Source organism: Clarias gariepinus, chromosome 12 (genome assembly GCF_024256425.1).
Source record: "Clarias gariepinus isolate MV-2021 ecotype Netherlands chromosome 12, CGAR_prim_01v2, whole genome shotgun sequence".
Classification (NCBI taxonomy): Eukaryota; Metazoa; Chordata; class Actinopteri; order Siluriformes; family Clariidae; genus Clarias; species Clarias gariepinus.
The window spans coordinates 3,158,502-3,230,590 of record NC_071111.1 but is presented as its reverse complement, the minus strand read 5'-3'; the positions used below and the strand labels follow the sequence as shown (position 1 = coordinate 3,230,590).

Sequence of the window (72,089 nt, the reverse complement as noted above, 5' to 3'; positions counted from 1 at the left end):
GTCCTCGTATATATATAAGCATATGTAAAACCGGCTAGACTTTTAACCGATCTGTTGGATCAGTTCATCATACCATTCCTGACAAAATGATCATGGCACAAAGTGCACTGATAATTCACGGATCAACTTTTGTTCCTTCTATTATTACTAATCACTACACACACGGTCACCTCAGCTCTAGTGTTAGAGAACTTTTTAAAAGACATAATAGGCACAGTCCTACCTAAAAACTGTGTTCAGAACAACAGAGTTAGATGAGCACTGAAAAATAAACACCTTTCGCGACTAAGCAGAAGAGGCGGAGGCGGGGTTCCGTCACGCGCAGATCCGGCCAATCACAGCGCTCGAGAGGAAACCCGTTTGATTCCCCTTTCACCAAACTCTGGCCGTACCAGACGCGAACTCGCTGTTCATGCTCTACACGCTCTTAACATCGGACAAGCTCACGCTGCAAAAACGTTTACGCGCAGACCTCGCGCTTGTCTTCTTTACTCTTTTCTTAGACTCGCGGGCATATTCGCAACAACGTTTTAGGCGTATCATCGAGACCAACTTTTTCCTTCTTCTTCAACGACTCGGGGCTCTCGCCCTCTGGTAACGTTTATTCTTCTTCTCTTTAAGTAACTTAAAAACTAACAACTTCAACAGTCCTCAGTCATTCAAAACTCATCAAGTTTTTTTTACCAAAGTTAATAAAATGTTTCATTGTTCACCCTTTGGTAATAAATAAATTCACCCTGTCTTAATAGTTAAACACAAGCACCTTGAAATCGAGTTCCCGCACCAAGCATATTTTTTCATATAAAAAACACCCTGAACAAATTCTTATAATAAATAAATAAATACGTATATAAATAAATACGTATATAAATGAAATAAATCTATGAAATAAATAAATTAAATAAGTGAATAAAACGATGTCTAGCGCATAAGCATCGTTACCCCCCGCCATACCCCCCCCCCCCCTTTTTTTTTATCGGAAACTCCAGGTCATAAAAAATCCTAAAGGTCATCCAAAGGTCAACTCAAAGGTCATAAAAGGTCATAAAAGGGGCAATAAAACTGTCAAGATTGAGTTTGACGAAAGGTTGTTAGGTACTATTTTTTAATCTCATCTGCTATACCTCTGCCCACAGCCACTTCCAACCTGCCCTGCTGCCTAATCCTGACCGCATCTAGACTAAACTAAATATATATTAAATATAAAAGAATTAAAAAAAAAATATATATATATATATATATTACCTAATTTTCCCGTTATCTGCTTCCAGCATATTTCCCAATTAAATACTTTCTTCCATTTGATCTGTTGTGTCTGCTTGTGGGTCCTTTTAGGCCGGCGAGTGACAAAACAAGCTCTCGCTACTGACTAAAATAAATACACATCCACCAACAGATTTTTGATAACCTGCATGCACCATTTGATGTGTTGTATTGAACCCAGACTCCAGCTCTATCAGGTTAGTTGGTTCTGGGGGAGACTGTGCAGGACGGCTGGAGGTTTTCCACAGTGGCTCGTGGGGGACAGTGTGTGATGACTCGTGGGATATTAAGGATGCGCAGGTGGTGTGCAGACAGCTGCAGTGTGGAGTGGCCCTTAGTACCCACATACCAGCCTGGTTTGGTCCTGGAACTGGGTCCATATGGCTGAATGAGGTGGAGTGTGAGGGGAACGAGACGTCCCTGTGGAACTGCAGATCTCAGCTGTGTGAAGAGGGGGAATGTGGACACCAGGAGGACGTAGGAGTCGTGTGCTCAGGTACAGCATCATTTACATACAGTGGCAAGTAAAAGTATGTGAACCTTTTGGAATTTTATGGTTTTCTGCAATAATTTGTCATATAATGTCAGCTAAGTCAAGAGTATTGACAAATATAATGTGCCTAAAATAATAACACACAAAAAAAAATCTCATCTTCCATGTAATTATTGCTCATTTCTTCTTCTTTGTCTTTCGGCTGTTCCCTTTCAGGGGTCGCCACAGCGAATCATCTGCCTCCATCTAACCCTATCCTCTGCATCCTCTTCTCTCACAAACTAACTTCATGTCCTCTTTCACTGCATCCATAAATCTCCTCTTTGGTCTTCCTCTAGACCTCCTGCCTGGAAGTTCCAACCTCAGCATCCTTCTACCGATATATTCACAATCTCTCCTCTGAACATGTCCAAACCACCTCAATCTGGCCTTTCTGACTTTATCTTCAAAACATCTAACGTGGGTTGTCCCTCTGATAAACTCATTCTTGATCCTATCCATCCTTGTCACTCCCAAAGAGAACCTCAACATCTTCAGCTCTGCTACCTCCAACTCTGCCTCCTGTCTTTTTTTCAGCGCCACTGTCTCTAAGCCGCAGAGCATCGCTGGTCTCACCACTATCCTGTACACCTTTCCTTTCATTCTCGCTGATACTCTTTTATCGCACAACACACCTGACACTTTTCTCCACCCATTCCACCCTGCCTGTACCCGCCTCTTCACCTCCTTTGAACACTAACTATTATTGCTCATTTAACATTCAAAATAGTCCATTTACACAGTTCCAAAGTGTCTCCATTTGCCTGGAGAACTGGAGAATTTCTAAAATCTTTGAAATCACCTTGTAACCCTTTCCAGCTTTATGTAAATCAACAATCATTAATTATACATCCTTTGAAAGCTTGTTTTGGAAAGGCATGGCTTACATTAGCATATTCTCCAGTAACACCTGACTCCAATTAGCTTTTTTGAGAAAAATGATTCACATACTTTCTTCACTACCTTTATGATTTTATGATTGTTTTCAATAAAGAATAAAAAAAAAATTAGGCTTAGTATCACAGTTGTTGGATAGCAGGAAAGGCATAAGTGCAGAAGTTAACATTTTAATTCAAATTTAAACATAACCGAAAGCGAACCAAAACATCTGCAGGTAACAATATGTCACAGATTACAAATCTGAACTAAACAGATGCAACCATTTATCAACAAAACAAAACAGATGCAAGACCAAACTGAACTAAAAACATGACTATTTATAACTAAACTAATTAGCTAATTTTGCTTAGGTGAGTGCCCCATTATTTTGAGCATTAATTTTTATAACTGCGGCGCACACTTTTACTTTGCAGTTTTGATCAAAAGGCAGATGAACGGACACACCGATATGAGCAGATTTATTATCCCCCAGAAATACAACACAAATATATACTTGCTAAATAAATTCTGGCTTTGCATTGCTGCGCGAAACGTGCTCTGGTGTGAGCCGATTTATTTCAGTCATAAGGTACTATAAGATATTTTTGCTGTGCAGTTTTTTTTTTAGTTTGTGCATAAGAATTTCATTTTAATAAATGTTTCAGAAACCATGATTTACTATTGATTTCTCTCCCTGATTCTCTGTGAGGAATCTGAATGTTTAGTTGTGAACAGTTGAGGCATTAATAGTAGTCCTGTTGAAACCCGGTGTCACCTGATCCAGGTGTCAATAGGTCTTACATATTCATAAAACAAAAAATAGTGGATTATACAGTGAAACAGAGGCTCTGCTGAAAAAAGTTAGGCACATCAGTCACTTTACTCCAAATAAAAGGTCTTTCTGTGTGTTATAATATAGTTGTTTTGATTTGGACACACACCCTAAACTAAACTCTGTTCTTCGTTTAAAACAATCTGTCAGGTTTGTTTATTTTCCTTTTTCCCTGCTTTTCTGCTAAAGTTTTTGTATATGTACTTTGACACAAATTTACACAAATTTAAAAAGAGTGCTGAATAACTGCAGGTCTTCAGAAAGGCCTCAGACCTAGAAGGATTTTCATTTAATTTATTTTCCCTTTTTCTTAGATCTTCCAGATTGATGTTGGTTTTCATTGAAAATCCAGTTAGTTGTAGCCCAGCTACTGTATGTCCACCATTATAACACTGTTCCTAGAACTGCTTATCCTACATTTATCTGCATTTTTAAATCATTGACTCAGTCAACAAAAAAAGACCATAAGTATATATATATATATATATATATATATATATATATATATATATATATATATATATATATATATATATATAGTTATATCAGTCATTCTTTTTTTTCCAGAATTTAAAAAGATCCAACTAACAGAGGGCTGTAAGGGGAATCTGGAAGTGTTCTACAATGGAACCTGGGGTAATGTGTGTTACAATCAGATGAATGATGAGACAGTAAACATGGTGTGTCGAGAGCTGAACTGTGGAAAAAATGGCAGTCTGTCAAACACTGAAGCAAGAGTCAAATCTGCTCCTAACTGGCTGGATTATCTGAAGTGTAGGAAACACGACTCTAATCTGTGGCAGTGTCCATCTTCACCCTGGGGACAGAACACATGTAATAATGATAGTGATGAAGTGGCTCATATTACCTGCACAGGTGGGTGGAGTCAGAGTTTTCTGGTTCTGTATATTGCCATAAAATGTACTTTTTAATTGAGATTAGTGTTTACCTAATGTGAAATCTGAAAAAAATAAAAAAACAAAAACAAAGAAATTTGCAAGTGACCCCAAACTTTTGAACGATAGTGTACATTAATATAATTAATAATTAATTAAACAAACAAATAAATAAACAAATAATCCATACTGTAGCCTAACAGTGTAATATGTTTGATGTCCTGTGAGGTATTTCTCTGTAATCTTGTGTATTCTTCTGTAAACAAACAAGGGGTTCTTGGTCATGCACTTTTTAGACGGTCCCTTAGTGACAGATTTTAGCTTCTCTAGACTAGATAATAGCTTCTCTGTTTTACTCCAGAGTAAGAAAATATGCGATTTGTCATTTTTGTGTGTTTATTTCTTAATAAACAGATAATCTTGGTTCACCTCCATTGCTCAAATTTCCCCCTCTTGGTCGTCGACAGCGAGTGACGTCACTCATCATACAAGCCTGACCCACAGTATAGACCCGCCCCTGGCGCTGATTGACAGGTTTCCGTGTAACACGTTGAAAATGCAATTGCAAATGGATTAGCGATTGCGTTTGAGTTTAGGCAGGCTACATACGCGATGCAGAGAAAGTGAAAAAGCAGACGTTTTAATTGATTTTGCTTTTTAAATATGACCGGCTCATAACTTGTAAGACATGAGAAATGCAACTGCAAATGGACTTTTTCATTTGAAATTTGGCAATCTGTGTTCATTCGCAAAGTCGAAAAATCAAACCATAATGCAAAGTTTGCAATGGCATTTGAATTATGTCACACTTTATGCGTCCACATATGGGAAACACAAGTGCAAATGCAATTTGCAATTCCTCTTGAAAAATGAAAGGGATTTCACTCCAGGGAATTAACTAATGGCTGTTAAAACACAACTTCGCTGGAAAATGAACCCAATAGGTTTTAGTTTGTCCCATTGACGATGTTTTGGTTCCGGGGTTGAGCTCTTGCAAGCATGCATGGCTGCAACGCGAGGAAATCCCGATGTCGTGTCGGGTCATGTGATCCGGCATAAAAGTGCAACCCGGGAAACAACTGTGATGGAGAGATTATGAGGAGACAGCGCTGTGTATGTTCAAGAGTGATTACCATGTCAAGTGGATTTTCCCGTTTGCTGGATTGTCTTAGAATATACCGGTGAAACGGAGTCATCTCTCCCGCTACACACACTCACAAAAACACTCATTGATAACCTGGACTCTGGATATTTTACTTTTACCACTCAAACATACATCCATTTTTGGGTATATGTATATATTTTGTATATATTGTGTTTTTTTGGTACACCTATTGTCATTGTTTGTCTTTCTTGCTCTGCTAGGCCTATACCACACCGGAAGTTAGATTCAAGACCCCGTTTTAGTGTATCTAGGTTTTAATACAAAGCTGATCGTTACACTATAACACTGTGACTGTATAAAGCAATCCTTTAACTTGCGCATGTACTGTTTATTATAATACACGTGTGTGCGTTTGTAAAGCAAAACCAAGATCCTGTTTCTCTCTTTATGTCAGCACTGATGGTTAGTGTGTGTGCGTGTGTCATTTAGAAAGTTTGCCTCCTCCCTCCTCCTCCTGTCTTCACACTCACACTCACACACACACACACACACACACACACAAACTCTAACAGAAACACTGCTCTGTCACGATTCTTTTCAAAGGTAAAGTGCAGGTTAATTTTTATTTTTTTTACTTTACAGCAGTGATTTCATTAGTGTGTGTGCACTCGAATGTCATTAGAGATGTTCTTTGTTAAAGAAGTTTTTCCATAAAAGAGTGTCTCTATTGTGTGTGTCTGTGTGTAAAAGTCATCCCGCCCAGTAGCCCTCCCTTCTCTTAAATAAGAGGGGAGAGAGGGCTTCTGTGTGAGACGAGATGAGGGAGGGAGAAGGAGTCATTGCTCCTCTTGTCTTACTTTAGCTTACACACACACACACACACACACACACACACACACACACACACACACACTCTATACAGCACATACGCAAACAAACACTAATGGAAACACTTATCTGTTGGGATTTTTTTTCTTTTCAATGGTTAAGTGCAGGTTAATGTGTTTTATTTTTACTTTATATTTTACATTAAATATTTTTAGATTTTTATTTTTTTGGGTTGTGGAAAGAATTATCTGAGTTTCCATTATTTCTTATGGTTGCTTTGATATACGTTTTGATATGCAAGCACACTCCTGAAACGAACTATGCTCGCAATCCAAGGCTCAGTTGTATGAGAAATTAACCAACTCTTTTCAGGCAGAAGAAGTTACTTGGATGAGTAGTGAAATGTATCTATCAAACATAAAAGAAGTTTATTTGACATGACATAACCTCTAAATTAATGTGTGTGTTTTATTACTGCAGATGATGGAGAGTTTCTTCATACACAAGAAAAATGCTCTTCACTTCCATCTAACAAACCCCTCATAAGTAAGAATATATGAAAAAAAGCTTTCAGTGCTTTTTTTCTTATTTGCATTTGTTGAGAACAGAATTTATTTCATGTGTTTATAAAATAGTTTCCTGACAACTTAATCACAATTCATAGAAATAAAACCAACAAATATCAATGTTTTAGATAGACACAAACCCTCTATTAACAAATTGGCTTAGTCCCCAACAACCCCCACCCCCACCGAAAAAATCCAAAACATGGAAAAAACATATTGGGAAGTAATATAAAGTCATATTGTATTGTAGTTCTGTGTGTGAGTTTAGCTGTTCTTCAGCGTTGGTGTGTTTCCTCATGTGTGATGTGTGTGATGTAGAGCACTGGTCTCTCAGGCTGAGTGGAGGAAAGGGAAGCTGCTCTGGGAGGTTGGAGGTGTATTATAACACTACGTGGGGCTCCGTTTGTGATGATCAGTGGAACATCAGTAACGCTCAGGTGGTGTGCAGACAGCTGGGCTGTGGCTTGGCGCTGAGTGCTGATAGGAATGTTAGCTTTGGTCCTGGTGAAGGGACTATCTGGCTGAACAGAGTGAAGTGTCGAGGGGATGAGATTCACCTGTGGGACTGTCATCATTCCCTGAAGAAACACACTGACTGCTCTCATGCTGAAGTCACCTGTGCAGGTCAGAGTGGTGTGCTAACTTTTCAGCTTTCTCTCTCCACTCACTACACTTTTCTCACTGTGTTAAGACTTAACTTTTATTTATAATCTTAGGTGTTAGCTTGATGTTAGCTTGAAAGCTCAGCAGGTCAGAAACCAGATCTAGTGAGAGGTTATTTTTATTGTGTTTTTTGCATTTTTAATGCAGTTTTTTTTTTCTGCAAATACAGACATATCCACCGTGTCCACTACTACACCCACCACCACCACATCAGGTATGTATATTTCTTACAAATCAATATTTGTTACTGTTCACAATTTTCTCAAATTAAGTTCCTCATCTGTGTTTTTGACTTCAGAAAGAGCCGCTCTAAATCCTCTATCACCTGTAGCTCCACCCACCCCTCCACAGGTGTTGGGAACGCTGATCTTCCTGGCCTTAGTACTTCTAGTGGTACTGTTTTACCAGAACAGAGTGCTCAGGAGAGGTACCACACATTCACACAGTCTATTTTCTCTACAACACCAATTATTATTATTATTATTATTATTATTATTTTATTATTGTCCATTCCAAGTACTCTCTAAGAACCAGTCTGAGGTAGTCTATGAGCAGATCAATCATATACAACACACGACTTATGAGGCGATCAACTTTATCACTAGAAGAATCACAAGCTTCACTGAAAGAGGTGAGTGATGTCTGGACTGTTCTACATCACACTTAGGGCATTTTCTCACTGGAGTCTGGAAACCGTTTCCGTGGACACTTGACCTTGAGACCAGTTGATGTTTGTCTGTGAGCATGCAATCGTTCCGAGCTCGGGAACCAATACCTGGACCAATTCCAGAGCATGGATGGCGGGACATGTGTCCGCACTCATGCTCAAAAGAGGAAATGACATAATTACTGTTTGACTCCGTACACAAAAACATGGCTGCAAAAGAATCTCTGTGAAGTACAGTGTTTGCCCGCAATTTAGGCAGATGAAAACATCCAAAGTCAATCGGACACTACAAATAAAAACTCTGATATTTATGGAAGCATCCGAGTATTTACACGTGCTCGTATCCAACAGCAGTGAGAAATGCGTGCAGAGTTAAACAAACTATGGCTCCATCAGCACACAGCGCATGGTGCGATACTGAAGTGAGGAAAAGATTGCTAATAGGATGGAAGCCATTTAGTGTGACCGAGTCAGAATCTCTCTGTCCCACAACAACATAAACCTTTATCATCCGAACCAGACAGCGTGGAGCCTGGTCCAGCAGAGAGCCTGCAAGCTAACGGTAAGTTATTATTAAATACTAACATTCTTAATGTTGTTGAAAAGAGTCTCATATCACGGCATCTCCTGGTAATTGTCTATGAATCCTGTGGTGATATTTAAGTTGCATAATAAGATATACAGGATGATCCTTTTACATTAACTCACAACAAAGCTAACTTTGAATGCTCCTCATGCCTGCTTACTTTAAAGCCCCAGACTATTTCCCTGTTCAAAAGAATAGAATGTGATGATCTCAAGTGTTGTGCTTATGTAGCTATTAGAGTTACAGGTACTTTACTCCTTATTTTATGTATAACTTTTATGTATTTACTCCAACACTCAGGGATACTTATGAAAATTGAGATGCTGATGATCCAAATAAGCTGCACACACAGATTTAGTTTACCTGTGATTACGGTGACAAAATTTGGATGTTGAAAAAAAAATGTACAAGCTGTTATGGTTGCAGATTTCAGCTAATACCTTACTTCTTGCTTTTCTACGTTCTTTCAGACAGACACTGGAGGAAACACAGGCTGAGACCTCTGACATTAGCACAAGACGTGGAAAACCAAGAGCAGGAGACTCTTGATGTCTGGATGAAATCTCAAATTTAGAAGGAGGAGCACTGACTACAGATACAGAGGAAGGAACATCAAGAGATCGAATAGGATGTTGATGCAAATGATGGACCAACTGTTTAATTTCATTGTGCCATTGTCTTAATTTCAGTAACACACCCTCTTGCTATGCAAATACAAGTAAATATAGAAATACGCTACATTTTAATGTTTACTTTTTTATCCTATTAGACAGCTACTTTTCTGTTACAACACTTACTTGAATTATATTTTACTTGAATAATTTTTAATTAAATATTTTGCACTCTTATTCGAATTCTGTCTCTTTTCCAAAACACCCACACTCAAACTTAGATTTATTTTAAAGACAATATAATCACATTGTATAAAACATATTAAACACAAAATATTAATTAATGTTAACAATAATGTTAATGTTAAGGTTTCAGACTCAACAGTTTTAGCCCCTCAGCTAAGTTACGGAAAATGCTCGGGAACAGAACGGAACAATCATTCCCAGTGAGAAAACGTCCTTATTGTATTCTATTTCAACTTTTTTCTATTTCAAATTCACTGCATGCAACTGATCAAATCATCCAATGCTAAGTCCTGGTAATCCCTGACTTATTAAAGATTTGATTTATGAATTGCCGCAGATATGAACAGACCGTGATCTATAAATATTAGAAGCGAACAAATCACAGAAGTAGTTCATGTGTACTGTACAAAAAAAGACACTGCAGTGCACCAGATACCAATATTTCCATTATATACAATATTTTGAGTGTAAGTGAATGTGTAAATGTCTATAGTTCGATATATTGTATGTGTGTGTTGGGGGGGGAGTGCAGGAGAAATGAGTCATCCTCACCAGCTTCAACGAATCAGTACAAGAGCACAACGAAAATGTCTGTCCTGTAAGATGTCCTGATAGTGAATAATCCTAACTTCGGAAAATCTTTAACAAAACAGAGTTTACAGTCCAATACAGTGGAAAACAGGTCTGAGACAAAATGGGACACAGGATTCTCCTCGTTATTTAAAGGCACAGAGTTCCCTGAAAAGGCTACACTCGATGCTGCGTGAAAACGCTATGGGAATATCTTTTCGTGTTGCCGGTTGTGAAGCATTTGTGTACCAAACACGCCAAATTTTTGGCTTATATAACCTCGGTCAGGTGACGTCATCTGATTAGATGCACCTGCAGGTTATAAATAGGAGTGAGCCGGCAACATTCCTCAGATCTTTTTCTTCACCGCATTGTGCGCGTGTGTGTGTCAGCAAGCATAACAAAAATAAGCAGAATTAAATCTATAAAACTCAGCAGTTATTATGGCGAAGTTTAGAACTAGATGTCCCCCTCCTTGTAAAAATTTCCTTTCGGAGGGCGATATGCACACATTCTGCTTCGAATGTTTGGGTGAAAAGCACGCTCTCGAAGGGCTTAATGGAGAGTGTGAGCACTGTGATCTTCTCCCCATGAAGCTGCTTCGCGCGCGTCTCGCGTTCTTTAGGGAACCACGAGCCGCGCTGCACTCATGGGGATCACAAGCAGATCTGGCCGAGGAGCAAGAGACGGAGTCCCTCCTTTCTCTCGCCCTCTCCCCCGATCCCGATGTCTCTCCTTCCACTTCACGAGCGCACTCCGGTGCTTCTCGCGGGTGTGTTAAAGAGACTCGTTCTCCTGCTTCTGTGGAAATGGAAGTTGCTTCCTCAGAACGCTCCTCAAAAGATGAAAGAGAATATGAGGAATTGCTCGAAGTTATAACGCGTGCAGTCGAACGACTGCATATTGACTGGCCACAGGAGCAGGTTCACCCAAAACAATCTAAATTAGATGACAGATTTCTGTCGGGTGGCCAGGAGATGGAGCCAAAACACCGCTCTCTCCCATTTTTTGATGACCTCCACAACGAGTTATCTCGTTCTTGGAGAAATCCTTTTTCTTCCCGTATTTTTGTACAATCGACTTCGTTTTATTCGAACATCGTTGATGCAAAAGCATGAGGTTATGTGGTGATGCCCCAGATAGAAGAGACGCTTGCAGTTCGGAGAAACTGGCAGCGTGGAAGCTACTGCCAGGCATATCTCCCTGGGTGCTAAAGACTGTAGAGAAAGGCTACAGGATTCAGTTTGCTCATCGCCCTCCGCGTTTCAACGGCGTGGTCTACACTTCCGTGATACCGGAGAGAGCGCATCTGCTAAACTCCGAACTCCAGGTGTTGCTGGAGAAGGGAGCCATAGAACAGGTTCCTCCTCCAGACAGGGAGTCAGGCAGCTACAGTCGCTACTTTCTGGTTCCCAAGAAAGGCGGGGGGCTGCGTCCGATTTTGGATCTTCGCGGGTTGAACCGCTATCTCAAAAAGTACAGATTCAAGATGTTAACCATAAATATGATTGTCTCGCAAATCCAACCAGAAGATTGGTTCGTGACGATAGATTTAAAGGACGCATACTTCCACATAAAAGTTTTGCCACAGCACAGGAAGTTCCTGAGGTTCGCTTTCGGGGGAAAAGCTTACCATTATCAGGTCCTTCCATTCGGTCTAGCTCTGTCACCCCGCACATATACAAAATGTATGGATGCTGTCCTGGCTCCCTTGCGACTCCAGGGCATCCGTATTCTCAATTACATAGACGACTGGCTAATCCTGGCCCAGTCTCAGCAGCTAGCGCTCCGACATCGCGATGTCGTCCTAGCTCATCTTCATTCGCTGGGATTGAGACTCAACGCTACCAAAAGCGTTCTCGTTCCGGCTCAGAGGACAACATACTTGGGTGTCAGATGGGATTCGATCACTATGCGGGCACAATTGTCTCCCGCTCGTGTCGAATCCATCCTCAGCGCCCTCAAGGAAATCAGACTAGACCAGGAAGTGACTATTTATCACTTTCAAAAATGTTTAGGCCTCATGGCAGCTGCATCCACGGTGATACCTTTGGGCCTTCTGCACATGAGAGCTTTTCAGTTGTGGCTAAGAGCCAGGGGATTTCATACAAGGGCCAATCCCCGAAGGCGAATAAGGGTTACGCTTGAAGGACGTCGTACCCTTTCTATGTGGTTCAGACCCCAGTTTCTCACCTTGGGTCCCACTCTAGGTCTGTCTTGTCGTCGCAAAATGCTAACGACAGACGCTTCCCTTACCGGCTGGGGTGCGGTCTTGGATGGCCGTCCAGCTCAAGGGCGCTGGAGAGGTCATCTTCTCGCATGGCACATCAATTGCCTCGAAATGATGGCTTTATTTTTGGCCCTACAGCACTTCCTCCAGCAGCTGAGAGGCTACCATGTTCTAGTGCGGGTGGACAATACATCGGTAGTCTCCTACATAAATCGCCAGGGCGGACTGTACTCGCGCCGCTTGAACGAGCTAGCGCATCAGGTTCTGCTCTGGGCACAGGACAAGTTCCTGTCCCTCAGGGCGATTTACATTCCAGGGCACATGAATGTGGGAGCAGATTTACTGTCCAGACAAGCTGTGACAAACAGGGAATGGAAACTCCACCCCGACATAGTCAGCCAAATCTGGGAAAGATTCTTTACAGCAGAGGTGGACCTCTTTGCCTCCCAAGAGACAGCACAATGTCCTCTCTACTACTCTCTGACTCATCCAGCTCCCCTGGGTCTGGACGCGATGGCCCATACGTGGCCCAATTTACGCCTTTATGCGTTTCCACCAATATCTCTGCTCCCGGGAGTCCTGGCGAGGGTCCGTCAACACGGTTTGCGCCTCTTACTGATAGCGCCCCGTTGGCCGGCCAGAGTATGGTTCTCGGATCTAATATCATATACCTCGATGGCTCACCTTGGATGATTCCAGTGAGGAGGGATCTTCTGTCTCAGGCGCAGTGGACAATATTTCATCCCCGACCGGAGCTTTGGAACCTTCACGTTTGGCCCCTGAACGGGACCAACTAAGTCAAGCTGGTCTCCCAGCCAGCGTTATTGACACTATTCTAGCCGCTAGAGCTCCCTCCACTAGAAAAGCTTATGCCCTCAAATGGTATGTTTTTGAAAGTTGGTGCATGACGAAGCAGGTAGACCCAGTCCACTGCCAAATTGTTTCAGTGCTGAAGTTCCTGCAAGATAAGTTGTCCTCGGGCTTGTGCCCTAGTACCCTTAGGACGTACGTGGCCGCTATCTCAGCCTGCCACGTTCCAATCGAGGGGATTACTGTGGGAAAACACCCTTTAGTTGCCCGTTTTATTCGTGGAGCTAAACGGTTGAGGCCACCCACTAGAGCCACGACCCCTTCATGGGATTTATCTATCGTGCTCGAAGGTCTAATTGACACTCCTTTCGAACCACTAGAGTCAGCGCCGGACAGGCTTCTGACTCTTAAGATGGTTTTTCTTATGGCCATTACCTCTCTCAAGAGGATTGGGGATCTGCGCGCCTTGTCAGTCTCCCCATCCTGCCTGGACTTTGCCCCTGGGCTAGTCAAGGCCATTCTGCATCCTCACCCGAACTATCTTCCGAAAGTTCCATTTTCAAACATGCACCCTGTTGTTCTTGAAGCCTTCTGTCCTCCGCCTTTTACAGCTTCGGAGCAGGAGAAACTTCACCTATTATGTCCAGTACGTGCTCTTCGGATTTACGTCCACCGCACCTGCCAGTGGCGTAGATCAGAGCAGCTCTTTATTTGCTATGGAGGCCGCAACTGGGGGGCGGCCGCTACTACGCGGACCATGTCACATTGGGTGAGAGATGCTATTGCTCTCTCCTATGAGGCGCGTGGGCTCACTTCGCCTCTAGGAATCAGGGCTCATTCAACCAGGGGGATTGCTTCATCTATTGCACTAGCAAGAGGTATTCCCCTGCAACAAGTGTGTGACGCGGCGGGCTGGTCCTCTCCGCACACATTTATTAGATTTTATAGTCTGGATGTTCCTGTCACTCCGGGCTCACGAGTCCTCGAGTCAGCTTCCCAGACATAGTTCTGAGACCTCTCAGCCTTCTGCGCACACGCTACACAATGCGGGGTCCAGACACTCGCAGTGCGGCGACGTTGGTACTCTCGTTCCCATAGCGTTTTCACGCAGCATCGAGTGTAGCCTTTGAAAGGGAACGTCTCGGGTTACTTTGTTGTAACCCTGTTCCCTGAAAAGGCGGGAACGAGATGCTGCGTCCCAATGCCGCACTGCCCACGTGACCGGACGTCCGTTCAGACAATCAATCTGAGGAATGTTGCCGGCTCACTCCTATTTATAACCTGCAGGTGCATCTAATCAGATGACGTCACCTGACCGAGGTTATATAAGCCAAAAATTTGGCGTGTTTGGTACACACATGCTTCACAACCGGCAACACGAAAAGATATTCCCATAGCGTTTTCACGCAGCATCTCGTTCCCGCCTTTTCAGGGAACAGGGTTACAACAAAGTAACCCGAGACGATTTCACATCTCACTGTGAGATTATTTCCCTAGGCATGATTATGGTTTTTGGCCACAAGATGGCAGTATGGGAAAAGGAGACAAATTTTGTTGAGTGATTTTATATGCTTTACGTTCTATAGTCGTGTCAAAGGCATAGACTTAGACTTACTTTGTCAGAACCAAGTACAAATCTGATTTACGAAGGTACTTCTAGAACAGAACTTGTTTGTAAGTCGGGGACGACCTGTACACACCACAATGCAAACAAAGCAATGAAAGCAAGATTTTTACCCTAATCCAGATTTCTTTCTTTCCAACAAATCAATTAAACATTTTAAAAAGTGAAATGTATGAGAGGAAATGTGCAGTTAGAGTACATGTAGTGTAGAGACAGAATTCTGCTAATAAACATCTATTAAAGCTTGTGATTTAGTGAATTTTCACCAAAAAGTGTGTCCATGCTTTCTTGTGCAGGTCCCTCTGTCTCTCTGCCTCACTGTGTGTATGTGTGTCTAATGCCTGTCCTGCTCTCCTCTAACAGGAAGTCTCCTCTCTGAAGAACAGCATTCTGTGTATGAGCATGTGGATGATGAGCTTCTCTCAGGTAAAAAAGGCCAGAGTGTGAGTTTGTCTGACTCCTTTAACTGAAAGATATTCGATTGATTAATTAAAGATGAGAAATGACTAAATGTGTCCTTTCTGAGACGTGATTATGATATATTGTATAGAAGAATTACAGTAACTCCAGTGTTTTAATGCTGACACATGAGATCTCACAATCAACCTTATCTTACTTTAAGCTTCTGAAATCCCTCTTATCACATTTATCAAAGCTTCTTTGGATGAGGATTTTATTGAGTATAAATGTGTTTAAAAGCCCAAACACACAAACTCTTCTTTTTCCAGTAAAGTCTGGGATTGGAGAAAAGGCTGAGTATTATGATGATGTCATCGACACCAGTGACTTCATAAGTGGGTGCAGTTGTTAACTGATCAGATAAATTGAGTGACTTGACATTAAACCATAAGGTCAGAATGTGATGGAGCTGTTTGTACAGAGCCTCTGCTTTTATTTCATTTAGGTGATACAGGAAGAGTTGAGCCACCAGAGGACTACGATGATGCCATCACTGCTGGACCCATCGCTGATAATGTGGAGGGTGTGCTTCTGTTTTGGGATTTGTTTTAGAGAGCACACACAGTGTGTTCCCTTTCAAAGGCTACACTCGATGCTGCGTGAAAACGCTATGGGAACATCTTGTCATGTTGCCAGTTGTGAAGCATGTGTGTACAAAACACGCCAAATTTTTGGCTTTTATAACCTCGGTCAGGTGACGTCATCTGATAGGACACACCTGCAGGTTATAAATAGGAGTGAACCGGAAACATTCCTCAGGTTCTTGTCTTCACTTAGTTGTGAGCGTGTTGTGTCTAACCAGCAAAATAAGTGTTTAACTCACTGATAATGGCAGAGTTTAAACGAGATGTCCCTCCGTGTGTATAATCCATATCGGAGGGCGATCTCTACACTTTACTGCTTTAAGTGCTACGCGCGCGCCTCGCATTCCTTGAGAAGCTTCGAGCCGCCGCGCATTCCTGGGGCTTAAACTCATGCATTCGGAAGAGCAGTGAGAGACGGATTTAAAAACTCCTTTCTTTCGCGTTCTCAGCGGATCGGGAAATCCCTCTGTCCGCTCGCAAGCGCGCGCTGCGCTTCTTGTGAATGGGCAAGGATAAACATCCTCTCTTGCTTCAGCGGAGATGGTAATAGCCTCTAAGCACTTAAAAATAAAATAAATAAAAACATAGACGGCAGGTTCTGTCGGGTGGCCGGGGGGCGGAGCCTCAACGACGCTCTCTCCCCTTTTCTTAGCAATCTCCATATGAGTTAACCCTTTCATGGAGTAAGCTGTATTCATCCCGTGTTTTCCTGCCTTCAACTTATTTATTTATTTAAATATAGTTGAGGTAGAAACGCGGAGTTATATGATGACACCCAGATAGAAGAGACGCTTCCAGGCTATCTCTCTTCTGGGACATCATCCTTCCTGCAAAGCTATTACTTTCTTTCAAGCTGTGTAGACTTTTTATCTTCCCTGGAGGGAAAAGCTTTTCAGGCAGCAGGTCAGGTTGGCGCATTGCACACCATGGCGGTTTTGCACACCTACCAGGCTGACCTGCTGAGAGACTTGAGTACTGGCGGGGCTCTGCAAGGTAGGCGTATTGGACTTACGCCGGGCCACAGACTTGTCTCTTCGTGCAACAAAGCAGACGGCTCGTGCTATTAGCCGTTTTATGGCTGCTATGGTCTCCGCGGAGAGGCACTTGTGGTTGAATCTCAGGGGCATCAAGAAGGATCGTGTATTCCTCCTCGATGCCCCATCTCGCCTCCCGGCCTACTTGGCGATGTCGTTAACTCGGTCGCCACTAGGTTCATGAGGCGAAGTTATATAACAAGCCTTTGGAAATTCCTTCCCCGCCTTGCTCTAGAGTCGGGACTGTCGGCCACCCAGTCTCGACCGGGTCTGACTGTTGCGAGGCGTGAAACACACAAGGAGAGTGTTTTTGAGCTGGGCACCCCCTCGCAAGATTTTGGTGCGTCATGCAATCCGCCTCAAAGGAGGTCAGACTGGCATATTGTCTTCACAAAGAAGTCCTGAGGTTCATGTGCCCAGGACTGTGGGGGGTTGCCCCCCAATGGGGAGAGGCACGCAGAATTCCTTTTAAAGAATGAAGTGTTCTCCCTGGCACCCCCAGGAGGTTGGTGTTCTTGCTCCGCCACCACTGGTGTTTCGGGCAACTCCAGTCTCCAATAAAATGTTAGTTCTTCGGGTTTTTCCTGCCGTGTTTCAGGATGCCGAACATCTAACATCTCCCCCCCGTTTAACCAAGCCGCTGAGCTTTGCCCCTTTCAGAGAAACTTGGCAGCGTGGAAGCTACTGCCAAGAATATCTCCTTGGGTACTAAGCACTGTACAGAGAAACTACAGGATTCAGTTCTCACATCACCCTCCGCGTTTCAATGGCGTGGTCTCCACTTCCATGAAACCGGAAAGTGCGCAAGAGGAACGGGGGGCTGCGTCCAATTTTTTAGATTTGCGGGCTTTACCGCTATCTAAAAATGAATCAATAGAAATATTGCCACAACACAGGAGGTTCCTGAGGTTCGCTTTTGGGGGCGAAGCTTACCAGTATCGGGTCCTTCCATTTGGTCTAGCTTTTTCACCCGCACATACACAAAATACATGGATGTAGTTCTGGCTCTTACGACTCCAGAGCATCCGTATTGAATTACATGACTGGCTGGCCCAGTCTCAGTAGCTAGCACTTCGACATCAGCATGTCGTTCTAGCTAATCTTTGTTTCCTAGGATTGAGATCCAATGCCATGAAAGCATGCTCTTTCCTGTTTAGAGGACAACACTTTTGGGTGTCACATGGAATTTGAGCGTAAGCGGGCACAGCTGTCTCCCGCTCGTGTCGAATCCATTCTCAACACGTCAAGAAAATCAAGCTAGACCAGAAAGTGACCATCACTTTCAGAGATCTTAGCTCTCATGGCAGCTCTATCCACGGTGACACCTTTGGGCCTTCTGCACATGAGAGCATTTCAGTTGTGGCTAAGAACCAGGGGATTTTACTTTAGGGCCAATCCCCAATAAGGGCTACACGCCAGGTGCTTCGTATTGAGTGTAAAGCTATTGAGTCGCGCCGAGATTTTGTGGGTTATAGAGTGTTGGTTTCTTTTTTCTGTTGTTGCTACCTTTATTTTGCTTTTGTTGTAAATATTGTAAATAGTTTCTGTTTGGTTGTATATACTTTTTTTTCTTTCTCTTCGGAAGCAGTAGGGGTTGGGTGCCGTTTCCTTTAAAACCCATTTTCTCCTGTTTTTCTGTGTTAGTTAGGAAGTTAGGTTAGTTTATGTATTTTGTTTAAAGTTTTCTTTTTGATAGGTTAGTTAGCTTGTGGGAGGAGATAGGGGGAAGTTTTGTTTATTGTTTTGGCCTTGGCCCAACCCTGAAGCCTAGAGCTTCCTGTGTGTGTGTGTGTCTGTGTGTGTGTAAAATAAAGACCACGCACTCTCCATCCTGTTGTAAAGGATTTCTTTTTTTATTTTCTTCTTTGTTGCGGCCCTGAAACCTAGACTAAGGGGTCGTAACAAGTGGGGGCTCGTCCATTTCCCCCATAACAAGTGGGGGGGCTCATCCGTTACTGAGAGTAACAAGTGGGGCTTGTGTGTTGCCCCAGTAACAAGTAGGGACTGTCCGTTTCAGAGCATACTCGGCATTGGTTTGTTTGGCTGCCTTCTTAGGTTGGGCGATAGTTATAAAACAATGGCATTTAATTTGATAGCCTTCACGCTAGCTCCTACCTTGGAGGAATTTGACCGGTGTCGTAAAGATGACTTGTTCAGCATTGCTGAATTTTTTGAAATTGACGTGCCACGTAAAGGTCTGAAAAAGGAGATAAAAAAAATATTGCTTAGCACTTTAATTGAGCAACAGATTTTACCTCAGGTGGCTGGAGAGTACACTGAGGACGAGGACGCTTCAACGCTGACGGAGGTCGACGGTAAGCCGTCGGTTGCGCCACAGTCACCCTCCACGCCCCCCAGGCATAAGGTAATGAAATCACCCACAGTAACACCGATTGACAGATCAGAACAACTGTTGGTTCTGAAAACGAGGGAGGTAGAGCTGGAAATAAAACGAGAGGAAACGGAGACTCAAAGACTTCGGTTGCGGGAGCTGGAGCTTGAGATGGAGCGGGAACATTTTCGGCGAGATTTCAGCCGGTTACACCGGGCTGAGAGCGCGCCGGAGAGTTCCCCTGCCTCTCCATCATTCGCTCAGTTACCTGCAGCAGCTGCGCCGGGTTCTTCTTCTCTCGTTTCTGCCCCAGTTACTACCTCCCCACCCCAGTTTGATGTAAGCAAGCATATTGTTTTAGTACCTCCTTTTAGAGAGACCGAAGTGGATAGCTATTTTATAGCTTTTGAGCGTGTGGCGGCTACGTTACAGTGGCCAAGAGCAATGTGGGCTCTCTTGTTACAGTGTAAGCTGACTGGTAAAGCGCAGGATGTGTGCTCTGCGTTGCCTATCGAACAAAGTTTGGATTACGACACAGTCAAACAGACGGTCCTACGTGCCTATGAGTTAGTGCCTGAGGCTTATAGACAAAAATTTAGGTCCCATAGGAAGGCAGATAGACAAACCTTTGTCGAATTTGCCCGTGAGAAACAAACATTGTTTGAGAAGTGGTGTGCTGCAACAAAAACTACCACTTTTGAGGCTCTTAAAGAGTTAATCTTGTTGGAGGATTTTAAAAATTGTATGTTTGAAAATGTTGTATTGCACCTGAATGAGCAAAAAGTCACTTCTTTGTCAGCAGCTGCTGTTTTGGCTGATGAGTTTGTGTTAACACACCGTACTGTATTCTCTCCTGTTATAAGAACTGATAAATTCGCTGCCCGTGGGGTTGAAGGGCAGGTGAAACCTTCAGCAGGCAGTGTGAAACCTGCAAGAGGGGGTGTTTTTAGAAGTTCTCAAAATCGTTCGGGAGGAGGTAGGGTCTGTTTTTATTGTCTAGCTCCTGATCATCTGATTTCAGACTGTGAGGCCTGGAAAAAGAAAAATACGTCAGTAAAATCAAAGTCTGTGGTTTTTATAAAAAAAACAAACAAATCAGATTTTACCTGAGCAAACAGTGGCAGCGTATAAGCCTTTCATGTTACAGGGGTGGGTGGCAGACAGCCCTGAAGGCGTGCGCAGAGCAGTGTCCATCCTGCGAGATACAGGTGCAGCGCAGACGCTAATGCTAGCTGGTACACTTCCACTGTCTCAGACAACCTATACGGGCACTGATGTTATTTTACGGGGTATCGGAGCAGGCTGTATCACAGTTCCACTTCATCACGTACATCTTGAAACAGAAATAGTGACGGGTGTAGTACCTGTTGGTATTTGTACCGAACTCCCTGTTGAAGGAGTTCAGTTAATTTTAGGAAACGATCTGGCAGGTGGTGTTGTTTTCCCTCGCAAAATTGTGACAGAAAGACCAGTGACTGATAATGATGATGTTGGTTCCAACTTGCCTACAGTATTTCCATCATGTGCAAAGGCAGGTCACCACCTTATACTCATGTGTTTATACTTTATATGTTTAGGCATAATTGGGTATATTTCCTCCGTGGTATGTGCTTTAACGGACTGGTGGAGTACGTCCAAAATTTTTGCTTGGAACAGAAAATGTTTTGGCGGATGCATGGTCGAGAGCGTAAAGGTTTTTAGTCAAAATGAGATTTTGACTTTTATGGGTGGGGGTGTTACGTGCGGCTGTAGTGCACGTATGTGCGCGTGCGCCCGTGGCTGCTGGTGCTGCTCTCTCTCTCTCCCTGCCTTTCTCTCTCTCTCGCTCTCCCTGCTGCAGGAAGTTCCGCCCTAATTGAGCGTGCTGTGACGTGCGACGGGATTGGCTGGCCATGGAGAAGCGCGTCCTTTTAACCTGGCTGGTGAAACCCGGAAGCGCGCGTTGTTGCCTGTGGAGATGTGTGTTGTGTTGGAGATTGTGTTGAATATTGAGTGTAAAGCTATTGAGTCGCGCCGAGATTTTGTGGGTTATAGAGTGTTGGTTTCTTTTTTCTGTTGTTGCTACCTTTATTTTGCTTTTGTTGTAAATATTGTAAATAGTTTCTGTTTGGTTGTATATACTTTTTTTTCTTTCTCTTCGGAAGCAGTAGGGGTTGGGTGCCGTTTCCTTTAAAACCCATTTTCTCCTGTTTTTCTGTGTTAGTTAGGAAGTTAGGTTAGTTTATGTATTTTGTTTAAAGTTTTCTTTTTGATAGGTTAGTTAGCTTGTGGGAGGAGATAGGGGGAAGTTTTGTTTATTGTTTTGGCCTTGGCCCAACCCTGAAGCCTAGAGCTTCCTGTGTGTGTGTGTGTCTGTGTGTGTGTAAAATAAAGACCACGCACTCTCCATCCTGTTGTAAAGGATTTCTTTTTTTATTTTCTTCTTTGTTGCGGCCCTGAAACCTAGACTAAGGGGTCGTAACAAGTGGGGGCTCGTCCATTGCCCGGGTGTAACACCCTTCCTATGTAGTTCAGACCCTGGTTTCTGACTTTGGGTCCCACTCTAATTTTGTCTTGTCGTCGCAGACGCTAACGACAGACGCTTCCCTCATGGGCTGGGGTGCGGTCTTAGATGACCGTCCAGCACAAGGGAGCTGGAGAGGCCATCTTTTTGCGCGGCACATCAATTGCCTCAAAATCATGGCTCTATTTGAGGCCCTAAAGCACTTCCTCCAGCAGTTGAGATTACCATGTCCTAGTGCGCGTGGACAACACTATGGCAGTTGCTATGGTCTCCGCGGAGAGGCACTTGTGGTTGAATCTCAGGGGCATCAAGAAGGATCGTGTATTCCTCCTCGATGCCCCATCTCGCCTCCCGGCCTACTTGGCGATGTCGTTAACTCGGTCGCCACTAGGTTCATGAGGCGAAGTTATATAACAAGCCTTTGGAAATTCCTTCCCCGCCAGTCTCATATATTAATCGCCAGGGCGGACTGTGCTCGCGCCGCTAAATAGCTAGCGCACCAGGTTCTTGTCCCTCAGAGCGATTTACATTCTGGGAAAATTTCATGTAGCGGAGGTGGACCTCTTTGCCTCGCAAGATCAGCAAATGTCCCCTTTACTACTTTCTGACTTCCAGCCCCTGCGTCTGGACGCCTTGGCGGTCCCTGAACAGGACCAACTAAGTCAAGCTGGTCTTCCAGCCAGCGTAATTAAGACTATTCTGAATGGTTCTGGCCTTGACTGGTGTTGGCAACTGTTTCTCTGGGGACTTAACAGTTCGATAGTTCAGGACTGGAACTTCTTACAAGTCTACCTGGACTCCATATTAACATCAATTAACATCAACTATTATAGCTGAACTGCCTCCCACCCTACACACTGTATAAATGCAGATCATTTACTGCTTTCTGTTTCACCCAAATGAGGATGGGTTCCCTGTTGAGTCTGGTTCCTCTCAAGGTTTCTTCCTATTACCATCTCAGGGAGTTTTTCCTTGCCACTTTCGCCCTCGGCTTGCTCACCAGGGACAAACTGACCATTTGGATTCATACAAATTCACATTTCATACAAACTTAAATAATTCTTTTGACTGTGTAAAGCTGCTTTGCGGCAATGAAAATTGCTAAAAGCGCTATACAAATAAAATTGAATTGAAATTGAATTGAATTGAATTCTAAGTGCTAGGGTTGCCTCCCCTCAAACAGAATGTATTTGAAAATTGGTGCATGACGAAGCAGGTAGACCCAGTCCACTGCCGAATTGTTTCAGTGCTGGAGTTTCTGCAGGGAAAAAATTTGTCCTCTGGCTTGTGCCCCCTTGTTGAACCACTAGAGTCAGCGCTTAGGTTTCTGACACTTAAGATGGTTTTTCTAAATGGTGTTACCTTTCTAAGAGGATCGGAGATCCCTATTGTTTTTGAAGCCTTCTGTCCTCCACCTTACAGCTTCGGAGCAGGAGAGACTTCACTTACTGTGTCCAGTATGTGCTCTTCAGATTTACGTCCACCGCATCAGCTAGTGGCGTAAGTCAGAGCAGCTTTTACATGTTTCGGGGCCACAAGCTGCGTGAGAGATGCTATTGCCCTCTCCTATGAGGCGCGTGGGCTCACTTCGCCTCTAGGAATCAGGGCTCATTCAACCAGGGGAATCGCCTCATCTACTGAACTAGCAAGAGGTATTCCCTTGCAGCAAGTCTGTGACGCAGAGGGTTGGTTCCTTTCCGCACACATTTTCCAATATGCATGCTATTGTTTTGAAGCCTTCTGTCCTCCGCCTTTACAGCTTCTGAGCAGGAAAGACTTTACTTACTTTGTCCAGTACGTGCTCTTCAGATTTACGTCCACCGCATCAGCTAGTGGCGTAAGTCAGAGCAGCTTTTACATGGTCTGGGGCCGCAACGGGGGGTGGCCCCCACTACACTGGGCTATTGCCCCCTCCTATGAGGCGCGTGGGCTCACTTCGCCTCTAGGAATCAGGGCTCATTCAACCAGGGGGATCGCCTCATCCATTGCACTAGCAAGAGGTATTCCCCTGCAGCAAGTGTGTGACACGGAGGGTTGTCCTCTCCGCACACATTTATTACATTTATAGTCTGAATGTTCATGCTACTCCGGGCCCACGGGTCCTCGAGTCAGCTACCCAGACATAGTTCTGAGACCTTCTCGGCCTTGTGTGCACACGCTACACAACCTTGGAGTCCAGATACTTGCAGTGCGGCGGCGTTGGTACTCTCGTTCCCATAGTGTTTTCACGCAGCATCGAGTGTAGCCTTTGAAAGGGAACGTCTCGGGTTACTTTGCTGTAACCCTGTTCCCTGAAAAGGCGGGAACAAAATGCTGCGTCCCAATGCCGCACTGCCTATGTGACCTAACGTCCGTTCAGACAAATTAATCTGAGGAATGTTTCCGGTTCACTCCTATTTATGTACAGTTGTCCTCTCCGCACACATTTATTACATTTATAGTCTGAATGTTCATGCTACTCCGGGCCCACGGGTCCTCGAGTCAGCTACCCAGACATAGTTCTGAGACCTTCTCGGCCTTGTGTGCACACGCTACACAACCTTGGAGTCCAGATACTTGCAGTGCGGCGGCGTTGGTACTCTCGTTCCCATAGTGTTTTCACGCAGCATCGAGTGTAGCCTTTAAAAGGGAACGTCTCGGGTTACTTTGCTGTAACCCTGTTCCCTGAAAAGGCGGGAACAAAATGCTGCGTCCCAATGCCGCACTGCCTATGTGACCTAACGTCCGTTCAGACAAATTAATCTGAGGAATGTTTCCGGTTCACTCCTATTTATAACCTGCAGTTGTGTCCTTTCAGATGACGTCACCTGACCGAGGTTATAAAAGCCAAAAATTTGGCGTGTTTGGTACACACATGCTTCACAACCGGCAACATGAGATGTTCCCATAGCGTTTTCACGCAGCATTTCGTTCCCGCCTTTTCAGGGAACAGGGTTACAGCAAAGTAACCCGAGACATTTATTGGTTTGTGTGTAGTGACATTTTTGACATGTATACGATTTTGCATTGTGTCATTAAATCCACAGTGTACAAACTGCCACTTCAGTAAACTTTAAATCTCTTTAAATCTCTGTGTTTTGGTGTAGAGGATGAAGCTGAGAATTATGATTAGACAACAACTTACAGTTGCAATGACGCAAGTAAGAACAGGAAGTGTGTTTCTGCCCTACAGATGTTACTCATGCGGTATTCTGGTTTTACCGCCACGCCTCACGGTGGCGACATTTGGGTTTGTGCATTTGCTGGTTTCTACCGCTGAGTGGCGCTATATAACTACAGACGGATGCCTCGGGCATCAGTTCATTCTCTCAAGAATTAATGAGCCGCGCTCTGTTAGAGCTGCACGTAGTAGCGGATAAAATCAAGTGAAACATTGTAGTTAAACAAATTCATAATCACAGTATTAAAATTACAGTACAAATGTAGAATTTAAATTAAATAAAATCTTATTAGGATCGAATTTAAGCAAAGTAAACATGAGCCTTTAGATTTTATCATGTGTAATTAGAAAAGCTACGCATGTATGATTTTTGTCATCTTATATTTTGTGTTCTTTAAAATTGTAGTAGATTTATTAACTGAAATGAATGAAAATAAATTACTATAAAAATTAAAACATTGTGAGGACGTGCTACTGCGTCAGCAGATGTCAATGTGTTTTTGTGTTATTATAAGAATTAAATGCAGTAGGCTGTTATGATCATCATAATGTTCTTTAATAAATAATAAAAACAAACATTTTAACAAATTACATTGTCACATCCCAGCACCCCCATTGCGCTGTATCACTGCCGGCAAAAACCTTATAAAATACAAGTGAAACATTAATCGAATTTATCATCACAGTACTAAAATTACAGTACAAATTTAGGACTTAAACTAAATATAGGCATTTCTTAGTTCCATCGAATTTAAGCAAAGTAAATGTTAACACAGTGAGCCTTTATATTTTATCATGTGTAACACTCACGTAGCCAGAAAACTCTAGCTGTGTGTATCAGAAAAAACGTGGGTGAGTCACAGGTGTTGTCAGATTAATGGGCAAAAACTATATAATAAACCTATATAAGCTACATAGCCTTTATAAGACTTTACTTTTATTTAAGTGCATGCACAATGACGACAAAATGTTATGATGTTGTAAAATAATGAAAGCAAACATGGATACAGCGCTATTCTGTATCGGTTTCGGTAAACTTGAGCACGTCAGAAAATAAACCGAAACTCTGTGTATACTCGCCTCACAGACGTGAAAAATATATACTTACAGAAAGCAAAATGTCTGCTTTTATATAAACTAATGGAAAAAAAAATCAGCTTATGTAATTCGTAGGAAATGTTGTTTACTACAGGCCATCCACTCACAGCTGAAACGAAAAGACATCAACTTATCAATGAATTATTAAAATGGCCAGTCAGTTTCCCTGCTGTTTTCCCCGACGCATTCAGAATCATTAGTCTAGTTCTGCCGGTGCGGTGTTTCCTAACCTCACCCCCGTTAAAATGGTGTATTCAGAGGCTCGTCCGTGAGAGGTTGTGCATGCGCAGTCCACTAGACAGCGCTTATTTGACACGTATAAATGTGTGTTTGTTATATTTCTGGGAAAGAGAAATCTCTTATAAATCTCTCATATTGGCGGGTTCAAGCGGATATTTTACATTCACTAAAAGGCTTATTCAAAACCACATTTCGGCCATTCACACACAAGCATTGTGCTATGTTGTTTGTACACACTTTTACTTTTCCCCTTCTAATCTTCCCTTTGATCAAAATGCTCCCGATATGAGCTGACACGAGCGTCTTCGTTTCAGTCAAAATATTCCTCTATCATAAAGAGAGGCAACATATACTTGCTGATAAAACATTGCAATTTTTTTAAAGTGAAAGCGCGCGCAATGTGAGCAGCTTTAATTATTGATAATTAAATAATTATTAAACGGTGGACATAAACAGCAAAAAGAACAATATTATTTTACTTTTGATTATTATTATCATGTTATTGAATGATTATTTGAAAACTGAAGCCCTTCGTGTAGATTCATGCCACAAGTCATTTTATAATACAAAGATTATTACGTTGTGCTCGGACCACTAGGCATCTGTGGATTCCAAAATTGACATTTTTACCGTTTTTTAATCATTGGAATGGAAGAGATAGAAAGTTTCCTTATCATAACACACTTTGTATTGTTTTTAATCGCTCGATACACAACCATTTGAAATAAAGCGGCTCATATCGACGTGCATAACCGCGATGACACAGTTAACGATGCTCCGCCCCATAAACGCCCCCATGCGCTTTCTAAAAAGATGGTTGCAATGCTGTATAATCCCGCCAGATGGAGCATTGACTGCTTCAGTTAACTGCAGTGTCCAAGCAGCCGGTTACTATATTTAATATTTAACATAACTTATGTCAACATGGTTTCATAAATAAATGATGTGGTAAAAAAGACGGGAAAAAACGATTAATAAAACAGATTTAAATTACTCAATATAGAACCCATGATGCTTATGCTATTTTTAATTAATTAATTAATTAATAAAACTACTTATTGCAATATTTTTCACGACATCCTTAATAATCTTTAAAGACACGGTAACATTTGTAATTTATCTATAAAGGTCGTTTGTAGGTACGGAATATAAGTGCGGCCTACAGTATGTACAGTATTTTACATTACGGTGTATTTTATCTATTTTCATTTGATACACTGGTAGATAATATTTTGCTGCAAAGTGAAGCTTAAAATTTTACTTCTGCTTGGGTTTGTTTTCGTTATATTTTTTATGTTTTCGCTGATGTTTTTTTTTCCACTGATAGTCAAAAATTGGCATAACAAATCGATTAATAACGCATAATATCTGGAACAAATATCTGTCCATAGGGATCAGTATGTCTTTAGTCATTTAACCAGCATAATGTTTCCCCATCAAAGATCTGATGGGGCATTAATCACTTATCACAACTGTGAATAGATGCGGCAGCAGAGACAGATTAAATCCCCTTAAACATTCACACTTGAAAACAATACTAACAGAACTAAATAGTTCCAGAGGGTTAGCGCCAGTTATCAGGACAGGAATCACCTACAGGATACTACTGGATTTTTTACTGCTTATACATTTTTGCCATAGTTTCATTTGGTTTTACGCGATTTCATGTGTTATTTGTTTGTGTGTTTACTTGTGTGTGAGAGAGAGAGAGAGTGAGAGAGAGCGCATGTGCGAGAGACAGCTAGTAACAAAAGTAACGAATTTGTCACTACTCTTCTCTTACGCAGCACGGCTAAAAAGATAATAAAAATTACACCAATCCTGCCATGATGCTACCCTGCCCATACACAACACTGGCTGGGGAGATGAACTGAGACTTTCCAAAACTTACTATTATTTCTTGAGATGAAATTAAGCTCGGATGAAGAGAATAGAAATGAACTCCCCCCTGTGCAATATCTAAGTAGAGTGTAACTGGAGCAGCCACAAAATCCCCCCCACCCCCCTGTGTAACTCTGATTAGGAAAAGCTCACAGACACCAAACCAGCAGCACTTTGGTGTAATTTTTAATATCTTTTTAGCCGCAGCTGCATAAGTGAAGAGTAGCGACAAATTCGTCACTTTTAATAACGTGATGTTTGATTGGATGGTATAAAATTTCCAAGTTTGATAGTGTCGATTTTAGAGTGCATTATACAGTGGTGTGAAAAACTATTTGCCCCTTCCTGATTTCTTATTCTTTTGCATGTTTGTCACACAAAATGTTTCTGATCATCAAACACATTTAACTATTAGTCAAAGATAACACAAGTAAACACAAAATGCAGTTTTTAAATGATGGTTTTTATTATTTAGGGAGAAAAAAAATCCAAACCTACATGGCCCTGTGTGAAAAAGCAATTGCCCCTGAACCTAATAACTGGTTGGGCCACCCTTAGCAGCAATAACTGCAATCAAGTGTTTGCGATAACTTGCAACGAGTCTTTTACAGCGCTCTGGAGGAATTTTGGCCCACTCATCTTTGCAGAATTGTTGTACTTCAGCTTTATTTGAGGGTTTTCTAGCATGAACCGCCTTTTTAAGGTCATGCCACAACATCTCAATAGGATTCAGGTCAGGACTTTGACTAGGCCACTCCAAATACTTCATTTTGTTTTTCTTCAGCCATTCAGAGGTGGATTTGCTGGTGTGTTTTGGGTCATTGTCCTGCTGCAGCACCCAAGATTGCTTCAGCTTGAGTTGACGAACGGATGGCCGGACATTCTCCTTCAGGATGTTTTGGTAGACAGTAGAATTCATGGCTCCATCTATTACAGCAAGCCTTCCAAGTCCTGAAGCAGCAAAACAACCCCAGACCATCACACTACCACCACCATATTTTACTGTTGGTATGATGTTCTTTTTCTAAAATGCTGTGTTACTTTTACGCCAGATGTAACGGGACACGCACCTTCCAAAAAGTTCAACTTTTGTCTCGTCGGTCCACAAGGTATTTTCCCAAAAGTCTTGGCAATCATTGAGATGTTTTTTAGCAAAATTGAGACGAGCCTTAATGTTCTTTTTGCTTAAAAGTGGTTTGCGCCTTGGAAATCTGCCATGCAGCCCGTTTTTGCCCAGTCTCTTTCTTATGGTGGAGTCGTGAACACTGACCTTAATTAAGGCAAGTGAGGCCTGCAGTTCTTTAGATGTTGTCCTGGTGTCTTTTGTCGGCCGGCCACTCCTGGGAAAGTTCACCACTGTTCCATGTTTTTGCCATTTGTGGATAATGGCTCTCACTGTGGTTCGCTGGAGTCCCAAAGCTTTAGAAATGGCTTTATAACCTTTACCAGACTGATAGATCTCAATTACTTTTGTTCTCATTTGTTCCTGAATTTCTTTGGATCTTGGCATGATGTCTAGCTTTTGAGGTGCTTTTGGTCTACTTCTCTGTGTCAGGTAGCTCCTATTTAAGTGATTTCTTGATTGAAACATGTGTGGCAGTAATCAGGCCTGGGGGTGACTACAGAAATTGAACTCAGGTGTGATAAACCACAGTTACTGTAAGTTATTTTTTAACAAGAGGGGCAATCACTTTTTCACACAGAGCCATTTAGATTTGGAGTTTTTTTTTCTCCCTTAATAACGTAAACCTTCATTTAAAAACTGCATTTTGTGTTCAATTATGTTATCTTTGACTAATAGTTAACGGTTTTTGATGAGCAGAAACATTTAAGTGTGCCAAACATGCAAAAGAATAAGAAATCAGGAAGGGGGCAAATAGTTTTTCACACCACTGTATATATGTGCGATGCGAAAAGGAAGTAAATAAACACGTAGCAATGCAAATAAGACAGAGCTGTAAAAATATTTAAGCCATATAAATTCAACAAAGTGTGATCATAATGATTGTTGTTGTTGAAAAACACTTGCTAATGCGTTTGAATAAAAAGGTGCAGCAGCTTTTTTTTGAAGATAGTGATTGTGTAATGGGGGCAATCCGTGGCAGGGGGGTGTTTTGGGGCATAACACACCTCTGAACGTCTTGTCTTGTAAATGATTATCCTCATTCACCTTTCAATCCTCCACAGCGCACACACTCTGTATACGGTTGCTATTTGTTGGGACACTTGGTTATACACAAAACTTTAACGTATGAAACACTTACTTCATGGTTTGTTTTATTTTAAATATTGCTTATTACCTTTTTCCGCAAAATAAACAATGTTATCATTGTGCAAATTATTAACGTATTGATGTCTTTTAATTAAGGACAAAAACAAACCCTGCGCTTGTGTTTAGGACTGATGCTGAACAGCTGTGTTTATAGGTTTAATCAACGATTTACAAGACAACAGTTAAACATTTGTGGCTGGAGAGGTGTGTCTGTGTGCACTCCTGCATTTCTCCATTGGTTTAACACAAACACATTTGCGCACAGACAAAAAACACACACTAAGTTCTCCTTCTAAGTTTGTCTTTGCTCTTTTGATGGAGTTCTTAAAACCCACTTATAAACTTATTTATACTGAGAAAAAATGATTATGGGTCACATAATCACAAACACAAACTAGCACAGATACATATGATCAAGTGTTTAACTGTTGTTTTCATTTGTTTCTATGACCAGTAATAATAATAATAATAATTATTATTATTATTATTAGCCCAACTCTTTGACTATTTAAAACAACGTGTAAGGGTTAACCCCTAGAGGGCGCCCAAAGTCTCGGACTCGTTGTGTTGATTTTTGTTTGTAGTTTGTTTTGTTGGACTTCGTTTCCCAGGCTGCACCTCGGTTAGGTGACGCAAGCATTCACCTGAACCGAGGAAACAAATTATGTGGATTATAAAGAGCCTGACTGAACTTCAGTCAGGCGTCTAGCTTTTGTTGCAGTAATTCTAATTTATGTCGGTTGTGTTTCGGTTAAGGAGTAAAGTATTAAAGTTACTAGTGCTCAAAGAAAGAAGCTTTCTTATATGTTTTGTGTTCTACTTTAATAAAAGCCTTCATTGAACCGCCAGCTCGCCTCCAGCAGTTATGCCACAAAAACGCACACGCCGATTCACCGTTCGTGACAGAAAGCTAGACCGTAAAAATGGCATAGCGGAGGTCTCTCCCCCATTCTCCCCCTCTCCCCGCCTCTCTTCCTTGTTGAGGACGCATTTCCTCCACCTCCGCCGCCTCTGCCCGACGCTGAGGACTACGCGCCGCTACAGTACAGCGACGAGGACGCGTTTCCTCCACCTCCACCGCCGCTGCTCAACATAGAGGATGACGCAGCGCTGCTGAACAGCGACGACGACGAGTTTCCTCTACCTCCTCCACCGCGGCGTGAAAGTGAAAGTGGGGAGACAAGGAGCAGCCTGGAGAGCATCGTCCCCCCTCCACCTCCAGGCTTCATGGATGTCGCTCCAGCTCCGCCGCCGCCCAGCTCAGCGGACGTCGCTCCAGTTCCGCGGCCGCCGAGCTCCGTGTGTGGCGCTTCAGCTTTGGAACCGGCCAGCTCCACGAATGGCGCGTCAGCAGCTCAGCCGCCGAGCGCCGTGAACGTCGCTTCAACTCTGCAACATCCAAGCTGCATGGACATCGCGCCAGATCTGCCGCCTCCAAGCTGCCATTTTCAAAAAGGCCAATAAAAAAAATAAACTAGGAAATAAACTGTAAACTAATCCCAAACAAATTTTATAAATTAAAACACCACTTACCGCGAATAGTCCATTAAGCCGCCATCTTCATCTCCGTAGTGCAGTAGCGTCAGTTCAGCGGGGGTGGGTTATTAAAATCTGGAAGGAAAAGGAGGGGTGATCACGGCGTGCATAGGGCAGCCGTACGCCATTCGCACGCCATTCACACGGTTGCGGCTATTTAACGTGGCTCCATCTGTATGTTGTTGGTACACACTTTTACTTTTCATCTCCACTTTGATCAAAATGATCCAGATATGAGCCAACATGAGCAGCTTTGTTTCAGTCAGAATATTTATCTCTCATAAAGAGAGGCGACATACACTTGCTGATTAAACACTGCATTTTTTAAGTGAAAGCGCACATGATGTGAGCAGCTGTAATTATTAATAATGAAATAATTATTCAATGCTGGACATAAACAGCTAAAATCAAGGTGATTATTTTTCTTTAGAGTATTATCATCATGTTCTTTTGCTGTTTGGGTTCAGCGTTAAATGATTATTTAAAACTGAAGCGCCTCGTGTAGATTCATGCCACGAGTCATTTTATCACACAAAGATTATTACATTGTGCACGGACCACTGACTCCAAAATTGACATTTTTACCATTAAAAATAAAAATGTTTTTACAAGCCCTTGAGCTGTTGTTTGTGCAGTTTTCTTTAATAATAACAATAGACAGATAGAAACAGAGACTCTGTCAAAACAAAATTAATCGCAGACATTTAGCAAAATGTCCATTTGCGCCACCTGGCGGCCATTTCACCAATTACTTTAAATTGCGTCTGATTTATTTTGGCTGTTGCCAATTGGCCCGCGACAGAGTGCGTGGCAGTCATAGACATTCTGCTTGAGTAACCACTGTACATCACCTTTAAATAGAAATGGATTAAACACTTCAGTGATTCTTTAATAAATATTGCAGTCATTGTAAGTGCCCCTTGCTGTAAGAGTAATAAGAACCGGGGATGTGATAAATTACAAGGAAAGGGATTAGGGGGAACTGGTTTGGCTCCTCCCAAAGTCCGGATTTCTGTAATTCCTGTCTGTGACAAAGTTCAAGGTTAAGAGTTTTACAAATAACATTTTATGGAATATAATAGCTATTTTCATCTCTTCATCATGAAAATTAATTCAGACTAACTCGAGCCCCACAGGGGAAACTACTGCTCACTGACTCGTTTCATTCGGCTATGTGAGCTTGAGTCTCAGACTGCAGTTGAACAGCCGCTTTTTTACACTTAGGCTTTTACACACCTACCGCTCCACACACCGCACTGACAGCGGAGAGCGGGCATCTGACAGCTCCTACTACAGCATAGGAAGTTAACTTTATACACTACATGGAACGTTTATTTAATTATCTTAAACAAGGAACAAAACCAGCACATAACAGATCAAATAATTCATAAGTATAGAGTTTAATTTGCATTAAAAATTATCAAAATTAATCACGTAGAAGAGATGCTATAAAGCATTAGGCCAAATAAACTCAACTAAAGTTGTAGATAGGCGTGTTTTAGGCGTGACAGAATTATTAATTTAAAAAATAAGTACATGAACATGTCCAGATAAAGGCCTTGTGGGGAATATTTGATTTTTAGTGTGTTTCATCATATTTTGTGTGCGTGAGAACAGAGTGATTTTCTTCCTTTTCTCACGACACGGGCTGCACTTTCAATAAACACATTCTATAGTAGTTTATGTTAAAGGTCGTAAAACTGTTAAACGCTCGTAAATGCAGAGCTACTCCTAAATTTATGTTCTTTCCTACCTTATCTTTTAAAAGCATTCCAGACTGGATGTAAACACTCCGGATCCACCATTTCTTTGGTTCTTTGTGTGTGTGCGTATATATACTCCTGTCTCCCATGATAAACTTTGAACGTCTCACTGAGCACTGACTTGTGTGTATCATTGAGGGGTTCCCTGGTACCAGGCGGGACAAGCAGAATACAGGCTGAGCACTGAGTAGACAAAAGGAGGTCTACCAAAATTCAAGAAATCCTTACAGGCCTATATAAGTTTTAAATAATATTTTATGTTTTCATGTAATATTATATATGCTGTAATTTACTTACACATTGTTCATTTATATTAAAATTTTATTTTAATATGAACAGTGCTGTCTCGCACCAGCCAGATCAGCCAAACACATCCAGGTCATGATTTCACCTAAGAAAGTCTCGCCTCCCTAACCAATTACTTTCGCATACCTGTAACCCATCAGCAATCCACCTGTGCCTTTAAAAGGAAGCTTAGAATTTCATTCAGTGCCAAAGTATCTTACTTGCGCGTCTCTCGTCTCATCAGTCTGTGATTTTTTTCTAGTGCCTCGTATCTGTGCTTTGACCCTGATTGTTTCTGGATTTCGGTTTCATTTTTGCCCTCTGGATTTTCTCGTTTGGATTCAACTATGTGCATGACCTCGCCTGTTTATCGACTTCGAATTTGGCTCGCGCTTCTGGATTTCGTCTCTCTCACTGCTGGATAACTGTTACCGACCCTGCCTGTCTCTTCGACCTCGACTCGCACTGTTTCCTGCAACCTGTGTGCGCTTGTGAGCACTTCAGCCTTCGCGGACATCGCACAAGAGTGTTTTCGCCGATACGCACAGACATTCACTCTCGGACGTATTCTCGCTCCAAACATCAGGCGTCGCGATCTGCCTTAGTCAAGGATTCACGCTCTTTTGGAGATTCTCTCTCACGCTCTGCTTCCGGGGTTGTGGAGTCCCCCCCCCCCCCATGTCATTGACCCGCCTTCTCTCTCGTCATAGGGGATTTCCCCATTCACTCTGCTTACTCACACGCGCAGCCTCTCTCCTCTCTGCTCCTGCCACATGGTAAAGATCATTTGTGCTTTCCCGTTAATGAAGCTGTTTGTCTGCAATTGGGTTCACTTCTGTTTGTCACGTCCCTGACAAGTGCCCCTAGTGCCAAACATAAGAACGAGTTACCACAAGTCTGGAAATGTGTTTATTTATTTATTTGTTTTTCCTGTTCTGCTATAGAAAAATGATGGACTTGTAACTCTGCTTCAACACATGGCCCCGTAACTCAGTATTCTACTATTAGAGCAACACACACACACACACACACACACACATACACTGGTTTATTACTTCTTCATTTATTTGTTGATTAGACAATCCAGAAGATTATGATGATGTCATCACTGAGGAACAGGATGGAGGAGAGACAGAAGGTGAGTGACTTCTTGTTTATTCTGTAATGTACATAAGTGCACAGGCAGCAAAGTCAAAGATTAGATTATATATGATTAGATTATATATGGTATATAATAAATATCAACTTTCAGAAGAGTTTTTAGAACAAATGTTCTCTCTGTTCTGTCATTTAACAAGTGCATTTATTAAAGAGTTTAGATAAGACCTACTGTAAATATTACCTGTGATATATAATATAAACATCAGCTGACTGTTTTTAGAACAAATCTCTGTTCTGTCATTTAACAAGTGCAGCCAGATTTATTACACACTTTAGATAAGAACTGTATATTTATGGCTCTTTTACTTCCACATTTTTATAAACACAATCTTGTAAGGACTGGAATCTATTTATTCCAAACATTTAACAGGAAAATAGAAATGTAATACTATATAAAATGTATTATTGTTTTGTAGCATTTCTACAGTTGAATCAGTTTGTAAAATGATGTGAAATTTGATGGACATCTCTATCACATCTTATACACATGGCCTGTGTTAATATTAAGAAAACTCATCTGATAAATGTCCTCTATTCTCTTCATTTATTGTTTAAAGATCAAATAAATCCTACATAGTGCATCATTTACTGTATTTGACGGTTTTACAAAACAGTGACTATTAATCCAATACAAAGGAGATATTAAAGAGGTAAATGTGTTTATTTTACAGAATATGATGAGGTGGAGGAGAAATCTCAGAAAGACAGGGACCATGTGACTGAGACACGCCCCCAAAGGCCTTTTCTCAGGAAATTACATTTCAACTTTTATAAACACAAACAATGACTTGATTCTACTTCCAATAATTTCATGCATTCTGAACCATGTTCATTTTCTCACCTTGTTATTAGCAAATAGATTAGGGAGAGTTAAATCAGCTCCATTATTACTGAACCAAATGTTTCCAGCTTTCCTTTTACAACACATTTCTGACAATTCATCTGAATATCTTGTCTTTGTAAACAACATGCAAGCAATATATACGTCTAGGTTTCATGCTGTGTGTTTAACTATAAAACATATCATTGAAATGAATGTTTTGTTGCAGTCTCTATTAGGGAGCTGTGTATGTTGGAAGTTTCATTACGGATTCTCAGATTTTCAGGTGAAATTCTCAGGTTTTCTTCAAACTCTCCAATTTCTTTCCTTATTCTCAGGATTTTGTTTAATAATCTAATATTTCTTAAATATTCTCAGATGTTTGTTTTGTGATCTCAGGTTTTATTCAATATTCTCACTTTTTAATGAGTGACGGCTCGTTAATTTTAATGTTACATATTAATTTCAAAATATACAAGCTAAGGTACCTTTTTAGCCTCGTAGAATGAGAACAATTCAATATTTTGCATTATGCAGTTTTTTTTTTGCTTTTTTTTCCTATTGTGTAACAATAATCTATTTTATACAATTAATGAAATGAAAGTGTTTTATTGTACTGCTCTACTGCACCATGCTTGTGTTTTCATTGTGTTTATTTTAAGACTTTTTTTGGAATTGCAAATCAAATGTTAAGCTTCATGTACAATTACAATAAAGATTATATCCTATTCAATTAAATTCTATTCTATCCCATCATTAAACCAACTAAATAAAAATAAGTGAAATATGGTGTAGAGACATAATTCTGCTGATTAACATCTATTTTCTAATTCAGTGAATGTATCCCTTTGCAGTGTTTTTCATTCTTTCCTTGTGTGTATTTTCCTGTACAGGTGCACTTATCTTTCACATTCTTCCCTTTTTGTAAGTTGCCCTGGATAAGAGCGTCTGCCAAATGCCTAAATGTAAATGAATCAGACTGGATTTGGGGTAAAATCTTTAATCACTGAGTTTGCATTAAGGGGTGTATTTAGTATTAAGTGATTTGATCATTTGCATGCAGTGAATTTCAGCTCCAAGTTTAAAGAGAATACAATAAGTGTGATGTAGAACAGTCCACATATCACTCACCTATTTAAGTGGAGCTTGTGATTCTTCTAGTGATGTATCTGTTGTTAATTGCCTCATAAGTTGTGGGTTGTACATGATTGATCTCCTCATAGACTACCTCAGGCTGAGCCTTAGTGAGAACTGTCAATTCTGCTAGGTGTACAGAAAATACAGTACATATAGTCTATAGAAAAACTAGTTCATGCTTTTATCACCTCTAGGTTGGACTATTGTAATGCCTTACTGTCTGGTTGTTTAGCTAGGTGCATAAATAAGCTTCAGCTAGTCCAGAATGCAGCAGCGAGAGTCCTCCCTAGAACCAGAAGATACGAGCACATCACCCCTATCTTATCTTCACTGCATTGGCTCCCTGTGAAATTTCGCATTGATTTTACTCTTGAAATATAAAGCATTAAATGGTCTCGCGCCGCAGTACCTGAGCGAACTGCTAGTGTCTTACTAACCGCCACGCCTACTTCGATCAAAGGATGCAGGCTGCTTGTCAGTACCGCGTATTATGAAAAATACAGCTGGGGGCAGAGCTTTTTCTTATAAAGCCCCAGTCTCAGTGTTTACGTCTAGGCTAAAAACCTATTTATTTAGCCAGGCATTTTTATAAATAGATTTGCCTTAGGTAGAGGAGCAGATCTGGGGGACTCATGGACGTAGAGTATTAGGTGAACTGGTATGTTTGGATGCTGTCTTCCTCACTCTCATTAATCACTCAGGTTTGCTGACGGTGACGTGATTGGTTGCTTTACATCTCAGGAAGCCCTCATGTTTGTGTTTCTTTCTGGCTCTCCCTTTTAATTATGCTGTCATAGTTAGTCCTGCCGGAGTCTCTGCTTGCACTCTACAGTTAATATACATTCACAATATACATTGTGTGACTGTGACCATACCTAACTGCCATCTCTCCTCTTCTTCTCTTTCTCCCCCTTTCTCTTTCCTCTCTCCCCCTGTCTCCTCCTTTCACTCTTTCTTTCTCTCTGTCGAGCTACACATGTTGTTCCTCAGCTGCCAGTGATCCAGACTCCCTTTGCTCTCTGGACCTGTCTGACCCATCCTGGTGCCCCGCTTCTGGTTGGAGATCTCATCACATTGATGCCCCGTGTGTCTCTTTGGGATGTGTCTGGTGTCTGGGGATGATTCTCTCTACCGAGAAGATGGTTCTGGCCTCGACTGGTGTTGGCAACTGTTCTCTGTGGACTTGACAGTTTGATAGTTCAGGACTGGAACTTCCTACAAGTCTACCTGAGTCTTAGGTAACTGCCTGGACTCCATGTTGGCATCAATTGACATCAACTATTATAGCTGAACTGCCTCCCACCCTACACACTGTATAAATGCAGATCATTTACTGCTTTCTGTTTCACCCAAATGAGGATGGGTTCCCTGTTGAGTCTGGTTCCTCTCAAGGTTTCTTTCTATTACCATCTCAGGGAGTTTTTCCTTGCCACTGTCGCCCTCGGCTTGCTCACCAGGGACAGACTGACCATTTTGATTCATACAAATTCACATTTCATACAAACGTAAATAATTATTTTGATTGTGTAAAGCTGCTTTGCGGCAATGACAATTGCTAAAAGCGCTGTACAAATAAAATTGAAATTAATTGAATATAGTCAATTGAAATAATGTTACTCTCATTCCCTTAAAGACAACACTAAAAATTAACTAAAAATTAAGAAGCTAAAAATTTCAATGTAAAAGAACAAAATAGTAAAAAAAACAAACAAAAAAAAACACTTAAATAACACGAACTAAGTTCATAACAGTAGTTAAGAGTTACTTTATCTGTCCTAAATAAAGGGACTGGGTCAGCACTTCAACCTAAATTTACCAGCCCTGACTCTAAAAGTAAGACTCCCCTCCTTACGACTGGTCCGGTAATTGTTCCACTCAGTATTCACCAGAAATTTATGGTTTGAAGATGAAAAATGCCAACATAACATCGGCTCGGTTGTCCAATTCAGAGACTTTATTAAACCTTTCAGAAAAGATGTCTCACTTACCTCTCACTTATTATCAGCTCAAGCTGACATTAAGGGGTGTGATTAGGAAATATCCAAATTTGTTTAGTGACCACTACCCAGAGGAAAATTTTACTGCTCAAAGCTCGCTTTTCTATAACTCTGGAGACAAAGTTGTAGTTCTCATTTTAACCTCAGTTTAGTTTCTATTTAGTTTCATACATTTCTGGTCTGTTTCTCCTAAAATTCACTAGGAGAAACAGGTGAGACAAGAAATTTTGCGACAGAAGACATCCTTGAGATGAAATAGAGATAACCTCGCTGTTATTAATGGCTTCTTTTTTCTCCTTTGGAGAAAGGTGTGATATATAAAATTAGTGTGTATGTGGTGGTACACACCAAAAAATTTATTGGGTACCTCTTTGTATTATTAATGCAGTTTATTACAATGTGACTGGTTCTGTTGAACTGTAATGGATATATGTCAAGTAAAGGTCATTAGTTTCTGTATCCAAGTGTTACTAATAAATTAATTTAAAATAAAATCAATTAAAAGCTCTTTTACAAATGCTTAAACAATGCTTTATTTGAAGTCGCCCTATTTAGCCATGGCCCCATAACAAAATATATAGACACATGTATATGTGTATATATTATAACATATCTTCACATGTAAATTGTTAGTTTGTCAGTTTGTACAGAAAACATGGCAACCCAGTCAGCGGTGCCTTCTACTGCATTTCCTTTCTTTTGACAACTTGCATCACAAAAAATTTAACTCTTAAGATTTTGGTTTTATACTTAGCAAATTTAAAACATTGTACTTTAACTGACCGATCACAATTGAGTCTGTTACCTAATATCAACATTTAGGACAGCATCAGCTAATCCTACATATTCATTCTGAAAACCTGAACCACAAAATGTTCTACTTTTAAGACTTTGCTTTTAGAACAGCACCGTGCCAATACTACTTCTCCCGGTTTCAGATTTCTTAAACAAGCAATAGGTTGATCATCTTTGTTTAATATATCAGTGACATTAAAATTTTTTGCAGTGTATCCATCCTCAAATGTTAAAAATACAAAATGACCTAAAAATGAAAACAGGGAATAACGGAGATTAAGTAAATACTAAGATATGGTCTCAAACATGCTACTTTATTGTATTTTTTATAACGTGGCAACACATGGTTTGTGCAGGTTTTAACAATTTAATACCTTTTTAAAAGCAATTTAAGACTTTTTACATCCATACTGGGTAATAGCAGCAAAATCCAGTGACACATATTTCAGAATAACCCTGTGCCAAAATACCCTAGAAGGGGCTTTATCCTTTAGCCAGTTCAGAAGAATACATTTCCTTGCGTAAAATGTTAGAAAATTACAAAGTGTCTTTTTATGTTTGTCTAAGACCATATCGGCACATATTCCGAACAACAAATGCTTTGGGTCACAGCCAATATTTATAGACAAAATAACGCTAATTTCTCGCTCCACCATAATCCAGAATCTTTGGATTTCCCTGCAAAACCAGAGACAGTGAGCAAGATCTCCCTCCTCTGTTTTACATATCAGACACATTGGAGAGCAGTCATTTTTAAACTTATACTTCCGCGATGGAGAGATATGAGCTCTGTGCAAAATCTTTAGCTGCATTGCTTTAACTTTATTGCATATGCTTAGGGTCCCTGCATTCCTCCATGCTTCCTCCCATTCGTCATTTGTAATTTGTATATCGAGTGTCCGTTCCCATTTATTTTTCAAAACGTTTGTGTTTGAAAAACCACAATCCTTTTACTCCTGGGAGTAAAGCAACATGTACCCAACATGTACAACATGTTTTATCCTGAAGTAAAGCAACATGTACCCCCTCCTTTTTTAAATATGTCAAAACCTTTCTCCTCTTAACAGGTGTATGGATACCATTAACATTCCATGTACCAATTTTTAGCGTTAACATTTTCAGTATATTTTAGACATAATGTAATCCAAGTGACCATATGGATAACATGAAAGTAAGCCAAACAAGTGGTGAGCCAAAGGGGGGGCTAACCAAAAAAAGAACTTGAACAAAGAACTGTTGAACATCGACAAAATTATACACTTTACCTCCCGCTGTATAACGAGAGCACCAGTGAAAAGAGGTCTTCTAACGACAAAAGGAAGCCAAAATCCAACCCTAAAGTCAAGCGGCAGTGCCGCTATTCATAACCGCATAACTTAAACAATATAGTAAACACAGTAAGCCAACATGTCCCAATGTTCCAGTTAAATTTACCTTACCTAAGATCACACCAATGAATAATTATCTGGGACGCCTGTTGTACGTGTTGGGCAGTCAATTATTACCAACCGGCTGCGCATCCACTGAGCTCAAAAACGCCTCGACAGCAGCCGGCTCGTGAAACACCTTCACTGAGCCACGGAAGTTTACCTTGAGAAGGGCAGGGTAAATTTGTCTGTATTCCGCGCGTATAGACTTCAAACGTCTCTTAACAACAAGGCAGCAGAATTGTCTTGTTAAAACACAGATAACCACATCCAGATTCAGATTAACTTGACCAAAATGCCCATAACCTAATGATTGTGCCTGGAGATACATTTATAATAATCTAGTGGTAAGAGACTAGATGTCATCTATGAGTTTGTTTATCTTAGTACAGTCCTCCTTGGCTTTAGACATAAAACTTTGCATTTGGTTTTCTGATTCATCATGTAGAACAAAAGTTATAATTATTTTTAAAACGTGTAACTTAATGCTACCAGAATATGGGACCGACGTTCTCTTCTTGAGGAAGCCAACCAAAAGCCATAAAAATGTTTTCCTATGAGTCTGTGCTATTTCTTTGCCTGTGACGGGACCCCTATATCTGTCTATTCATCTGTCTATCTCTCTCATATCGATATATATCATATGTTAATTAAATCTATATAGCTATATTAATTAAAACAGAGTAATTTGCAATGTGTAAGCTGGCAGGTTATGCAGGCCCATTCTGAGTGCTACCACTGCAGTGGGAAACACTGTAGTATCATCCACAAGAAATTAAAATAAACACAATAACAGTAAGTGATTCAGTTACCTTTTTGGTCATCCTTGGTTGAGCCAGGGTCTGGTTCATAAAACTTGATTTTCTTCGGTGGGTTGCGCTCTCTTTTGGGCAACTCTTTTTTTACACTGGGCTTTCTATTCTGTGAAACACAAATGTAAAACATTTTTAAGTGGTTCTTAGTTCATTTTAGCATGTCTCAGTTTGTTACAGCAATTTTTAGGTTGATATTATTTAAGTTTTTATATTATTAGAAGTTAGCACTTGTTTTTTATTGCTTGGAAACACCTGTTAATTGATATACCTAGAAAAGCAATATACCCTCCTCCAAATGCTGTAGGTCTCTAATTTATGATTGTACCGGTACATGACTGCTTCCATTTTTTCTAAATTTAAATTACAAAAAAAAAAAAAAAACACATTTTGGAATATGCAAAAATAACTTTTATATTGCATGCAAAAAAAAAAATGATTTTTTTTTTTCAAACCTGCAATGTTAACCTGCAAAGGGTAGCTAAAATTTTTTCACATAGTCTGGTTATTGTTGCTAGATTACTTGTAATTAAACTTAAAAATAAAATAGCAGCTAAAAAATTTAAACATCTTAAAAGATAAGTTTCCACAAAAAATGAAGCATGAACATGACCTCTGCGTGCACTGCATCTTTCCTCAGAATGGAGGGTTCGAATGCGGCTTCAATTGCTTTGCACGAGGAAGAATTAAATCATTTAAACAAGCTTCGTGTTTTATACTTCGCATATATATTTTTTATTTTATAGCATGTTAACAACAACCTACTATATTAAGGGTATCGCCTAATACTATACTAGATGCCATGCAATAAAATACTCTGCCGCGTAATATTCTCGACATGATAAAAATCCATAAAGACAGTCTAACATGTGATAATATGGTTAGTTAACGTATAGTCAGTTAATTTTTACACTTCCACCTCAGGACGTGTTTATGAAATGAGCCACAACTTTTTTTTTTTTTTTTTTTTTTAAACAAGCCTCATCTTAAATGTACGCCAACACGCGCGCGCGTCTTTTATCCGCTCCGGTACTTTAATTAAACAGCACGCGAGAGATGAGCCAAAGACAGAGTCCCTATTGGAATTTAAGTGAACCTGGCGACCACTTCAAATTATATTTTTTTCTGAAGGTGTGCGGGCTCCACCAATTTTCCACCAATCTGCAGTATCACTTACCCACCACGGTAAAGTTAGTTTTATGGAGCCACAGGTGGTCCATGCTAAAGGTTAGCTAAAGTTATTATTTAACGTTGCCACGTATGGGACTAGCCTCCTCAAAAAGTTTCACAATAAACAAACACTTTCCTTTAAAATATTATAAAGTCATACTCAAATTGCATTTAATAAGGACTTGGCTTACCTTTTACTGTAAGGTGCTGCTTTGCGTATCCTCCTCATTCGTCCTGCGTACTTTAATGGTGCTCTTGGCGTTCTTCTTAATTCAGCCAACCGCGTTAATTAACCAATCAGGACGCAGCTTGCGCAATGGATTGCGCTGCTGTCAAATGAAATTTCTAATGCTGTCATTGTGCCCACCTCACCTGTAGGGTTCAAAGTTCACATCTTTGTGCCAAATTAGAGCAGCTCCAGTAAGGTGAGTGGATGGAGCTATTTATTACTTTTGCCAAATAATTAATATTAATAATCTGTTTTTTTAAGACTTTTGTAATAACCTGTTACTAAGTGTAGCTTAGTATTTTCTTTTTCATTTGAATGTACTCAGATGTAGGAAGACAACTTGGAAGTTTAAATAAATTAAAATATGATAAAACTGTATTTGTAATTTAATAATAAAACTGTTATTGATATAAATGCTAATAATTAACAAATATTAAATGATTGAGTATATTTTTGTGCATTGTGACAACACCTTACTAAGACACTTAATGTTGTTTATTATATATTTTTATAAATTTTGTGGCTTGTCTGTTTACTTTATTACACAGTAATTATGGATTAATTGCAATAGCCATATAGGAAGGTAAAAGTAAAAGTTAGAAATACATTTTTATGTTGAACATATGTGCAATTTTTTGTCTGTTATTTATATTTACAATTATTTCAGATAAACAGTTGACGCTTAATAAAATGACACAGAAGTACGACTCACGTTGGAGGAGAAAAGTCAAGATCCACCTAAATACTTGCAAAAGATACAAAAGAAAGGTAAGAAGGTTTTTTTTGTTGTTTTTGGAGCTGTTGTTATAGCCTTATATTTTATCTAAAGCATTAAATCAGGTGTTGACAAAAAAGTAGGAACAGCATCTGTATATATTCCAGTGCAGTTTTACAGCTGTTAGCCTCTGAAATGACCATTAAAATAAATCAAAACTTCTTTTAGAACATTCTTATGAAGGGGGATTTATTGCAGGGTTTCTTGTTTTATGTACTGTAGGTGTAGGGGAAAAAAAAAGGATATTAACTATATTATTGTTCTCTATTTTTAGCCAGATACACAAAGTGCGGAAAATACATAAATACATAAAAATGTATAACTTATAAATAAATTTATAATTACATAACTAAAAATTTAAAAATAAAAAAAAATTAAAAAAAAAAGTTAAAAAATACATTTAAATGTTTAACATAGTTTCTTTTGTGTGTGTGCATTTGAAAGGTGAAAACTCTTAATCTTTGCTACTTTTTAAAAATAAAATAATAAAAGTTTTTTTCACCAAAAAGTAATGTTTTTGTGTTTTATTTACTGGGGTGTTGTTAGGCCAACTTGTTCTTATAGAAGTCTAATCACTTGAACCAACAAGTAAAATTATTTCTTCACTTTACCAATTGGAATTAGTAGATTCCAATTGGTGGAATCTACTAATTGTTTTTGACCAACTTGACCCTAGAGATGAATAATTAATTGAACCAGCAACTTCAATGGAAAGAGGCAACTTTCTTTTTTGACTAGTTGAAAAGTTGGGCTAAGTCAACTGTAGAACTGTAGTGCACTGACTACATATGTAAATTAGAAAAAAAATTGAGTTAAAGATTTTGAACTAAAAAGCATGAAATATTTGAGTTGAGTGAGTTAAAAAAAGCAGAGCAAATTGTTGCTAACTTTTACCTTGATGTATCCTATTCTTTTTACAGTGTAAAAAGTAGCTAAAACTCACCAATATTAATTTTTCAATCTCTGTGCGTGAGAGTCAAGGGCGTAAAACCATACTGGATGCCCGTGATCTCCGGGCCCTTAAACGAAACTGCACCATAAACAGGAATGCTACGGTAAAGGAAATCACAGAATGGGCTCAGGAATACTTTCAGAAACCATTGTCAGTGAACACAATCCACTGTGCCATCCGCCGTTGCCAGCTGAAACTCTACAGTGCAAAGAAGCCATTTCTAAGCAAGATCCACAAGCTCAGGCGTTTTCACTGGGCCAGGGATCATTTAAAATGGAGTGTGGCAAAATGGAAGACTGTTCTGTGGTCAGACGAGTCACGATTCGAAGTTCTTTTTGGAAATCTGGGACGCCATGTCATCCGAACCAAAGAGGACAAGGGCAACCCAAGTTGTTATCAACGCTCAGTTCAGAAGCCTGCATCTCTGATGGTATGGGGTTGCATGAGTGCGTGTGGCATGGGCAGCTTGCATGTCTGGAAAGGCACCATCAATGCAGACAAATACTGTATATTCAGGTTCTAGAACAACATATGCTCCCATCCAGACGTCATCTCTTTCAGGGAAGACCCTGCATTTTTCAACAAGATAAAGCCAGACCACATTCTGCATCAATCACAACATCATGGCTGCGTAGGAAAAGGATCCGGGTACTGAAATGGCCAGCCTGCAGTCCAGATCTTCCACCTATAGAGAACATTTGGCGCATCATAAAGAGGAAGGTGCGACAAAGAAGGCCCAAGACGATTGAATAGTTAGAGGCCTGTATTAGACAAGAATGGGAGAGCATTTCTATTTCTAAACTTGAGAAACTGGTCTCCTTGGTCCCCAGACGTCTGTTGAGTGTTGTAAGAAGAAGGGGAGATGCCACACAGTGGTGAAAATGGCCTTGTCCCAACTTTTTTGGGATTTGTTGACACCATGAAATTTTGAATCAACATATTTTTCCCTTAAAATGATACATTTTCTCAGTTTAAAGTTTTGTTCCGTGATTTATGTTCTATTCTGAATAAAATATTAGAAGTTGTCACCTCCACATCATTGCATTCAGTTTTTATTCACGATTTGTATAGTGTCCCAACTTTTTTGGAATCCGGTTTGTATACAGTCTGAATATATGTGCAGGAGTGATAATGTGTAAATGTTCAGAAGCTTACAGTTGCATGGAAATAAAGTCAGAAAAGGTGTGTGACAACAGTCTCTGCGTCTTCACAGAGATTTACACTACAATCTATGGACATCCCCTTTGGATTGGTAGAAGTAACTCAGTGTCAGGTCCCCTCTTGGCATATGTTTTAAAAATAAAAAAATGCTTATTTTAAGATATAATAAAAAAAAAAGACCTTAAAAGAAAATTTTACATCAATTTTGTTTCTTTAAAATAAGCAGAAACCCTGGTCCCCTCTTAGTAACATAAGCGTGTGTGTATGTGTGTGTGTGAGAGAGAGAGAGAAAGTGAGTGCATAGTCATACAAAACTACAGTACTATTAAATACGTTTATTTAATTACTAATGTTCATGTAGATTTTTATTTTCTACAGTGTGTGTGTTGTAAAGCAGTGTATGTTTTTTTTTTAACTTTGCAAATACATTTAGTCTGGATTTCATCATAATAATCATCAATATTTAGTTTACAAATTAATAATCATTTCTTAAAATAATGATGTGGATTTTTATAACATATTTCATCCACTAGATGGCAGTAAATCACTTCAGTTTAGGGAAACTTTTTGTTGCAGTTGACCTGCTGAGGGCGCTGTAATTAGGCAGCTGATTAATAATAAGAAGCAGAATTATTGTTATTATTAATAATAAAATAGCAAATACCATAATGTTAATGTTATCACTGATTATGAAAGAAAAAATTCCATGATATATGAACCCATGAATAATAGTGTTTATATCTGGAGTTATGATGTGTGTAATGTTGGTGTTAATGTAAGTCCTCATCATGTGTTTAATTCTGATTTATTTATTTTTTTAGTTTCTGAGAATAGAATAAAATCTTTATTGTTATTGTACAAGAACAGTGACATTTGATTTGTAATTCAAAAAAAAAACCTAAAATAAACACAATAAAAACATAAACATTGTGCAGTAGAGCAGTATACACTTGTGTCATATTAATTTTTCCCTGCATGTGATTTACTCAACTCAAACACAGATCATCACAATATACAAAAATAATAAACATTAAAACACTTTCATTTCATTAATTGTATAAAAATAGATGATTGTTACACAATAGGAGAAAAAGCTAATAAAACTCTGCATAATGCAAAATATTGAATTGTTCTCATTCTGTGAGGCTAAAAAGTCACCTTTACTTGTATATTGTTTATTAAGATTTAACATTAAAATTAACGAGTCGTCACTCATTAAAAAGTGAGAATATTGAATAAAACCTGAGATCACAAAACAAACATCTGAGAATATTAAAGAAATATTCGATTATTAAACAAAATCCTGAGAATAAGGAAAGAAATTGGAGGGTTTGAAGAAAACCTGAGAATTTCACATGAAAATCTGAGAATCCGTAATGAAACTTCCAACATACACAGCTCCCTAATAGAGACTGCAACAAAACATTCATTTCAATGATATGTTTTATAGTTAAACACACAGCATGAAACCTAGACGTATATATTGCTTGCATATTGTTTACAAAGACAAGATATTCAGATGAATTGTCAGAAATGTGTTGTAAAAGGAAAGCTGGAAACATTTGGTTCAGTAATAATGGAGCTGGTTTAACTCTCCCTAATCTATTTGCTAATAACAAGGTGAGAAAATGAACATGGTTCAGAATGCATGAAATTATTGGAAGTAGAATCAAATCATTGTTTGTGTTTATAAAAGTTGAAATGTAATTTCCTGAGAAAAGGCCTTTGGGGGCGTGTCTCAGTCACATGGTCCCTGTCTTTCTGAGATTTCTCCTCCACCTCATCATATTCTGTAAAATAAACACATTTACCTCTTTAATATCTCCTTTGTATTGGATTAATAGTCATTGTTTTGTAAAACCTTCAAATACAGTAAATGATGCACTATGTAGGATTTCTTTGATCTTTAAACAATAAATGAAGAGAATAGAGGACATTTATCAGATGAGTTTTCTTAATATTAACACAGGCCATGTGTATAAGATGTGATAGAGATGTCCATCAAATTTCACATCATTTTACAAACTGATTCAACTGTAGAAATGCTACAAAACAATAATACATTTTATATAGTATTACATTTCTATTTTCCTGTTAAATGTTTGGAATAAATAGATTCCAGTCCTTACAAGATTGTGTTTATAAAAATGTGGAAGTAAAAGAGCCATAAATATACAGGTCTTATCTAAAGTGTGTAATAAATCTGGCTGCACTTGTTAAATTACAGAACAGAGATTTGTTCTAAAAACAGTCAGCTGATGTTTATATTATATATCACAGGTAATATTTACAGTAGGTCTTATCTAAACTCTTTAATAAATGCACTTGTTAAATGACAGAACAGAGAGAACATTTGTTCTAAAAACTCTTCTGAAAGTTGATATTTATTATATACCATATATAATCTAATCATATATAATCTAATCTTTGACTTTGCTGCCTGTGCACTTATGTACATTACAGAATAAACAAGAAGTCACTCACCTTCTGTCTCTCCTCCATCCTGTTCCTCAGTGATGACATCATCATAATCTTCTGGATTGTCTAATCAACAAATAAATGAAGAAGTAATAAACCAGTGTGTGTGTTGATCTTATAGTAAAATACTGAGTTACTGAGTAGAACACGACGTTTATATGGAAAATAAAGATAACAGAAATAATTTAAATATATAAACTATTACATATTAACTTGATTATACTGATTTTATATTAACACTAAATTATAATAGGATTCCATGCATGTGAGGAGCTAAAAGTAAATATTTAAATTTATACACTATTAAATTATTAAAATTTTTATTAGTTAATTAAATTATTATTAAATTATATATATATATATTTATATATATATATATATATATATATATATATATATATATATATATATATATATTTATTGTCTACCAGCTGCTGTAGTGAGAAAAAGGATTAACCAATAGGAACGGTGCATTTTCCCATTAGTGTGTGAAAGCTACTAGCCAGAGACTCCACTATAACCACTGAGATATGGAGGTGAGAGCTGATGAAGTCGCCTGCTGGAGCTTTACTGCAGTAAGAGGAGAAGAAATTATATCACTCTTTATAAGATGGAATTTTAGCCCTTATCTACATGATTATTTATTAATTGATTGATTCATGTTTGTATTTATTTTTTGTAAAAATATTATAAATATTATAAATGTATTTTAAGGCAACATTCTTAATTTGTTTAGTTGTAGATTGTGATGTTAAAATCAAACAGGCAAGATTGAATTTTTATTTCCTCGTCACATTCAGATTAATTTGGAAAACTAATGCATTAATGATTTCAATTAATTTAAAATGTATATATAAATTAAAACTTTCTCTTTCGTGTAACCACTAGGTGCTATTCACATTAAATTAATAAATGCATAAATGTCTTAACTATTTAATGAAGTACATTTTATATTAAATAGTTTTATTATATTACACCTTTTTAAATTACATTATTTTTTATATTTAAATACTTCTTAATTAATAATTCAAATATTCACTATTAACATTTTTATTACTATTAATACTTTATATTAATATTACATGAGTGTAAGTGCTATATGTACATATATGGAGCTCATGTGTATTTCCCTTCCTCTGTTGCAGTACCACTCTGGGCCAGTAGGTGGTACTGCCACACTTTTCATGTCAATCTCATTTAAGGGCTTAAAATTATAACTTGTTGCTTCTTTTCATCAGCATTTTTAAATTCAGTTTGGATTTGCTCAAGTGATACTTTTGTAGAAATTAATAATTATATGTTACAGAGAATAGATTAAATAAAAAGCCATTAAATATTATTTAATTCATTATTGTTCAGTGATATTAATGTAGATTTTTAGGTTCCAAAATATTGTTAAATTGCTTAATTCATTATGTAAAATACATTTTGCTGAATTGTTTTAGATGTGGGTGTGGCTTATATTAAATGCAGCTGTAACCCAGTGTTCATAATTAGCCATAAGAAAATTATAGACTGGTTACTAAAATGATGTAAAATAATAATTATATTAAAGTAATATTAAAGAATCCAAACTAATAAAGGTTTTGATTATGACAGTGAAAGATGGAAGTAGACAAATAGACAGACTCTGAAATCCCCCCGTGCAAGCATGTGGTTTGTCCTGAAATCAGTTGTTTCTAAAGATCCCCCCTGTGGTTATTTACTAAATGGTTTGTCCCAGCTGGTTGTCTGTCCCTATTGGGTGAAAGGTCAAAAGAACGCGCGCGCAGCGCTGGAACTTTCTAGACTTGAAGAAGCGAATGGATTTGTGTTTTTTCCCTCACGATTAGGAGCAAATCATAGCAAATTGTTCCTGGAGTTAAATGTGATGACATTTATCTGATGAGTGCAACAGTGAGGGTCTAACATGTTAACAGTCTACTGGTTTGTATTGCTCTAGCGTGGACAGCAGCCTGGAGACTTGCTAGTTGCTAAGCTAATTGTCCGATGCTAAGCCACGTGTTTAATGTCACCGGTGTTAATGATAACATGTGGCATCTATTTTTCTGAGTGATGTACATCTACGTCACATTGTATTACTGTTGTGAATGATTTATATTATTATTATTATTTAACCTAAGCTTTATGATATTTTATGTTTTTTATTGCATTTTACTTTGTTGTCAGTAGTTCAACCAGTGCCATAAGCCATTGTAATATTTAATTGGTGAATTGATTTTGGGGATTCTGACCATATCTATAGGTCAGGTTTTTAGTCGAGACTGGACCCAGAACCTTTTCGAATTGATTTTTTTGGATTACTTTTCCCTGTCATGGATGACGAGCCCATAAGATACTATCAAGTTGATTGATCTTCAAGTGCGGTAGGAAGGATTGTGTCCACACACAATAACGAACCGAATGGAAATTCGTGTGATGATCCAAAGTGGAGCACCAAGACTCTAGTAGACCGGGCTGGTTTTATTTTCTTTGTGTGCAATCTTTTATTATCATTTTTTATTTACTTTAGTTACATATCGAATGCATCACTAGAGTTCTCTTTAAAAACATTAATGTAAATTGCATTCCCTTTGTGATGTTTGTTAACCATACACACCCTTAATTAGTAAATATAAATAGTTAAATTTTACTACTGTGTCCTGGGTTTCTGACTCAGTGCATCACTTAACTCTTGGCTCTTGCCAAACCTAGAACCTTCTGAAGCTGGTCTACTCTATAGAACGTGATGGTGCCACTTGTGGGCTACACAGCAGATGGGGCACTAATTCTAATAATTAATTAATGGAAAATGGTATTAAACTATTAGTATTTAAACATACATACATTTAAGGACTGTAAGATAAAATGATAGACAGAAGTAATTTTATTAATGACAATAATTACATTATTTACTGCTGAATTGTTTTAGATGTGGATGTGACTTGTATCGCAGCAGCATTATGAAAACAAATAAATGTACATCATCTTTGTCTGTTCCCTTTCAGGGGTCGCCACAGCGAATCATCTGCCTCCATCTAACCCTATCCTCTGCATCCTCTTCTCTCACACCAACTAACTTCATGTCCTCTCTCACTGCATCCATAAATCTCCTCTTTGGTCTTCCACTAGACCTCCTGCCTGGCAGTTCCAACCTCAGCATCCTTCTACCGATATATTCACAATCTCTCCTCTGAACATGTCCAAACCACCTCAATCTGGCCTCTCTGACTTTATCTCCAAAACATCTAACGTGGGTTGTCCCTCTGATGAACTCATTCTTGATCCTATCCATCCTTGTCACTCCCAAAGAGAACCTCAATCTCTTTAGCTCTGCTATCTCCAACTCTTCCTCCTGCCTTTTCTAAATAAATGTACATCATAAGAAAGTAAAAAAAAAAAGATTAATTAAACTTTACGTTAAAAAGAAAGTCGTCTGTGATTATTTGAAATGAAATGCATGAATTAATTCTCCACATTATGAATTGTTGAGTTCTTTTAGATGTGAGTGTGACTTCTGTCAAATGCAGCAGACGAGATGTTGATGTTAATCAGCATTTAGCGTCTCAGCACTGTGAGCTCTTGGAGCTACACTTTACTACACTTATAGCAAGACTTTTTTGTTGTGTGTTTGTTTTTCATCAGTTATTGTGGAGCGTCTGCTGTACACGTCCCTGCGGATGAGCTGTTACTATAGAAACCATAATGTAGTGGAACGAGTGCATTAATATAAACCTGTGATTTACAGCTGCAGTATGTCAGAGCTGCTGTTATAGAAAATGAATCAACATCAATCAGAATGCAGAATTCAGCAGCACATTGTTTAAAGTTTATTATAGAAATGTTTAAGGGGATTTTTTCTAATAACAGAGAAACTCCCTGACCTGTGGTGATGATTGTGTTTGTTTCAGCCATAACTGCATCATCATAGTTCTCGGACACGTCCTCTGTCAGAATGTAGAGATAAAAGCTATTAAATCCACATGAATGTCATTAATGATCATTTGGATGCAACACTGTCACATTATTATCATACCTGTCAGTATAACTGACTTCTGATCAGCTGTAATGACCTCATCATAATTCTCAGCTTCATCCTCTACACCAAAACACAGAGATTTAAAGAGATTTAAAGTTTACTGAAGTGGCAGTTTGTACACTGTGGATTTGTGTGTGTGTGTGTGCTCTCTAAAACAAATCCAAAAACAGAAGCACACCCTCCACGTTATCAGCGATGGGTCCAGCAGTGACGGCATCATCGTAGTCCTCTGGTGGCTCAACTCTTCCTGTATCACCTAAATGAAATAAAAGCAGAGGCTCTGTACAAACAGCTCCATCACATTCTGACCTCATGGTTTAATGTCAAGTCACTCAATTTATCTGATCAGTTAACAACTGCACCCACTTATGAAGTCACTGGTGTCGATGACATCATCATAATACTCAGCCTTTTCCCCAATCCCAGACTTTACTGGAAAAAGAAGAGTTTGTGTGTTTTTAAACACATTTATACTCAATAAAATCCTCATCCAAAGAAGCTTTGATAAATGTGATAAGAGGGATTTCAGAAGCTTAAAGTAAGATGAGGTTGATTGTGAGATCTCATGTGTCAGCATTAAAACACTGGAGTTACTGTAATTCTTCTATACAATACATCATAATCACGTCTCAGAAAGGACACATTTAGTCATTTCTCATCTTTAATTGCAATTCGAATATCTTTCAGTTAATGGAGTCAGACAAACTCACACTCTGGCCTTTTTTACCTGAGAGAAGCTCATCATCCACATGCTCATACCCAGAATGCTGTTCTTCAGAGAGGAGACTTCCTGTTAGAGAAGAGCAGGACAGGCATCAGACACACACACACACACACACACACCGGGTGTAAGGCAGGGAGAGGGGGGATGCACCTGCACAGGAAAGTCTGCACTCTTGCATGCACGCTCACACACACACACACACACACACACACACACACACACACACAGAGGCCTTTTTCAGACGTATGATATTTAACATTTTGAGTTTTATCAGTTCATAACAGACAGTCTTTCTGTCCAGTGGCCACATTGGCAGATATTTATCTCTCTATTTATCTCTTTATTTATCTCTCTCTTTCTTTCTTTCTGGCAGTGCTGAAGGTGAGTTCCCCCAGGACACCATACACACTAGAACCTCCACTGTTTCTGTAATTCAGACACACCTCACCTTTATGTAAATGTTTCTCACGGTTTCATTCAGACATGCCTCGAGACCGCGCGGTAAAACACACAGTACCAGCGTGATCTTTGCCATTCTCGTGAGATTCTATTGTACAAGTGAGGTCTAACAAATCCATCAAAAACTATCCATACAACCAGACGGGGTCAAAAATATTCTAAAGCAAAAATCCAACAATCAAAACGGCACTATGGGGGAACTAGAGTGTGTTTCTCTGGGATTTTACATTTATACTGTAACTGGAGAGAGAGAGGGAGAGAGTTTGTGTGTGTGTGTGTGTGTGTAAGAGAGAGACTGAGACTTTACAATGTCCTGAGTAAAAATCAGTAAATCAGTAAAAATTTCTCCCAAACTGCCACACAGCTGATCACATTTACACCCTATTATTTAAAATAACTCTAAAATATTGGCCTGTTTTATTGATTTACGAGTCTTTTGACTTCATTAGACACCGAGGCCTGTTCTCTAGAGCGGTAGAGAGTGGTGTAGGGGGGAAATCATATGATCTCATTAAGTCCATGTACAGAGAAGACGAGTGTGGAATAAGAATTACCTACAAACAAACACGTGTCATCTCTCAGGAGCGCGGAGTGCCACAGGGCTGCAGTTTAAGTCCAACATTATTCAATATATATATATATAAACAAATTGTCCTCTGTCCTAGAGCGGTCTGCCGCGCCTGGTCTCACTCTACACGACTCAGAGATTAAACTCCTTCTGTACACAGACGACCTGGTCCTGCTGTCCCCCGGCGCTCAGGGACTACAGGACAACCTGGACCTGCTGCAGCAGTCCTGTCAGACCTGGACCCTGACGCTCAACCTCAGCAAGACTGAAACTGTCATCTTCCAAAAAAATCGAGCTGTCAGGGAACAAAACACTCATTTAAACTACACACACACGAGACTGAACTTTATAATAACTAAACATTTACATATGATTATATACCATTAAAAGACAAACATTTGTAGAAATTCCAATTAGAATTTGTCTCAAAATATTTAAATCAGTGATTGAACCCATCTCCCTGTGTGTCAGTGAAATGTGGGTCTCGCTCACACACCAGCAAGTCCACACGGGACAAACAAATGATTTTAATAGAAACACCAGGAATAACACGTGCAGGGCAGAATAAGGCCGAGATCAGTTACTGATAAAAATACACTACAGGGACATTAAATTCTGGAAACATCTAAAAGAGAGCGAGCCACGCCCACTCCATTATAAAACTCTGCAGTACCAAGAGTCGAGCAAAGATACCATCATCAGTCCCCTTGTCCAACTGGTCCTGAGTCACTGCACCACAACACACACTAATACACACTAACACACATTGAGTAAGGCAGAGAGAAGGGGGATGCACCTGCACAGGAAAGCCTGCACTCTTGCATGCACTTACACACACACACACACACCGGGTGGATTTAGTGACAGCTACCCGGGGTGACATCCTGCCAGCGGCGGCACTGATCTGAATGCTCAGGATGGTGATAACATTTGCATGATCAGTTTTCTATCACTCTTTTGCGTGCCACATATTTTCATGTCACCGTGTGGGACATTAATCTCCAGCCCTGATTCTAGTTTGTGAACGAGGCAGGGAACTGACTGAAGCTCTCCCACTCAGTTGTACGAGATGGGGAGGGAGCGGATGAGATGGACATCACCTCAGGTCTCCTGCAGGAATCCCGGGGCACGTGCCCCAGTACTGATCTGCTGAGCCCCAGTAACATCTCACATTCAACTTTTAACAAGATCCTAGATTTGGATTCAGTGGATTTATTTAGACTGATAATAATGTGAAGGATCTTTTTATCCACAATGTCAAAGCAACACGGTTTAACTAACAATACAAGCTAAGACGCACCATGTGATCAGGTTGTTACACCACAGTGTGTGTGTGTTTGTGTGTGTGTGTGTTTGTATGTGTGTGTGTGTGTGTGTGTGTGTGGGATTTGACCATGTCCAAAAGAAGAATAAGGTCTGTTGCATGTTACTATGATGGGACCAAACTATGTTTTATTAATAATAATACAGCTATGTCATCAGTTTATGAGTGTAAAATCATGTATGAAATAGTTTTAGACTTAAAAATATTGTCCTCATAAGCTTTTCAGCGCTCTTTCACATTAAATTTCACAGTTGGTCCCCTGCCACACTCACAAACTAGAACGAAGTTAATTGACCCACACGGTGACATGAAATCATGAGACGTGCAAACAAGCGATAGAAAGCTGATCATTTTAAACTTTTATTTCCTTTTTTCCCCTCGACAAGATGCCTCCCTGGAAGAACACATTTCATTTATTTTTATAGATGTAATAATAAAAAAAGTGCTACAAATTAATTTGATCAATAAGATTAAAAGCATCAACAGTCTGTGGCGTACTCAGATACTCAAGGAGAGCATTCTAAAATAGCTTCAGTCTGGGAGCTGTTCAGCTGCAGGAAATTTTTCTTCATCCATGACTTTATCTCCTCCAAACAGATGGTCAAAGTGGATGATGGCAGAGTAGAAGAGGAGGTTGATTTTATACTGAGGTAGAGCTGAGTATCATCAGTATATCAATGAAATAAAATACCATGTTGGCTGATGATACAGCCCAGGGCAAGCATACAATATAAACAAAATAGGAGTACAGAGTACAGAGCCCTGAGGAACACCACAGGTGATATTGTGTGTAGCGGATTTAGCCTCTCCCAGGGCAACATGCTCCATTCTTTCAGTAAGATAAGATGAGAACCAGTTGTAAACACAGGCAGAGAGTCCAACAGTGTGAGGTAATCTGTAAAGAAGAATGTTGTAATCAACAGTAACAAAGCACGAAGACAAGTCCAACAGGATGAGAAGTGATGGAAAACCAGCATCAGCCGACATCAGCAGGTCATTCGTGACTCTAACCAGAGCTGTTTCCATGCTGTGGCAGGGGCGGAAACCAGACTGGAATTTCTCAAACAAATTATTTGGTTTTAGATAAGACTGAAGCTGTGCAGCAATTACTTTTTTTTCAGCACTTTTGAAAGGAACGAGAGGTTAGAAATGGGCCTGTAGTTTGCAAGTACTTCTGGATCTAAGGTGGATTTTTTTTAAAGTGGTCTGATGACAGCAGATTTCAATGTAGCGGGAACATATCCAGTCTGGAGAGAGTGATTTATTATCCTGGTAATCAGGGGACTTATAGCACAAAGGTTGGATTTAACCAAATCTGTAGGAAAAGGGTCCAGAGCACAATTTGATGGTTTCATCTTTCTGACAATCAGCTCAACCTCTTGCTGCGTAACTGTAGAGAAACAGCTGAAAGGTTGCAAATTCAGTTCACATATCACTCACCTCTTTGAGTGGAGCTTGTGATTCTTCTAGTGATGTAACTGTGGTTGATCTCCTCATAGACTGCCTCAGGCTGAGTCTTACGCTTCGTCTTAGAGACAACTGGAAGTGCATAATAATAATAATAATAATAATAATAATAATTAGTGTTATAGAGAAAATAAACTGTGTGAATGTGTGGTACCTCTCCTGAGGCTTCTGTTCTGGTAAAACAGTACCACCAGAAGCACTAAGGCCAGGAAAAGCAGCATTCCCAACACAAGGAGAACCAGTGGAGGCGTGGATGGAGGTCCAGGTGATGGAGAATTTGGAGTGGCTCTTCCTGAAGTCAAAAACACAGAAAAGGAACTTAATATAAGACTGTAATCACAAATATTTAGAAAAATGTTGAACAGTAACAAATATTGTATTGTAACAAATATACATACCTAATGTGGTGGTGGTGGTGGTGGGTGTAGGGCTGGACATGGGGAATATTTCTGTACCTACATAAAGAAAAAATAATAATATAGCAATAACTATATTAGTTTAGTGTCTGAGCTTTTAAGCTAACATCTAAGATCATAAAAAAGTTATCAAGTCTTAACACTGTGAGAAAAGTGTAGTGAGTGGAGAGAGAAAGCTGAAAAGTTAGCACACCCCTCTGACCTGCACAGGTGACTCCAGCATGAGAGCAGTCAGTGTGTTTCTTCAGGGAATGGTGACAGTCCCACAGGTGAATCTCATCCCCTCGACACTTCACTCTGTTCAGCCAGATAGTCCCTTCACCAGGACCAAAGCTAACATTCCTATCAGCACTCAGCGCCGAGCCACAGCCCAGCTGTCTGCACACCACCTGAGCGTTACTGATGTTCCACTGATTATCACAAACGGAGCCCCACGTAGCGTTATGATACACCTCCAATCTCCCAGAGCAGCTTCCCTTTCCTCCACTCAGCCTGAGAGACCAGTGCTCTACATCACATGAGGAAACACACCAACACTGAAGAACAGCTCCACTCACACACTGAACTACAACACTATGGTTATAGAACCTCATATTACACTCAACATGGTCGGGTTTAACAAGAATGTTACATTTCTGTAATTTCTTTGATGAGTAATAATTAAAAAATATGTAACATGGTAATTTAAAGTGAATAATAGTAAGTAAAGTTAAATAATTTGTAAGTAAAATTATTTGTTTTAATGTAATTCTTTTAGAGTTCATTTAAGTCCAACTGGACTTATATAAATGCAACATGGTGTTAAATTAACCCAGACTGTGTCTGGGGAATTCTACTGTGAGGATTACTGTGTGTGAATTCTACATTAAGGAATGCATTAAAATGTAGACTTATAGCTTTGCCCTATATTTCCTTACTTGAGCAGTGTTTCTGAGAGGGAATTGGAGAACACTTTTGTTGTGTATGTAGAGACTTTTCATCATCTGCAGTAATAAAATACACACATTAATTAAATGTTACACATGCAGGATTTCATTTCATTTACCTCATTATAGATCTGATCTGTTCAACAGCAGTGTTGGGTGTAACTTGGAGTACTTTTTTGATGTAACGAGAAATCTAATGTGTTACGTCCGCCATTTAAGTTCTCAGTTATTTATTTATTTTCATCCATGTTTTTAAACATTTAATCCATTATTCAGACAATTTATGTAATCCATGAGCCAGACAGCAGTCACTCCCAATCCGTTAGTGTGTGTGTGTGAAAGTTGTCCTACAAGCCCCGCCCCTGATAACCTGCCCCCCTCTGTTATTCCTGCTGTTATACCCCTATATATTATGCATTTGACTATGTGAGGACCGACGTACGGAAAGATGGAAACCGAATCATTAAAGGTATTTCTGCTGTTATACCCCTATTCCACCCATGCGGTTTAACTATGCGAGGACCGATGCGTAGAAAGATGGAAACCTAATTTGCGGTGAATCATGATGAACCGTACTTACGGCCACCGCACGAAACCACGTAGGTGATTAGTAGTTAACAGATTATAATTTAATAATAATTACAATAATAATAATAATAATAAAGGTCTTAAAACAACATTCATAAGGAATCACACAGGAGTTTTTATTTTCTGCAATGGAAAAGTACTCGAACTAGTTACTTTTATCAGAATGTAACGCTGTAATGTAACTGATTACTTTTTAATGGCAGTAATTTTGTAATGTTGTTAGATACTTTAAAACGTAACGTCCTCCAACACTGGTCAACAGTTGCAGACTGTTAAGGTGGGCCTGGGGTTTAAATATGTGTCCTGCCAATCAGTACTGTAGTCCAATGTCTTACCCACTGATCTAACCCAGTCCCTGACAAGTCCAAAGCAGACTTTGCTCAGACATTTTCCACATTATTATTATTATTATTATTATTATTATTATTTAAAACACTGTTCACAATGAAACAGCAGTTTATGGAACTGAACCAGAAAGTCTGACTTCACCCACCTGTGCAGATAATATGAGCCACATCCTCATGATCATCACATGTGTTCTGTCCCCAGGGTGAAGATGGACACTGCCACAGATTAGAGTCGTGTTTCCTACACTTCAGATCATCCAGCCAGTTAGGAGCAGATTTGACTCTTGCTTCAGTGTTTGACAGACTGCCACGTCTTCCACAGTTCAGCTCTCGACACACCATGTTTACTGTCTCATCATCCATCTGATTGTGACACACATTACCCCAGGTTCCATTGTAGAACACTTCCAGATTCCCCTGACAGCCGTCTGTAAGTCGTATCTCTTTAAACTCTGGGAGAAGAGCATTTCATACATACAGTATGTTTTATACATACAGTATTTATCTGGTCTAATCTCAATTATCACACTGTGCCTGATCACACAAATGTATTTTAACCTCCTAACAATTAGGGACGGTGATATTCATCTGCAGGCCTTGTACTCATTTTGTTTGTCAATTGTTCAACAATCTGTGTGTCAGCTTACCATGTCATATCTACAAACCTAAGCCCCTAATCCCCTCAATTTACCAGTTGTTATTTAGATAGAAACAGACCCTTCTAGGCTACCCAAGCTGCTGCACTCGTTTGATGCCCCAAACTTTATGTATATTGTATATCTTTATACTCCAGCACTGCATCATTGCAGCTGCAGCACTGGACTTACTGGTGGCTGGAATGCAGGTGTAATTTTCAGAAGATTGTTCAATACAGAATAGCACTATTTAAAAAAAAGTTAGTTAAATGGCATGGTTTCTTCCGACTGGGAACCAGACATTTATCAGAACTCTGTAAGAATAAATCTAATTGAATCACACTGTACATGGAGGTCATCCGATGATCAGACAACCACAGTTCTATGAATAACAACCTTTTACATTTACCTTTTTGAAGAATATTGGATGATTGTTCCCCAAATTAAGAATACAGACCCATGGAGATAATGCTGTAAAATAAAGCACACTGTACCTGAGCACACGACTCCTACGTCCTCCTGGTGTCCACATTCCCCCTCTTCACACAGCTGAGATCTGCAGTTCCACAGGGACGTCTCGTTCCCCTCACACTCCACCTCATTCAGCCATATGGACCCAGTTCCAGGACCAAACCAGGCTGGTATGTGGGTACTGAGGGCCACTCCACACTGCAGCTGTTTGCATACCACCTGCGCATCCTTGATATCCCACGAGTCATCACACACTGTCCCCCACGAGCCGCCGTGGAAAACCTCCAGCCTTCCTGCACAGTCTCCCCCAGAACCAACCAGCCTAATGGACCTAGGGTCTAAAATATGAAATGAACATAACTTTCTAATACATTTGATGAGTCTGTATATTTAATAAGAATATTTTAAAAGAGCATATTACTGTTGTTAATAGTTGCTCATTTGTCGGTGTTGTGCTGCGTACCTGAGCAGGTGATGTACAGCTGTTCCCCAGAGCTGCAGTTGACAGGTTGTGCACTGCTGCAGTTCCCCAGATGAGCTTCACTCCCAGAGCAGCTGAAACCCGTTACACACATGTGTTTGTGTTCAGTGGTGGATGGAGAGGAGTGGTAGTTCAGCACAGAGCCACAGCCCAGCTGTCTGCAGAGCACAGACGCCTCAGACAGACTCCACGAGTCCAGGAGAACTCTCCTCCAGTCCTGCCTGAAATAAATCTCCACCTCCCCCTGACACTCGCTCCCTCCAGACAACCGCACTCGCCCCTCATGAAACGCCATGGATGATCCTGAAGCAGAAGGACATAATTTAAATATTCTAATGAACACTGAGTTTATTCACTAACGTGGTGTAGGTTAATGGAGGTTAATATCTCACCATTACAGATGACTCCAGCATCATGTTTATGAGAACATGCAACTCTACTCCATGATGAGACGCCACATTGTGATAGGTGTGTCTCATTCCCCTGACAATCAAACACATCAGCCCAGATGTGGCCACTCCCCTCCCCAAACCAGTCCACCTCCACCACAGCCACAGCACTTCCACAACCCAGCTGTGCACAGAGAACATCTGCAGCTCTCATATCCCAGCTTACAGCACAAACTGTGCCCCAGTCACTGAGGTACTGGAGCTCCACTCGACCAGAACAGGAGTCCGGTCCGTTCACCAGCCGCACCTCTGTGTGACCTGAACAAACAGCCGAAAGCTCAGTGAAAGAGGAACATTAACAAAGACATCATAATGTTTGACAGGTATGTGGTCTTTAACAAGATTTTATGTCATGATACTTAACCAGAACATATTAATCCCACATCGTTGTCATGGGAGCAGTGTGAGTGATTGAGTGAAGATGTTGTTGGACAAAAGGCAATCTCAGATTCAGTTCCTCTACACTGAAGCTCCTCTGTCCACACCTGACCCTCCCCTCGGCCAAAAGCAGCTGATCCCAGCACCTTCACAGGAATTCCACAGCCCAGTTGTTGACAAACAACCTCTGCATCCTGCTGGTCAAAGTCAGCATCACACACTGGGGCCCAGGAACGTCCATGATACACCTCCACTCTCCCAGAACACCGGTGAGGACCAGCAGACAGTCTTGGTTTTTTCTCTGTGTTTTATTTAATTTTGTAAACATTGTGCACATTTTCAACAAGACTGAATATAAAAAAAATTTAGTTGCAATGTACTTTAAACAGATCTAAAGTGCACTTAAAATTAATGCAAAAATAAAAATAACTTTTTGTCAAATCAAGAATGTAACAAATGGCATTTTGTTTTTCTAAATACAGTCATTTGTTGCATAAGTTCCATTTGAACAACACCTAACTGCCCAAGTATGTGCTCCAAAATTTTTTTATTTTTTTTATTCATTCATTCTGTTATTCTCTACCTCTTGAGCTGTACAGGGTCACTTGGGGTATTGAAATAACAGTTTCATTACAATATTATATATAGCTTTGTAAAGCATGATTTTGGAAAATAAAACTAATCCAATAATATTTTATTTCACAGAACATACATATCATGGACATTAAATGACACGATCCTGACGTTTACAGACGTTTACCTGAGCAGATGACTCCAGCATCAATAATATGATCACAGACATGTCCCCCTTGTGAGCTACAGTTGTTCAGTGTTGACTCAGATCCCCTACAGTACAAATCATATATCCAGATTTCTCCTGATCCTTGTCCAAACTCAGCCCAGTACCGCAGATCTACAGGCTCCCCACAGTGCAGCTCTCTACACACCACTGCAGCATCTTTCATATCCCAGGCAGAACCACACACTGTTCCCCACTGTCCATCATGAAAAACCTCCACTCTCCCAGCACAGCGACTTCCACCATTCACCAACCTCACGCCATCTTAGAGAGTGAGAAAATAAAGTTAGTTGGAAAAAAGGATCAGGTTCGCTGAATCACTGTGTAAAATAATCAACATAAATATACTTAATTGTCTAGACAAAAAAGACAAAATTTAAATGGGTTCTTTCTTATTTTCTTCCTTTCGTTCTTCAGCTTTCTCCATAATTTTTGTGACCTAGTGCTAAGAACAGCATCACAGTACTCTGGTATGTTGTCTGTCACAATTTAATCACTGACAGTAAATCGACTTTGGTGTAATTTATGTTTATGATTGACAGCACAAAACTGTCACATTATCATCATACTGTACCTGTTAGTATAACTGTCTTCTGATCAACTGTAATGGTGTCATCATAAATTGTAGGTTCCTTCTCTACTTTAAAACACACATAATTGTATTGGTAAATTCATAATGAACATCAAAGTTACAGAAATATTGTTTTGAGAGTCACAATAACTGGACCCCAATTGTCAGAGTGGTAAAGTGTTTGCCCTATCATCTAGAAATTCCGGATGATGCTGTAGCCTCCCACAACCAGGGGCCTGGAGAGACCTGATTGGCTGAGCTCTCTCACAGGGGAGGGATGGGTAGTACTCTGTGCTGTCACAACAATCGCGGCTCTCAGTCAATCTCAAGCGTTTGTGAGCTCACGCAAGCAGAATAAGCAGATAGTGTTGTCCTCTGTGTTAATTATGCTGCTTCCAACAGTATATACTGTAGTATAGTGAGCAATTCGAAAAAATGAGGTTGGCTGGCATCACATGGCTTGGAGGAGACGTGAAATTCTTTGGCCCTCCCTGACTGGTCGTAGTAGCCTCGATTGAGGAGTACCCTAATGATGGGTGGGACTTGGACATGTCTAAATTAGGGAGAAAAATCTGGAAAATCACGGATCACAACAATTAAAGCCGGCTGGATTATGAGTCAGTGACTTCAGTCCAAAAGTAATGCTTGTATGAGTGCAGGGACAGTTCTTGTTATTTTGATTCAGGTTATACAGGTACTCAAGTGGATTTTTTTTTTTAACTCCTGATTATTATAATTCATAATGGTGGATTCATGGTTGAATTTGCCCTTTTTCCCAATGCTTTCAGAAGGGGAGTTAATAATAATACTAATAATATAGTATACTAATACTATCTAATATTCAATTTTAAATATAGCACACAATGTGGTGGCCAGTTTATGTCTGAAAATAATTTCTCATGCTCCCGGAACCATTCTTTCACAATCAGAGACTTGGAATATGACCAGAAAGTAAAAATTTATAAAGTGATAACCTGATCATTCAGAAACCGGAGTAACTGGAGAAAACCCACCAAGCACGAGGAGAACATGCAAACTCCATGCACACAGAGACGGGAATCGAGCCTGGCCAGGAATCGAACTCGGAGCCTAGAGGTGCAAGGCGACAATGCTAACTACAACACCACCGTGCCGCCCACTTTCAATTAAATTCAATTACATTTTATTTGCATAGCACTTTTAACAATTGTCATTGTTGCAAAGCAGCTTTACACAATCAACAGAGAATTATGGAAGTTTGCATAAAATGTGAATGTGTATGACTCAAAATAATTAGATATTAGTAGTAATGTAGACTTCGTTTTATTGCCATATCATTTGCTGAGCCTATACCTGGCCAATTGAAGCAACCGCCGATCATAACACTGCCAGAGTGTTGTACAGAGGCCAGTGTGCATGATGGGTGCATCGCTTCATGCAGTTCTCTTCTTACCCTCACTCACTCTACAATAGGATCAATTTGGACTCATTAGACTACGTGACCTTTTTTCAGCCCTCCAAAGTCCATCTTTGAAGCCTTTTTTTCTGATAAGCATTATCAGAAAATGATGATTCAGCATTATCCTTAAAGGTTATAATGCGCCTCCGAGTGGCGCAGTGGTAAAGTGCTCGCCCTATCATCCGGAGATCGCTGGTTCGGTTCCCGGGTGATGCTGTAACCTCTCACAGCCGGAGCTCTCGAGGGAGCTAAATTGGCCGAGCTCTTTCATCAGGGAGGGATGAGAGATACTTAGTGCTCCCACATTAATCACGGCTCTGTGTCTGTGAGCTCGTGCACGCGGGGGAAGAGAATAGCGCTGTCCTCCGAGTGTGTTACGCAGCCCCTAAAGGTGCGCGAGCAATTCGAAAAAAAAGAGGTCAGCTGGTGTCACGTGATTCGGAGGAAACATGTGACAAACCTTCTGGCTGAATGGTAGTAAGTAGCCTTAATGTGGGGGGAAGGAATTGGACACGACTATATTAGGGAGAAAATCAGGGGAAAAAAAGGTTATAATGCACACTGAATGGTTACACTGAACATCACACTGAATGGTTACAAAATTCAAGTAATTTCAGCAAAATCTTATTGCCAAATTATTTTCTGCACCTAAAACAGGTCCATCAATTAATTTATTTCTTTTGGACTGGTGGTGTATGATGATTAAACCTTTACCTGAGCAGGTGATTCCAACATCATGTTCGTGTTTACAGAAATCTTCATACCATCCCAGTGTGCTACAGTTCTTCAATGTTGACTCTGATCCACTACAGTCCAAACCCTTCATCCAGATCGGTCCTGATCCATGTCCAAAATGAGCAAGGTAGCGCACATTAACAGGCTCCTCACAGCCTAGTTCTCTGCACATCACTGCAGCATCATTCATGTCCCATCCAGCACTACACACTGTTCCCCACTGTCCCTCCTTAAAAACCTCCACTCTCCCAACACACCGACTGCCATTCACCACTCTCACATTGCCTAAGAGAAAGAGAGACAGAGAGAGAGAGAAGATTGCAAATGTATCACAACCTCAGGGAGAAATAAGTAAACTGAAAACGCTCATAAAAAACTTTTTTTAAACTGTATTACCAATAAAATAAAATAAAAAATAAAAATTATGCAGTCACATACACACAGGCAACTAATCAAGGAGTCCATGCACATCAATAGCTTCCAGAAGCATTCATAAAAAATAAACATCAGAAATAAATAGTCATTAAAAATATAACAACATATCTTAAACATTATTAATAAATTCATGAACAAATAATCACTATAAATCCTGAAGAAAAATAGATTTGAGTAAAGTGAGAATAAGATCCTCCCAGGACAGGCTGAGCACACATAATCTGTCCATTAAGACCCGACAGTATAATAAACCATGTCTACATCAGAACATTTCAGGATGTTCACTTTTAACTCTACACCAAACATCCTGTTAGAGAATGAACATACACACACACACACACAGACACACACACACACACTTACTTTGCATCCCGAATAAACAAAGCCAGGGTGGTGTTCTTGACATGGGAAAACCTCATCAGTGTACTGATTAGAAGTGGGATACGAGTGAGAGGTGTGTGGTCCATGTTACCCCTCTATTTATCCCTGCGACATGTGTAGTAATCTCAATCTTGTCTGCCTTCATTAAAGATGAGGTGATAATGAAGAAGCTGGCCTGCTTCAGCTGGCCCGATAAAAGCAATTCCGCTCGTGTGCAAAAGCTCCAATATCCTTACGTAGACACATTTTAAATACAGTGGAACCTCGGATTACGAGCATAATATGTTCCGGAAGTGGGCTCGTATTCCAAAACACTCGTAAACCATATTTTTCCCATAGGAAATAATGGAAACTCAAGTTATTCGTTCCACAGCCCAAAAAAATAAATACATAAAAATATTTAACACAAAATATAAAGTAAAAATAAAACACATTAACCTGCACTTTACCTTTAAAAAACGTAAAAATAAATCCTGACAGATAAGTTTTTCCGTTTGTGCACGCAGGCGCTGTGTGTGTGTTAGAAGTGGGCGTGAGTGCACTAACGGAATCACTGCTGTAAAGTAAAACAACAACAACAGCAACAAAAAAATAAATTAATCAGGGGTCCGTTCTTCGTACGTCGCTTGACACATCCGAGATGAACTGACACATCTAAGATGAGATCATTGTGCTAATTACATTCTGGCTAAGTTGGTTCTTCGAGCTCACCTGTTGTTGATGATTAGTATATCTGGATTAAGTTGTCTAGGATTATTGCGCGTTCGTGCGTTGGTTTAAAAAAAGGCGATATGTATCGACAGTAGAAACACTGATCACAAGCCCTCCGGTTGGTTGATGAAATGGCAAAAAAAGAGCGACTTAACTTTTTTTTTTAACACGTGTTATGCGCTGAAAAGCCCCCCTGCCATGGATTGACCCCCCTACATAATCGCTATTAAATATTATATTAGAACATAAATTCATAGTTGGTCATTCAGGTTAATGGTTTACAAATTACATGAGACAATAAAATAAAATAAGCAATATGAAAAATATGTTGTATATGAAAAATAGAAATATTTAAATACAACATGTATACTTTTATATTGTTTATTTTATAATAAAATTAGTTTCGTCCAATTTTTTTTATTATAAAAATATTTATTTTTTATTATAAATTAATATTTATTTGCATATTCATGACAAACCCCTGAAAAATAAATGTGTTACAAAATAAACATTATACAAGAATTTGTATTAATGGTCTTGACGGCTGTCTTGTGCCTAGGGTTTATTATAATAGTAATATCATATTTGATAATAATAAACCTATGAATTTATGTCCTAATATAATATTTGATAGCGATTTTATATATATATATATATATATATGCAAGATACTTTTCTTTTCCCACGTGAGTCAGTCCGTGTCAGTCGTGCTCTTTAACCAATCAGATGTGACCTCGGCATTTCAACCAATCATAACCCGCCAGGAGCGCAGGTTAAATCCTGTTTACATGAAATAAACCTGCTTCCAAACAGGTTCAAGCTTACGGACATGTTGCTATGACAACAAATGCGAGAAGAACGAAACAATCCAAGATCAGGACAAATCCACAACAATCAAATCCAGCTAACTGAGTTAGCGACGTACGAAGAACGGACCCCTGATTAGTTTGTTTGTTGTTGTTGTTGTTTTACTTTACAGCAGTGATTCCGTTAATATGCGCTCACGCAAGTGTGACTAGCGATGTTCCTTGCTAATTTTTAATCGGTCTCTCCGTTAATGTCTGTGTGTGAGTGTGTGTGTGCACGCACATTACACACACACACACACGCACACACACAGCGTGTGTGTGTGTATTCACTCAGCAGGGGAGACGGTTACCTACAATTCCGCAGCGCAAGAGAGAAAAAACACGTTGGCTCAGTTGTGATGACGCGACGCTCGGTGTCAAAACAAGAAGCGCATGCGTTATACATGATACCCAGTGCTCATAAACCACGACAACGCTCGTTTTTTAAAGTAAAAATTTATTAAAAATCTTTGCTCGTCTTGCGGAACACTCATAAACCGCGTTACTCGTAATCCGAGGTTCCACTGTAATCAAGAATAGACACTTAATGTGAACTCTTTGCCACTACAGCGCGGCTAAGGTGTTTTGCATGCAGGGATGTTGGGCATAAAAGGCTAAGCTGTCTGTACGCAAACAGTGGGATCCGGACCTCCAAGGCAGTGACACACCAGAGTCAGCAATTAAAAAGTTCAGTGATGAACAAAACAACACCACAGAAACAGACACTGCAACTGGTGCTAATATGAACATCAGCCACATTGTAAACAGTGCAAGTATTAAACCCGACACTGTACAGGAGATAGCGCCAAAATCAACCATGTCCCTAGTGTCTTCACCGAAGAGGTACAGTACCCATAAAGAATACACAATCACAAATGACTAAAGAAATGCTGAGAAGTCAAGGAGAGGATAAGATAGAAACTACAGAAGAGTTTACTAAACAGAAAACTCACAGTCAATCAGTGAGTGCAACAGTGCACGAAAGTGAAAGAGCAGGGTAGAGCACAGCACACACAAGGGGAGATACACCCATAAACTGTGAACAGGGCTGTGAACTTTAATAGGGACTAATGAACTAAAACCAAACAAAGGAGCTGGGGTTGTTGGTGTGGGGTGGAGTGGGGAGCCTGGTGGGATTTTCTTTGAGGGGAAAAAAAATAGAAAATTGTGACAGTTTTTTTTTTCTGTTAAATACTGTTTTTATGATAAAGTGTCAGGTTTATCCCTCACACTCACAAAAACTCACTTTTTTACTCACAAAAAAAAAGTAAACTGTAAACATTAATCAGACCTGATTTTATGATTTTATACTGGATGCTATAGCGTGCATGTAGTTAACACCAGAGGAGAATGCATGCGTACAGGAAACATTTACATGGTTTATAAAGCTACATTTATTGATAAAATTGATGTTTACTATTTAGAATTGAGAAGTGTGTGATGTGTTAGTGTGAATAAAGAGTGTGTACTTACCAGCTGCTGTGAGTGTGAGTGTGGATGAGAGAAGAATAAAAGTCAGACAGATTTCCATCTCCCTCCTCACTGTACACGATGTGTTCACCTCAACTCACCCAGAGAGACAGAGAGAAGTGTGTCCCCTCACTCAGCCCCCTACAGAGAGAGAGAGATTGAGAGACCAATCACACTCAACATTACCTTATTAGAAAGTTGAGAGGAAATCATTGCAAAGCTTCAAAGACAAATCAGACAAGGCATTTTTCATTTTCCCCATATATATCAAAATAACGTCAATGCTGATGAACAGAGCTCCGCCTCCTATCTTTGAGGTGCGTGACTGATGAACAGAGCTCCGCCTCCTGTCTCTGGGGTGTGCGCGTAAAGCAAAAGAAAGTGTCATGCACAACCGGTCAATACAGTACAGATCTGTCTTGCACATCTGATGAAAATCTGTGCCACAGCTGGGCCAGCTCAACCTGTAATTTTATTACATTGGTCCAAATCAAGCATAGTAGCAAAACTACACTGGCCAAGATCTGACCCAGACGTTTCCTAAGATTTGGCCCGGCTTATTTTTGCACAACGGGGCAGATATGCCACAGATCTGTCCTGCACATGTGATGTGAGTCTCTGCACATATGAAATGAATTTAATGCATGTGGTATATGGGTTCACAATGTCTATGCAAAACGTACAGCGTAGATCAGCTAAGTGTCCTGATCCTTCTGCCTAAAATATAGCCCAGGCAAAACTGATACAAAATAGAGCTCTTACTCATCAATTTATTCATGTGGAAACTGTCTTTATGAAATATGGTTTTATTAGTTAGCAAATGAGTAAATCAAAATGCTTTTCATTTCTGAGAATTGATCACTAGATGTCACTATTGCAGTTCACATCAACTGTATCCCTAGCTGTATCAAGTATCCCTAGCTGTGTTTAAATTTAAATTTTATTTGTCACATACACAGTCATACACACTACGATATGCAGTGAAATGCCTAAACGACTGCCTGTATTATATTATATATGTATTTACTAAGATTATTCATAGTAAATAAATATATAATATATCTATAGAAGACAAAATATACAATATAAGAAAAACCTAGCTATACAAATATAGAGAAGATATGATTTCTGTACAATATATAGAAAAATATAGAAATTTTAGTGTGAAGATGAAGTGAGAATTTAAATAGGAATGGCCGGGGGGGCAAATATGCAGAAAGTGTCTTATTTGCAATGAGCAAAGAGATGAATTAGAATTATGTAAATGTGCATGAATGTACAGGTGTGCAGTGTCCATAAGTTTTCTTGAATGTCCAAAATGAGTGGAAAAAATACAAATGTCCATAAGTGTGTATGTGTAAAATGGTTTAGTACTGTGTGGTGTACTAAGTTAGAGATTGTATCGCCTGCGGGAAGAAGTTCCTTCTCAGTCTTCTGTATTGGCCCTCAGGGAACAGAATCACTTTCCCAACCGCAACAGAGAGAACAGTCCATTGTTGGGGTGGCTGATGTCCGTCACGATCTTCCTGGCCTTGGTCCAGCACCGCTTTCAATAAATTGATTGCAGGTCTAGGAGCTTGGCACGGATGATGTGCACAGTTGATCGCACTATCCTCTGTAGAGCTCGTCAGTTCTGCATGGTGCTGTTCCCCAACCAGGTCGTGATGTTTCCCGTCAGAGGGTTTTCTATGGTGCAGGAGTAGAAATTCCTAAGCACCCTGGAGGGAAGTCTGAAGTCTCTCAAGCGTCTGCCGGGCTTTTTTCACCACGGTGTTAATGTGACAGGACTGTGACAGGGCCTGTGTGATGTGAACACAGAGGTATCGGAAACTGTCCACTCTCCCCACTGGGCTCCTGTTGATGACGGGGGTCTGGTAGTTCCTCTCCTGCATTGTACTGAAGTCCACTATCAACTCCTTTGTCTTGCTGATGTTTAGAAGGAGATTGTTTCCCTGGCACCAGTTCTCCAGATTTCCAATCCCCTCCGGGTAGGCCTGGCAGTGTCCTCCTGTCTGCAGCTGATGGGGCCGCTAGCATTAACGTCGCTAGTGTCTTTAGCTGCAGCCTCGAAGTGAGCATAGAAGGTGTTCAGCTCATCTGCCAGAGACACGTCCACGTTCATCATACCGGATGCTGGTGCTTTGTCGTCCGTTATTGTCCTTAGTCCCTGCCACAGGCTCCTCGGGTCACTATGTGTATGACTCACCGCTTTCCGGACATTATATGATGCAGCCTTGTACGGGTCCATGTCACCCTACGCAAGTCCCGCGTTATAGGCAGCGGTGCGAGATCTCAAAGCGTCACAAACAGTTTTATCGACCCACAGCTCATGCAGCTTCATGCAGCTCGCATAAGGCAGTGACTTTGTCCGCTTGTGGTGGAATATAAACGGTGCTGATTATGACCGATGTAAATTCCTGAGGAATGAGAGGAACAACACTCACGCTGTTGCACCAGCTGTTGTTCAACATTAAATACACG

General features: G+C 40.0%; 1 protein-coding gene across 1 annotated transcript; it reads right to left on the bottom strand.

Moving 5' to 3' along the window:
* Positions 1-48,079: 48,079 nt before the first annotated feature.
* On the bottom strand, positions 48,080-66,042 carry LOC128533921 (scavenger receptor cysteine-rich type 1 protein M130-like). Its single transcript, XM_053508156.1, has 20 exons — positions 65,737-66,042; positions 63,594-63,656; positions 62,981-63,283; positions 62,207-62,521; positions 61,786-62,100; positions 61,376-61,696; positions 60,936-61,250; positions 59,953-60,258; positions 58,863-58,928; positions 58,148-58,453; positions 57,928-57,984; positions 57,684-57,821; positions 57,503-57,601; positions 53,715-53,777; positions 53,354-53,419; positions 53,166-53,243; positions 52,985-53,047; positions 52,833-52,895; positions 48,976-49,035; positions 48,080-48,281 (listed from the first exon to the last, which is right to left on the bottom strand). The coding sequence occupies exons 1-20, from the start codon at positions 65,951-65,953 to the stop codon at positions 48,166-48,168; spliced, it is 3,330 nt and encodes a 1,109-aa protein (XP_053364131.1). The 5' UTR covers positions 65,954-66,042; the 3' UTR covers positions 48,080-48,165.
* Between the last annotated feature and the right edge of the window lie 6,047 nt (positions 66,043-72,089).

Coding starts and splice junctions, on each gene's coding strand:
- LOC128533921 (XM_053508156.1), bottom strand. CDS start 65,953: ATGAATGATGCTGCAGTGATGTGCAGAGAACTAGGCTGTGAGGAGCCT. Junction 57,985..58,147: donor TGCTGGAGTCACCTGTGCAG/GTCAGAGGGGTG, acceptor TTCTTTATGTAG/GTACAGAAATATTCCCCATG. Junction 53,420..53,714: donor GGATGATGAGCTTCTCTCAG/GTAAAAAAGGCC, acceptor TTCTTTTTCCAG/TAAAGTCTGGGATTGGGGAA.